This window comes from Microtus pennsylvanicus, chromosome 9 (assembly GCF_037038515.1).
Source record: "Microtus pennsylvanicus isolate mMicPen1 chromosome 9, mMicPen1.hap1, whole genome shotgun sequence".
NCBI classification, from domain to species: Eukaryota; Metazoa; Chordata; class Mammalia; order Rodentia; family Cricetidae; genus Microtus; species Microtus pennsylvanicus.
In genome coordinates this window covers 86,913,854-86,985,942 of record NC_134587.1, presented here as the reverse complement: position 1 = coordinate 86,985,942, position 72,089 = coordinate 86,913,854, and the positions used below count along the sequence as shown (strand labels likewise).

The following is a 72,089-nucleotide window of genomic DNA, read 5'->3' as shown; positions in this document are numbered from 1 at the left end:
TTTCCCTCCGACTTTGTAAAAGTCACAGCTTACAATACCTTCATTATGCCGATGAGAACGGCTGTCTCCCCAACTGGAAAGAAATAGTGTTTTGTTCTGTTGGACCAAGATTTACAGAATGCAATTTTCCTCCATGCAGGAGATACGACAAACCTACTGGAAAAAAAAAATGTCATTTCATAACTTCTTTCGTTTCATCACCTTTTTTTTCCCCACTGGGAGATGGAGATTCTCTCCCCCGTGTGAACGGGCTGCGATGACATTTAATGGCTAAGTGAGGTAGTCACCGGTGAGTGAAGACATCTTTCCACCGGGCTAAGCTGAAGAGAGTTCATGTCCCCTTGCGCTTTCTGTCTGGAAAGGTCCCCGTCAGCGAAGGAAGGAATCCTTGAGTCCTCAGACCCTGCTTGAACACGAGAACTCCCACGAGTCTTGACAACCCTTTGAGATCAGCTGAAGAGGCCTCAGTTTCCCAGGTGCCTTCTGCAATCCAGAATCCCAGCCTGCCTGCTCTGCCCTTGGGCAACAATGGCTCTCTCTCTCTCTCTCTCTCTCTCTCTCTCTCTCTCTCTCTCTCTCTCTCTCTCTCTCTTTCGGACAACTGAAGGGCAGAGTTGGGGCTTGGATTTTTTTTCCCATCTTCTCGTGTCGTAACCCCGATGCTGTCTAGCAGAGTCTCTGCATATTAAGTCGCCTTTTAGCACCCGGGAAGAGGGTGGCGTGACGCGTGGAGGAAGGGCCCCTTATGTAAATGGATGATGGTTGACGCGACCCCACTGAGAAGAAAGGGCAAGATGAACGGAGAGACCAGGGGTCAGTAAACCCCGGGAAACATCACTCCCTGAGTCAAGAGTCATTGCCACCGTTCTGGGCTCTTCACCTACAGCTCTACCATCCCAGATCTGTCACTGCTGGGGCTCTAGTGGGTGAAAAATCCGAGGAGGTGCGAGGAGGGGTCAGGAATTGTGCTTTGAGTTCTGAAAGCTCCTATGAGCTTTGCATAGCAGAGAGGAAGCAGACAGCTAGGGCCAAAGGGAGGCTAGTCCCAGGTGACAACCGTCCTACAGGAAGGCTTCCCACCTGGGTGGCTGCTTAGCTGTCCTGAGCAGGAAAGGCAGGACAATGTGTCGGAGCGGTGGTGTTCCCAGAGGCTGGTGAGATTGCTGCACGTCCCCTACAAATGATCTCTATCCACATAAAGTGGTATAATAGCCTCTTCGCTTATGGAGTGGTGCTGGCTGCTCAAGTGCTTATTTCTTGCTTCTTAGCCCATTTGCTTCCCATTAGCAGTAATCCCAAGCCTGAAAACTCCAATCACCAAGTGATAATAGAAAGACTGACTGCTCGGCCATGGATTCTCGGGAACACGGGGTCCAAATGAGTTGGGTCCTACGCATAGCCATGAGCCTTCATGGCTATGCCACAGGGCCAGGGCAGCAAGGGAGCATCTTCACAGCATGTCTGCCCCTCAGGGTCCTAGGGAGCTGGTAGAAACTCGCCTGCAGAGAGAGGGGAGAGAGAGAGAGAGAGAGAGAGAGAGAGAGAGAGAGACAGAGACAGAGACAGAGACAGAGACAGAGACAGAGACAGAGAAGACATGGGGGTTAGTGTGCAGGAGGAGGCTCGGTGAATATCTGTGGTTGGCAGAAGGACATACCATGAACTGAATTGCATCCCACCCCTGCCCCCTACCACCAATTTGGCTGGAGCCCCAATGTGATGGTATTTGGAGATAAAGCCTATGGGAAGTTGTTGGGGTTAAATGACGTCTTAGGAGAATTGTCATTATAATGAGATTAGTGGCAATTATGTTTGAACCTAAACCAGCCCTTATAAGTTCATGCTTTGAGTACCTATGCCTCAGCACATGGTGCTATTTGGCGAGGCTGTGGAACCTTTAGGAGATGGTATCTTGGTTGGTGGAAATAGGTTATTAGGCCTGGGCCTTTGAAGTGTTTATCAGTCATGGTTCTGCAGAGGAACATGACTGACAGGATGAATATACATTGCAATGCAGTTTTATTTGATTAGCTAATGTGATAGACAGGTGTAGTCGGAGTTTTCTTTGGACCCCCAGCTCACAAATAACGACACAGAGACTTATTATTAATTATGAAAGCCCGGCCTTTAGCTTAGGCTTGTCTCAACTAGATCTTTGAACTTAAACTAACTCATTTATATCGATCTACGTTCAATCACATGGCTTTTATCTCTCTCCATTCCATGTCTTGATGGTGTCCTCTTCCTCTCTCTCCCAGGAAGTCCCGCCTATCTCTCCTGCCTCTCTACTGCTGTTCAGCTTTTTACTATACCAACCACAGCAATACCTCTTCACATAGTGTACAATTATCCCACAACAGACAGGGAATGCCAACAAGGCATGCTGCAGAGACTAGGAACATGCAAACTTCTCAGCCCACGAGCTCTGATGCTTCAACAGTCCCTGTCTGGCACTGTGGATCTGCAGGATTCCTAGAAAAGCAGCAGTCTTCGGTCCATATGGAAAGGATGAAGGAGCTGGGTGCCAGTGTCAGCGGATATAGCAGTAGGGGCACAACAGGCTAGGTAGGCTTACTGGCAAGGAGAGAAGAAAGGCAGGTGGAACAGCATTGCCCTCCCTTAGGGCCTCTTCATATGGAGGTCCTATCTACCAGTCTTCCTCCTTCAGTTAATCCTCCCTGAGGACCCTCTCACAGACCCACCCAAAGGCGTGTCTTTTAGTGGATCCAATTAAGCGAACAATCACGATTCACCGCCATAGTTTGGGCCCTGCTTCTGTTATGCTCTCTCTGCTCCCTGACCCACTGAGAGGGAATCAGCTCCCAGGACACCTTCTGCCACCTCTCAGAGAGCTGTGCTGCTCTCTCACAGACTTTCTTACCTTGGCCTGAAGCCCCCTGAAACTGAGAGCCCAAATAAGTCTTTCCTCTCTTCTGTTGCCTTTGTCAGGTGCTGTAGATAGTCACCGCAACACAAGAGTGACTGACAGACCATCCTTCGAACAGACCAGCGAGCTCCTCCCAATCTCTTCCCGTCATATGAGCACACGGGAGAATGGGACCATCTGAGCTGGTCAGAGTCCTCAACATGGCTACCGTGGCACCTTGATCTTGGACTTTCACGCCTTCAGAACAGTGAACAGATGCCTGTTGTTAAAGCCCGCTACAGTTGTGGGGGGTCCTGCTAGAATGGCTAAAGTTGTATAAAGTGGGGTAGATAAAGAATAAGTCATGAGGTCAAAATCAGGAGAGGCAATCCAGATCTGACTCCAGGCTGCTCATCCTTAGCATTCTCCCCTCCCGGCTCTTTCCAGCCCATATTCCTTTAGATTCTATGAATTTGCCTTCTCTGCATACCCCTTAAAAAGGGGCATCAGCTGTTTGCTTGTTCAGCTGTGGCAGGAAACATAACACGAAATTCACTGAGCCTCCCTACCTGTGCAGCGCTAGCTTCCTGCACGTTGGTGTAGGAACAGCCAAACGCTTTCCCTGTAAAACCGAGACTCCACCCACCTCTTAACCACCCTCCCCTCCCAGCTCTTTCCAGCCCATATTCCTTTGGCTTCTATGAATTTGCCTTCTCTGCATACCCCTTAAAAAGGGGCATCAGAAAATTTTATCCTCCGGGATAATGTTCCTTTATGCTTCTTTCATTTAGCATCATAGACTCCAGATTCATCGTGTTATTGTAGACACTAGGACTTCTTCCTCTTTCAGACCAAATATTCCATTGCACAGATATGCCAGTTTGTTCACAGGGCCATCCACGGAGGAATGACCTCTGCCTCCTCGCTATTGTGAATGCTACTGCCGTGGGCATGGCTGTGAAGTGGCTGGTTTATAAATGTCAGGCATTATATCATTCCTCAAATCTGATATCTTCTCCCTTACTCCACCCAGCACCTCCCGAGATCTCTCTCATAAGCCCCCCTGCGTCCCCAGCGCTAACCTCCTACAGCAGGGTCAGCACTTACCCTGGTTGAATTTCTTCTCTGCTTGTCCCATACGCTCAAGACAGGAGGATGCTAAGGAACGCTGGCCACCCCGACACAGACCTACAGAGAACTCTGGAAGTCTCAATGCCAAGACTTGCATTTCCCGGGCCCGTGATCCTCCCCTGAATGCTGGCTGGTGCTCCTCTGGAAGTGGAAACCTGCCAACCCCACAGCCCAGGGACATTGACAACTCACTTGGCCGGTGAGCAACGTCACAGCTGTGTCCAAGAGAGGAGAGGCAGGAGGAGCGAGGTAACAGGCAGGAAGCCCACTCCGGGACAATGAGGTTCTTAAGAGTCCTGACTGAGCAGCAGGCTAAATTGAAACATCATCCCGGTGCCGCAGAGTGATTGCATTTGAGGCGCATTGGCAAAACATCAGACAGCAGGTAACATGGCTGCCTGCGCAGGGGGCCTCCAGCTGACTTCCTAATTGGGCCAAAGCTCCTGAGGTGTTCTGGAGTCCACTGGCATCGGCACCAGTGGCTAAAATACTCATCCTTGAATCAATTAAACCGTCTTGCCAAGGTGGCCTCCCTTCCTGCCCTGAAGCCACAGGACTTATTACTCTTGTGATCAATAGTGGCTTTGAGACCCACATTCAAGGCTGGGACCCCAGGTAGTTGGGAGCCTGCTGTCTTTTTCCGCTCCCTGTCCATTTTGCTTCTCTTTGCTTAGACACTCACAGCTGATGCTTAACCAAGGGGTTTGATGGCAGAGATGTTCATTCCACAGAAACCCTTTGGGCGCACACACACCATTCACCACGAGTCTCCCAGGAAGGAAGTCGCATCACAGGCTTCCTAACTCTTCTTAGAGTTGGGAATGCATCTCCAAATCTGTCTCTCTCTCTCTCTCTCTCTCTCTCTAGCTTTAGCTCTTGTAGACCAGGCTGGCCTCAAACTCACAGAGATTCTCCTGCCTCTGCCTCCCAAGTGCTGGGATTAAAGGCATAAGCAACCATCACCTGACTCCAAATCCTGTATCTCTTGATTTCCCCTCCACTGCTTCGAGTATAAGTAGTTACTTAATTGAATAAGTGATATTCCAGTGGGGAGCAAAGGTCTGGATGGCCTTTGCTGCTGAGTGGTTGGTTTGGTTTCTTTGAGAAAGGCTCTCTTGATGGCCTGTAACTCATGGTCTTCCCCCCTCAGCATTGGGAGTGCCCGGTTCACAGGTGCCCAGGTTTTAATATCACTTTGTATTTCTCCCAGCTTGTCCTGCAGGTGAGAGGGAGCTGCTTCAGTCACCGCTACGGGGGATACAGCAAGAAGAAAGGGATCTCACAGTTATTAGTGTGCTGTTTGCAGGGGTCAATGAAAACTCAGGGGCACCCTTCCCCCAATCCCTCCATCTTGGAAGGTAGGACTGAACTCTGAAATCATCGGTTCCGCCTCCATTTCTGTCCCTTCTAACAATGCACAAGAACCAAGGTCACAAAACATGCGGGGAATGTGCTCACAGTATGGAGTTTCTTCTAAGTAATACTTTCCTGATTCCTTTTATTAAGAAATTAAATCGCTGCTCCATTTGAACTCACATTAATAGATATTAAGTGTTGCTTATTATAAAAATGCTAATACATCATTACCTTTTTGTGGCTGGTTTTGTTTTTGATTTTTTTTTTTAACTAACCACCAAACGGCTAACAAATTAAATTTAAATCATTAAGTCTGCTATTCCTAGAGAGGGATCACAGGGGGTGGCACACCAGAGAACCTGTCTTTATTTTGTTTGGCTTTAAACACAAAGAGCCCGTGCTGACTCCTGGCTGGCATCTCCCTGGCCCCTTTCCAGGAGGCAGTGAGCATCTGCGGGGCAGCTGACGGGGCAGGGGCTACAGAATGGAGGATGGCGGGGATGCCCGGGCTGCAGGGTCTGCATATGTCCTCGGCCTCATTAGTCCTCCCACTAACCATCCGAGCTAATCAGCACAGACACAGGCTGCTCAAGTGTTAACGGCCCGTTCCTTATAGTTTCTTCCACGATGGCCGCAGGTAATGAAAAGCTTCACTGCAAAGGCCAGACAGCCTCGCCTGGGCTTAGAAAGAAGAACCGATGTCTCCTTTCAGGGGAAAAGGCGGCAGGAAGCAGGAGGTTTCCCTAGGTGGCCACAGTTGAAATTCGAACTCAGAGCCCGGCATTGTAGCAGTTTGCCCGGAATAGTTCATCCTCTTGAACTATAACTTGACTCGGTGTGCGGCTTCTTATGAACACGTGTGTGCAGGAGCATTAACAAGAAGAGCATTGTATTCTAAATTTGTGACTGCTTCCTTTATTCAGCAGCAAACTGTGACGGCTCTGTATAGATCAAGTTGGTCTACCTTTTTCTTTCTGCTGAAGTGACAATATTAATCACATTTTGTATAGGAAATAGAACCGCAGCTGAGGATAAAATGTTAGTCGGATTTCTGTTACTGTATGCAATACCTGTAAGAGCCAATCTAAAAGGAAAGGTGGGCTGGGGAGATCGCTTGGCAGACAAAGGGCTTGCCACACAGGTGTAAGGACCTGAGTTCGGATCCCTCTGTGATCCAGTGCCTCTGCAGTGAGGCGGGAGGGGGTGACACCATCCCTGGAAGCCTATGCAGCGGCTAGCCTGGAGTTCACAGGGGTTAACAAAAACCAATTCCGCAGAAGGCCAGGACAAGCCACAAGCCAAGGTTGTCCTCTGACATCCATGTGCCGGCCATGATACATGTACACCTGCACGTCAGCGTACACAGACACACACACATACACAGACATACACAGACCCAGATACACACTTTGTTTTTTATGAGGAATGATTTCTTTTTGCTCACTTCCAAGTTTAGTCCATGGTTAGCAGGTCCCAAGACAAAGCAGTACTTCCTGGTAGGAACACAGTGGTACTTCCTGGTGAGAGATAGCAGTACTTCCTGGTGGGAACACAGTGGTACTTTCTGCTGGGAGTTAGTAGTACTTCCTGCTGGGAACACAGTGGTACTTCCTGCTGGGAGTTAGTAATACTTCCTCATGGAAGAGGAAGCAGCTTACCTCATGGTAATCAGGAAGTAAGGAGAGGAGGAAAGGGCTAAACTCCTAACTTCCTCCCATGAGGCCCCACCTCTACTTCCTAATGGTGTGGAGGCCCAAAAATGTGAGTGTAAACCCACCATGGCTAGGATCGCAGCAGAATTCACCCCAAAAACAATGGCATTGAGGGTGAAAAAAATTTAAGATCCAAACTGTGGATATGCCCAAATAGAAAGAGGTAAAGTTCACATTGAATGGGTCTTTCTAACACGCCTTTCGGGGCTGGAAGCAGCAGCATCCAAGGCACTCTGCACCACACAGCTCACAGACTCTCCAGGGCCACCACATTAGCGGAACTATTTCCAGCATCACATGTCTGCCTTTGGCACTATGCTGTCACTGGAACTGATGCAACAAAACCAGGGGTGAAGGGAATGCTGGGTGAAGGAAGTGCATCAACACACCAAATCAAAAGTAGTAGCATGGACTCTTACCTGTTACAGTCAGGGAAGGAAGGAAGGAAGGAAGGAAGGAAGGAAGGAAGGAAGGAAGGAAGGAAGGAAGGAAGGAAGGAAGGAAGGAAGGAAGCTAGCTGCCTTTAAGAATCTCCCAAAGTGGGGCTGGAGAGACAGCTCGGCAGTTAAGAACACGTGACCGTTCTCCCAGAGGACCTGGGTTCAATTCCTAGCACCCACATGGCAACTTACAACTGTCTGTAACTCCAGCTCCTGGGGATCTGACACCTCCACACCAATGCACATAAAATAAATTTAAATGAATTTTTTAAAAAGGATCTCCCAATGGTGCTAAACCTTGGCTGTGGAGTCATTAGCTTTTGGACACTCCCGGGATGAAATGGGAAGTATGCATACAGCCCCTTTGCTAGATGCCAAAGAGAGGCTGTCTTCAAGAAAAGCATTGTGCGGTTGTTTGAGCTACAAGCTAAACTAGCCATTCTGTTCTGATGAGCTTATTGGTGATACTTGCCAAAGTGCTTTTTTCTTTATATCAAATAATAAAACGTGTTAGTATTTGAATAATCCATATAACTTGAACCAGTATTTTCCAAATCATCAAAACACACTATAATGCCATTCACAGGAAAAAATATAGGGCTGATGAGATGGTCCAATAGACATCGCTGCTTACTGCCAGGCCTGATAACCTAAGTCCAATCCACAGGGTCCACACTACAGAAGAGAACTGACTCCTGTGAGCCCACTATCCATCACTTGCAAGGATGGGGATGCCCAAGTCTTGTCATATCCCACCAGACCCCACTTGAACAGCCTCACAATGAGGACCAAGCAGTTCCTACTGCTTATGTGGCACCAGGCCTTGTGAATCTTGTACTTCCCTGAGCTTCCCCCACCTTGTAAGGTGTATGAGCTTTTCTCCTTCCTCTCCTCCCTCCAAGAGGGAATATTTCAACCACGAGGAAATAGCCACACCACATCAACGTTTTAAAAAGTTACCAAAATGTAAGGAAATGCTACTCTTTTTATTAAATCTCTTTGGTTCTGGAGAATTCAATAGCCCTTTTCCATAAAAACATACTATTTGTATAAGCATGAAAAAAGGGTTGTCGCTGTTATTTTAAATGAATTAAAACACTTAAAATTTAAATTTTTAATGCACTACATACCAATAACTCTAATCTATATAAACAAAAGTCCACTGGTATTTTCAATAATTTTTAAGAGTGTAAAGGGACCATGAGACTAAAAGTTTGAAAACTGCTGATTCCAAGGGATTTGAGCATACAGGGAACAGGAGAAAGCAGTTTTCTGAAGAATCAACCCCCCCCGTGGGAATGTCCTATATTAAAAAGGCTAAAGAGACATGACAATAAGGGCAACACTAAGCCCTAGATGAGACTTTACTTTGGAAGTGCTACAAAGAAAATCATTTGCTCAAATTTATAAAGTCAATGAACACACTGTGATGATGCCTGAAAATATTCCTCTTCTTTTTTTTAAAATTTATGTATTTTTTTTTAAATGTGCATTGGTGTTTTGCCTGCATGAATGTCTGTGTGAGGGTATGGGATCCCCTGGAACTGGAGTGACAATCTTGAGCTGCCATGTGGGTACTGGGAATTGAACCTGGATTTTCTAGAAGAGCAGCCAGTGCTCTTAACTGTTGAGCCATCTTTCCAGCCCAATAGCCCCAGTTCTGTTCTTAGGAAACAGACTCTACAAAGGCTATGATGTAACTCCAATTCCCCCCAAAAAAGTGTTGTATCTCTCTGTGTAAAATTCTTATGATAATCTAAATAAAAAAATTAATAAAGTTTTCCAAAGAGGAGTTTGAAAGTTAATGTAAAGTATACAAAAAACTTGTAAAATAGTGTCATTTTTTTCATCTCAACAAAGACTTTAAGTACGAGGCTGTGAAGAGAAGCTGAATAGAGGTTATATAATCAGACTGCCACCCAGTTTTCCGTGAAATGATATGCAGCAGCTATTACCATGACTTACAGCTGTTATTGACCTCCTTCTCCACGCAGCCTCCATGATAAGAGCTTTGAATGCTGAGTACTCTTGCAGCTTCCCTTGCAGCTAGGAGTAGCCATGTAAACCAGCTATGACCAATGAGATGAAAGAGAGTATTTGCTGAGGGGTCCTGGGGAAGTTTTACTTTTCTGACCAAAGGGACACATAAGAGATGAGAATCTTAACTACCATGTACTACTACCATGCTCACTCGCGCTCTCTCTCTCTCTCTCTCTCTCTCTCTCTCTGTCTCTGTCTCTCTCTGTCTCTCTCTCTCTCACACACACACACACACACACACACACTCAACATACACACCTCAGATTCTTGCATTTAAAGTGACTGAGATACCCGAACTCTACAAAACAAGCTTGACATCAAGTAAATTCCAGTGAAGACAAAATTAAGGGGAACAGCCTAGATCGTTGTTGCCATATTGGGCCCCTGGCCCACTTCCATCTAGTCAACACACAAAGCTCCACTTCCTATTATGTGCAGGAAGCATGTCCCACTGCTCAAGCCACTGAGTCGGGTGCCTGCTGTGTACAGCTGCACCCGTCACCAATGCCTCCTCATTCAGGAAAAGGCAGGAGAAATAAAGCAAGAATCGGGCCACACAGCACCGTGCAGATGAAGTGACTCCCAACCAAACAAAATGCCTACTTAAAACCTGGACCAGATGACACCCTTAAATTCTTAAACAATGCCAAGACGCAATCATTTTCACTAACAAAAGTTGAAATTAAGAGCCACGCAACAGTAAGTGTTCTGCAGTGATTTAGGGCTGGAAGGTTAAGGGGGCTTTCAATCAGACGGGTTTCAGCACAAACATCATTCCGGGTACTCTGCCAAAAGCATCCATCACTGCCAGGTTCCTAATTCAAAACCATATATAAGAGCGCTTTAACTCAAACACACAAGTTAAAAATAAGACATTTAAATAGTAATCTCCCTTCTCTCCCAAAGATAAATGTGCCCATTAACCCCAGATGCTAACAGAGAGATTTCTTTCTCTTATATTCTAAATGACAATTGTTTTTTTTTTTCCCCACAAGCCATTCACAAGGAAGTCGGCTGGCACCTGAACAGCTGCTCTGCTTAGTGGAAGTGTGATCAGGCTCATGACTTTTAAGTAGAAATGTTAAAAAACATGGATTAAACTGTGTACGTCATGGCAAGGAGAAGGGGTTTGGGCACGGCAAGGCAATGTGTGTCTTCTTGTGGCCTTTACCATGTAGTTAGAGCAGGAAGAGACAAACACGAAGTGAAATGTTTCAATAACATTTCCAGACAGTGGAAGAGATGTCATAAAACAGAGCAAGGTTCTTTACCAGGAAGGCTGTTGGTGGCACTCTCTGTGGCAAGGCTTCAAAGAGGAAAAAGTCTGAGGGATACAGAGAGAAGACAGGAAGGACCCCAGCTCAGTCCTGAAAGTTGTACAGAAGGGTGTGAATTGTCAACAAGATGCTGGTTTAAAAGCCAGATGTTGGGTTCAGAAGATCACCAGTGGGGAGGGAGAGTACCCACAGTGTGAGCATGAGGACTAGTCTGCAACAGACCCCCAAAATCTAGGTATGGTGGGGACATGCCTGTATCCCCCTAGCCGAATCAGGGGAGTGGAGACGAGGTATCTAGGAGGCTTGCTGGCTAGCCGGTCTAGCTGAAACGGCTGTGTTCTAGCTCAGCAAGAACCCCTGACACAAAGAATAAAGTGGAGAATAGTAAAGGAAGATATCTAACACTGACATTTGTGCCCTGCACACACATGCACAGGCAACCATGACGGCACACACATGCACACACGTGTACACAATACTTACACAGAAAGACTCAGGTGTGGTGATACATCCCTAGAATCCTAGCACTCAGGAAGCCATGGCAGCAGGGTTTAGAGCTGGAGGACAGCTGGGGTTACATAGCAATTTCCACATGAAGCCCTGTCTCAAAACAGTAACAAAATATAAAGGGGAAAAGGCTGGCTTGAAAAGTCTTTAGCAGAGATTATGGGGCGGGGATGGGGTGGTGGTGGGGAGCGCAGGTGCTCAGGGCTGAGGATGACAGCACAGGTAAACGGGGAACACAAGAGAATGGTAGCCAAAAGAACAACAACCTAAGCATCTATTGGTGGATGAATCGATGACAAGATGTGTCGTGTTTACAAGAGGATGTTCTTCAGCCTGCAGAAGAGAGAACACTGTAACACAGGCTACAACAGAGGGATCCTGAAGGCACTATGCTAAGTACCACAACCCACCACAGGAGAATTCTGTACCAAAAGCAAGACAATCTTCCTGAATTCCTTGGACACCTTTGCAAGAATTTATCATCCACCCTGCCCCAGACAGGGTTTCTCTGTGTAGCCTTGGTTGGCCTGGAACTCGCTCTGTAGACCATGCTGGCCTCGAACTCAAGAGATCTGCCAGTCTCTGCCACCCAAGTGCTGAGACTAAAGGCATGCACCAGCAAAAAACTTTTAGTCTGTTTAGCACAGGGTGGACCTGAACCTGTCACATTCCTGCCTCTACCTCCCAAGTGCTGGGATTATAGGTCTGCCTCTATATTTGGCTATATATTTGGCTTGATCCTAAAATTTTTAACCCTCTGGTATATATAGACATTGGAAGATGACGCGTTACCCCTAACACATCAGAATTTCAGATTACTGGAGACAGGAATCTGTTTTTATTAATGAGACTTTTCTGTGTCTTTGCTTGCCTTATTTTGCTTCATATGTCATTAGGAAAGACGACTAATAAGTTAGGTCATTTTCATTGTCAGGTCTTGCTGGACTTTGGAAGTCTTTAAGGAACAAGTGCAAAAGGGGGGAGGGGATGTTTAAAATGTCAGGAAAACAGTTCCTATCATTTGGCTCTAACTTTCACCTTTCAGCAAAAGATGGTTTCCTCCTTGTCCTTGATTAGCCATGACAGCAGCCACCACAGCTCTCCCTTCGCCACAATTACCCAGCAATGCCTGCAAGGCAAAGGAGTGCTCAGAACACCCTCCTTCTGGAATGTTCTCCCCCAAAGGCAACAGTTCAAAGCGCCCTCTATTAGCCAGAGCCCTGACATCTGCAGAATCCTCTGGACAGGACAATTCCACTCCTCCTGGAATGACGGCAGAAACCAAGACATAATTACCTACAATCCAGTCACTAGGAACCCAGGCTCAGCAAGGGTCCAGAGGCAGAGACTTGTGTATCTACATCTACGGCATTATCACCCCACAAGCAACCCAGCCACTGCCTGTCACTACCTTCCTTCCGAGAGGAAAAGAAAAATGTGGTTTTTCCACTACGATTCAATGTAACTGAGATAAAATTTTGATAGCACAGCATCAAAATTAAGTAAATGTACTAGTGATTTAAAGCCTCTAGACCTATCTTGTAACTTGTAGCAACAGAAAACTAGACATGTATTCCATCTTTGTCTCCTTTCTGATTTCCTCTACTTTCCTTTGGTTGTAAATAAATAAGAGCAAACCAAGGGCAAGGGGTTTGAAGAAGAGAAATCCACTGAAGAAAAAAAGAAAGCAGGTCGTGGAGAAAAGGGAGAGTGGAAGGGCTTGGCGCCTGAAGTATGACAGAAAGGAAGATCTATGACCCGTCAGATGGGCTACCCAGAGACAGGCATGGAAGCCAGGTAGCAATAGAGCTTTTCCTATCACTGAAATCCAGTCATAAAAAGAGAACCAGAGACCAGGGAGATGGCTCAGTTGGTAAAAACACGCTCTGCTCGAGCCCGAGTTCAAGCCCTTGAACTCATGCAAAAAGCTGAAGGTGACAGCCATGCACACGTGCAAAGCTCCAGAGGTATGCAGAGCCGTGACAAGGACAAGAGAAATGCCTGCCTCAGAGCTAGGTAGACACAAAGAACCGATGGCCAAGAAGTTCTTTTCTACCCCTACGTGTGCACTGTGGCATGGTACACACTGACCCCTCCCCTACAATTTTAGAAGACTATACACTGTCTTTAAAAAAAAAACATCCCCATCCCTGATCCTGGAAAGAACATGGCATTAACAGCAGTTCAGATATTCTCTGAGCACAAACCTGTGTAATGTGCTTTGCAGACAGTAAAGAAAAATACAGGCAGAGCTGAGCATATATAACATAAAAACGATCATGTTTTAGTGTTGGTAGATTTTAATAAAATTTTAATAATATTGGTAAAGAGTCAAATTACAAAAGGCCCCATAACACAGAGTAAAAAAACAAACAAAAGAAAAATCTCCGGGACAAAATCAAGACCCATGAAAAAGTAAGAGTACCCTAAAAGAAACCATTTTAGTCAAGAACACTGAGCATGTTTAAAAGAAGTTAGATGAAATTGAAAACAAAGCACACAGCGGAACATTCCCCCAACCGCACAGATGAAGGAGACGCCTCCTGCGTGGCTGAGAACACAAACGGGGCACAATCCCCAGCGGGTTGGAATGGACGACCGCTAGGTATAGGTAAACACACACTTCTCTTACGGGACAGGAATTAATGTACCCTCTGGTTCTAGGGTGCCCTTGGAAATGAACCATGTTGGCACGTGGCGCAGTGATGTTCCCACACAGCAGGGGAAACGGGATGGGGAGGGGGCGGGGATGCCCCACACCACCCAGCCATACAACTCTAGCTGTCACCAACAGCTGGTCTAGGGGGAGTGATAGGCTGCCTCCTGGAGAGCCACTCATCACTCAGATTGATTTAACAGTGCTACATGACCAACAAACCAAGGATGAGAAGCTGGAGCCACAGGGGTCGCTACCCTCCAGAGGGACGGCGTGCCACCGCTGTGTGTGTGGCGGGAAAGCAAGAACTGATCATCTGCCAGGACATGGGCTGTCCTCACCCTTCCCTGGGTAGGTGGGTGGGTGACAGCTCCCCTCAACCCCACAGCAGAAAATTTCCTGCTACCGTCACACTGGGTCCTGCTTGTTTCTCCAAGGGCGTGGCAGGGTATGCTTCCTCTGGGCCAGATGTTGACATCACCGTGAGTCTGCTCACTCCTGCTAGAACACAAGCAATCATTTGTAAGTCCTGGCCCATGTAGCACCGAGGAGCAGCTGCTGGAATTTGGTGGACGAGAGAGCAGGCACTCTGCCCTAACTGCCCTAACCCTCATCCCAGCCACACCGGCAGTGGATGGGGAAGGACTTCGCTCCAGCCCCGGGGATAGACCCTTAGTTTCTAATTCAAACTAAATCCACAGCTTAAACAGATGGGGATCCAGGTGACGGTAGGGACAGTGAGGAAGATTCAAGGTTTCATATTCTTTAGCCGTCTACGTGTGCTACGCCAGCTATTAAAAAGTTATGTGCAACGTCAAGATGAAAGGCACCGGCGGCTTCTTAGAGGAGACGAGCCTTCTTCCGGGGATTCGACAAGGCGGAACTCACTGAGGCTTCTGGTTCGGTCGGCTATTAATTGAGTCAAAGTCAATGACAATCTTGCTGTACTTCGGTGTGAATTTCCTAAACGTGAAAAACAAAGTATGTAAAGGAATTTATCCGACGAGCAGTTAAAGTCATTGTTGATTTCAGCTTCAACAGTATTTCCAGTGCCGAGAGAAGAAATATCTGCTTGCTGGTTTATCTCTACAGGAGCCAATTATAGTGCCCCATACTGAGAAGAACACGGGGCAGGCAAGACTAAGACAAGAACGAGGAGGCATGGGGCGGCTCGGCTCGTGTGTTCTTCAACCGAGTTCATGAATTATCCGGGAGTCAAAGGGTTTCTAACAAGTTAGCGGCACAACATGATAGCCGATTACAGTTTCCCCGTCTTATTTGTCTCATTTCCTAGGAAATCTCTGCAGCCAACTAGAGTCGCTCCAAAGCAAACACAGTACACTTTCTTCTGCATCTGATATACATAGAGAAAGACAGCTAGCTAGCTCACTGAAGGAGGGGGCATTTTCTAAACCAAGCTCTACAGAAGCAAATAATAAGTCTTCTACATTTTCATATTCAACACGTCTACCACAACTGAAGATACTTAGGGGCTTTAAAAAGAAACAAGAGCGCAGGTACGCGCTGTTCCTCCATGGTCTCCGCTTCAGTTCCTGCCTCCAGGTTGACTTTACTTCCTGCCCCAGCTTCCAGGATGCTAGACTATATATAACCCATAAACCAAACAAAGCCTTTGCTCCCCAAGTTAGCTTCAGTCAGGGGTTAATCAAAGCAGCAGAAAGCAAACTAGGGTACATAAGGCACAATAATTCAAGATATGCATCGTGCAAAAAAAATCGAATTTCCAATTGGGCACGATGGGCGGTGTCACTTGGGGAAACTGAGGCAGGAGGCAAGCCCAGGGGCAGCCTACTCATACAGAGGCCCGGTCTCAGAAAACAAATAAAATATTGAACATCTCTAAGAATGCCATGAATGGGGCAGGTCGCCCATCATACGGGTCTTATCCCCGCTGGCCAGAGACGCAGCGACGCTTTGTAGAGCTCCCCATTCTAGCAACCATTTCCTGCTGCTCATAAGAGATGGCAAAACGTACAAGTAAAACATAATCCCCCCCTCTGCAGAGGTGATCATAGCAGTCGGAAGGGCTTCTGCTCTTAATTCAAAACGCTGCTCAGAGAAGAATTCCTAGTGTCTCACCCTGGCGGGCTGCTTTCATCCTAAGCGATCTCCACTAGAGCCCTTACGTATGCAAAATCTATAAAGGCTTGGCAGGACTAGCACAAAAGTTGTGAATTTTTAAATTTCTCGCCACTTGCGTAATTAGTCTAAGCCTTAGCAAGTCACTAACATTAAAATATAACCATTAAACAGGCCGTCTCCAGATATTTTTGTCATTACTCCGTACCTAAAATAATCTTTAGAGGAACATGCCGTCACATTTCCAAAGACACTGGCTCGCGTGGAGACTTCAGGGCGGGCCGCATGCATGTCTACGCCAGTCCCCAACCTACCTGAACGTAACCCCAGCCAGTTCAAACATGAGCCTAGCGGCCGTTGTCTCTTCGCTGTCGTGGTATTTATCCGACATGAAAATAACTTCCTTTATACCTGAAAAAATAACAGTGGAAGATAAGCCCGGACACAAAATGCAAAAGACAGACAAAAGAGACAGAGCCTCGCGCCTATGATTAATTGCCTTTCCCAAGGGAGCTTGCAGACAAAGTCCAGTTACTGAACCCCTCACCTGCGGCCTCCCAGGACCGCAGAGGGGACTGCATTTAATCTGCCTTCCAGTCTTTATGGATTTTGTTTTTAAATACACAAATGCAAAGTGAAAACGTGTCAAGCCTTGATCCAATTAACAAATCGTCTTCACGACAGGTAAGCAACTATTCTTTGTTCACTGAGCATCTACTCAACTCAGGAGGCTAAGGTGGGGAGCTGGAGGGTGCTGGACAACCCAGAGGTCAGCGGCATTAGGCTTCTAAGAAAGGCTCTGCCATCACTGTGGAGGGCAGGTCCGCTTTACGATCTCCCTGAGTAGCATGAGCCTCAGCCAGGACTCCTAAGCATCTTCTCCTGAGGGCAGCTTCGCACTCCCTTCAGAAGGGACACGTCCACACAGCGCTCTGTGCAAGCATCAGCTGCCAATCTCTTTGCCTGTGACCAGCTAAGGAATCACTCCAAAGAGAGAGGTTCACGGCGACAGCTTCATGGGCACCCACGCTGCCCCTTAATGGTGGCTGTGGTCCGCTTTCAACCAGCTTCCTTTCTGACACCCCGGGGGCTCATGATGAACAGTCCCTTTAACCCACACATCTGGCTAAACATGCTAAGTCTTGTTTAAGTCTCCAACTGAGAGCTTTATGGAGATAAAGGGTAGCTTACTCTTAGTTGTGATGGTTCAAATACAGGTCCAATATACAGAATACAGCGTGGTAGGTTTATGGCAGATGTTACACAAGAGGAAAGCTCAGAGTAACAATTAAATCTCATGATATTCATATGCAAAGGTATACTTAGATCCTCAAATATCTACCATGTATTAGGTACAAATTAAAATTTGATATAGAGACTCCCAGCTGACCTCGTTCCTGACAGAAGTTCATTTCCCTCCCTTCCCCCTAATCTATGCACAATATGTCAGAGAATGGCAAACTGACAGTAATTACATGCAATGCCTGTGTTGTTTTTTGGCAGCTTGCAGTTTAAGAAGTTGCAAACTAAATTAAAAACATGCTAAGAATCACAGAGGATGCAATTAGTCTTAGAATACCTGGCAGCACTCAGAAACAAAGCGCGGGAAACATCCTGCAAAGTTGATAGTGCAATTAATTCAGATCTAAACAATAACAACGTAAGATCAAACACACCTGCACGGAGCTGCTGAGGAGCAAGGCTCCGATGCAAATGTGACAAATGGGAAAGGCCTGGTTCCTACCTGCCTGGATGATGAGCTTGGCGCATTCATTACATGGGAACAAGGCGACGTACATACTACAGCCCTTCACGTCAGCTGAGTTCTTGTTCATGATGGCGTTCAGCTCGGCGTGGCACACTGTGAAAGGGAAGGAGAAGGGCTTAGGCTGCAGCTCGTGAAAGGTCATTCTGTCTCCACTTCAGAAATAGCCCAGAATAAGAATGAATTGATTAGAAACAGCAATACCAGGACTACCAAAGAAGGGCCCTGTGGTCTGTCTGGGTGGTGATTAGCAGGGAGGAAGCTGTTCTGGCAGCTGGCCTTGGCTTGTAAGCACCTAGAGCACCAGGAGGGGCTGAGGTCAAGTACCTCCACCCACCCTAAGCGGAGCGATACCTCACTGCTCCACAAGACCCTGGGGTATTGAACTGCCCACATAAAACGGCTCATTTGTGTGTTGATCTGCACACACGGGGGTATTCAGCACGGCTGTTAAGAGGGCAGGGGGCATAAGAACACAAGAGCAAGAAGTGAAGCTGAGAATTTTTATTCTGAGTCCCCTCATCATGCTCAGCCCACAGGGGAAAAGAAAAAAAGAAAAAGAAAAGAGAAAAAAAGCCAGTGGATAATCAGCTGTTTGTCTATTTTAAAAACTCCCTCGTCTACCTAAGGGCAATGAGCAGCCTAGCCCTCTACACACAGATCCACCCACCATGATTCCAGAGGATCACACAGGCGTCCTTGCCCGAGTTCAACGTCAAAAGAAGCACCCTCCTTTCTCTCAATGTTCCCAAAGCTGATACAGTTCCCTGTCCTGTTAGGCTAGGTGTTGCTACCCCCTCATCACAGGGGTGAAATAAAGAAAACTCCAGCAAAGAAATCGCTCTGAATCCCTCCGCTGCCATCAGGCCTTCCACCTGGCCACTGGGTAGCATCACTGAAGGTTTTGGGTGTGCGCTCTAACTACCTTGGCATGCTCCTTATGACAACTACTCAAACATTACCCCAGGGGGAGCTCCCACTTGAGTATGTGTTCCATACTGGAGAGCGATGGTCTAGCCTTGGGAACTTTTAAGAGATCCCCCAAATGACTCAAAGGTGCAAACAACTTTGGGAAGCCCCGCTCTACAGGATTCTCTGAGATCCCTAACATATACTGTGCACACAATACTAAAACAAGCACCCGCAGAGTGCAGAGTCCAAACCTCATGTAACTCCTAGAAAACAAACGCGGGTCCCTTCAAAGATCTCCTCTACCTGCCCCTGCAGCCAACAGCTTCCCCATGCAACTTCCAACCACTGAGGCTGTTAGTGAACAGTGGCCTAGGCTCACGACTCCGGGCATTACAATCACCACTTGCTCATAGAGTCAGGCACGTTTATTGGGAATCTATTCAGGGCCAGAAGGATGAAGGAACAGTCTCCTGGCAGTGTTTTATGGGGAAGTTAAGGGAGCACTCTCTCAGGAAATGTCTGTGCATACTAACATCCTGAAACTAGGAATTGATTCCATGGAGTAGGAGTTCTCAGCAGTGAGCGAAAAAGGAATGTTTTCTGGCAACTAAAGAAACAATGATTTTTCAAATCACAGACCACCAGAGAGCAATGGCTAGTCAGAGGGGCTTGAGTCCTGTCCCCCAAGTATCACTGCCTGATAAACTCCAGGGCCACAGGAAGACAGAAAAACAGAGAGCTCAGAAAGGGTGGGATTGGCCACATGGCCAGTGGACTTCAAGAGGTATCCACGGCCCCTTCTTCCCTGGTGACCAAGACGACAGGATAGATGCATTAACACTGCTCAGTGTTAAAAACAATTAGATATAATTGTTTCCTTTATGCCCCCCTTGGGGGCAGAGCTCAGCCCTCTAAGTTCTTTGTCGCTTTCCCCAGGGTCTAATGCCATGCCAGGAACATAATGGTGTTAAGTATTTATTGGGTAAATAAAGGAGGAAATGCAGATTCCAATTATTGATGGTGACATTGGGAAACAGCAAAAAAAAAAAAAAAAATCTCTTCTACTCAGATATCAAAAGTGGGCTTTCCCATCTGGGAAGGGTTCTGGGAATAGTGCCGGAGTTAGCATTCAGAACTTCCAAGACTGATCTGCTACTACACAGTATTATGGTGTCCTCCTCTGTAAGAACTGTCAAGTGACGACAACTACCTTTTGTCTAACTCTCCTGAGGCCGTCTGGAACAAAGTTTATCACTAGAAGTTGAAGCTCATTGGTGAAAATCACCCTAAGAAACAGGGCACCTTGGGTACCCTCTGCCATGGCAGGAAACGAGCAGCTTACAGAAACAAGACACAGGATTCTAAGGAGACGTCCTTTATCTTCTTGAAACTCACAGGATGAAAAATGGGAAGTTGTTTATTAAGAGAAGATGAGGTCGTCCAGGCAACGTGAACGACTGTCGGCACACAGGCCAGCTCCCAACCCGCAAGCTTACACCTTCAAAGTCCAATGGGAACCAACCAAAAGGGAAACCGTGGGGTCTGAGGAGAGGGACTAAAGACCCTACTCTAACTGCTCTTGTTCAGTCCTGCACCCCTTTTAACTTTAGAAACCACAACACACTATTCCCCAGAACCCCATCCTACCGAGGCCTATCTGGCTAATACCAAAGGGGTCTAGAGACTCCCCAACCTGGGAGAACACCCTCGCCCTGGACCTGCCCATCTCACCCCCACCTTGGAACTTCCCACACTCCCTCCATTCAGGGCCTCACTCAGGCCTTGTGTCTTTCCAGCCTAACACTTGACCCTGCCTCTCAGGTGGGGGTCTCCACAGCCTCTGTATCACGGCTTCATCCATCTGTGAAGAGCCACTCAGCTGGGTCTCAGGCCTAGAGCCCCACACTGTCCCTAAGGAGGGGTAACAGACCATCTTGACAACCGTCCACTCAATCTGCTTAGTGCGCACCGGAGCGGAATGCTTGGGGCCTATTTCTCAGCTATCTACGTGCACTGAAAGCCGGTGACCCCTGAGGGTGCTTCAAGTCAGAAAGCTTGCTTCACGCCGTCTTGTCCTAGTCCTGGATAGGAAGGCCACAAGTCCAAGTATCTCTCCCCCACAGCTTGGAAATGTTCCCTAGGAGACAGAATGGAGATTGGCTTCCAACAGGAACAGCTCAGGGCTCAAGGCCCAGCTTGCCCAGCGTTAGAAGGCCTGTGAGCTTTCAATAAGGTGAGTGCTGTTTGCACTATTAATACCAGCCCTGAGAAGGTTTATTTCAAACTAAAAATAATAAAATAAAAGAATAAGGTAAAAGCAAGCTGGGAAACAGTTCAGCTGATAAAGGATTCACATAAGGTTGGGCACAGTGGTGCATGCCTGCAATCCCAAGGACAGCGACCGGGAGGCAAGCGGATCTCTAGAAGCCCTCTGGCCAGCTAGCCTGGCCTATGTAGCTGAGGTCCAAGTCAATGGAGCTGAAGTCCAGGCCAATGAGGTGGAAAGTATCTTCAGATGGACACCCAAGGCTGTCCCCAGACGGTCACATGTAAGCCATAACCACCCACATCTGTGCACATACACACACCCAGACACACCCCACATACAGACACCCCCCAGAGATGATAATAATGATAATAATAATAATCATAATTAGTAAAAGCAATTTTTAAAATATGAAGTACAGCGCCTTCTGGCTTCTTGCTAACATCCTGGTTCGTTCCTCCATTCCCAACACAGGCTCTCACTAACAAAACAGGGACCCCTTTCTAGGCCAAGCACAAGGCTGCAGCCCTCACTCCCAGAGCTGTGTGGCGTCCTCCCCGTCTCTGCTTCCTTCTCCTTCAACACGTCCACAGTCTTCATTCACTCAGCAGAGGTCAGATGCTTGGCTTTTAACTTCCTTCTCAAAAAGAAATCATTTCAACAACTGCTAGTCTAATGTTAAAAATAACTGTCTCATTGTAATGCAGATAGAACCTCGGGTTTTCTTCTATCCAATGGGGGGGGGTAGGGCATATTAATTATACAGAACAATAGGTTTCACTGTGCCCTTGTCATACACGCATAGAACATTCGTTAGTCATAACCACTCCCTGCGTTAACACCCCGCCCTCCATACACGGCCTCTCCCTCCTCTCTCTTTTCCTTTCCCTGATCTGAGTCTTGGCTTCTAACACCCTTCCTTCTCTCTCATGACCCTACTGTGTGTGTGTGTGTGTCTGTCTCTGTCTCTCTCTCTCTCTCTCTCTCTCTCTCTCTCTCTCTCTCTCTCTGTGGTATTTTGTTTCTTGAGGCACTGTCTTGCTATAGTCCTAACTGGACTGGCACTCACCATGCGGCCTGAGCTGGTCTTGAACTCAAGGCAATCCTTTCTTCAGCCCGAGTCCTGGGATTACAGGAACATACAACCAAACCCAGGAAGCCACGAAATCAGTTCAATAAATTTGTTATCAGGCGCTGCTTGCTTGCTTGGTGATACGGGACTACTAAAAACCTGAAGCGAAGCCCACAGCGTGCCTGCGTCTGAAAACCAACCCTGACTGGCTCTGTCCGGCAGTTCTCCTATGAGACTTTTATACTCACACAAGGCCAGGACAGAGAACTTAAGATGCACAATGCTTAACAAGTATTCATAAGGCAGTCCACAGGATCAAAAAAAAAAAAGGCGAATTTTCCCATTATTAACTAGAAATCCCTATCTATAGCTACGCAAAAACTCAAGCCCCCCAATAACGCAGCTATCTGAAGAGCACAAAGAGTGACATGAACCCCTTAATTACTCCCCAACATCATAGAACAAGAAAAGAACCAGTGCTGAAAACACCAGATTAAAAGCACAGAAAGCGCGGCGATCAGAATTGAGCCCGTTTCAGGTGATTATGAGACAATTCATACACTTTGGTCTTTCTTTCTTTTTTTCTATTACTGTCAGAACTGCATTAACCTTGGCCCACTGAGAAGAGACTGTATAATTAGAAAACTATATTTTTCAAATTCGCTCTCACTGGGGCTTGATTAATCCTCACTGTCTCATGAAGGCAGTTCTCTGGAAGTTTGACAAATTAACAGGATGTACTCCATCCCTGTTAGATTTAAGAGATTCAACATTTTATAGATTTGACGTCCATCGCATTCGATGTAAGGCTAATTTAATATCTATTTTAGACACTGGTACTGTTACAGCTACTCAAGTAGAAAAGAAAATAGGAAAAAGAAAACATTTAGATGATGCTAAACAAATTCTAAGTGCTACACTTATAACCTGGCAGTCAGTCTCTGTCTCTCTCTCTCTCTCTTTCTCTCTCTCTCTCTCTCTCTCTCTCTCTCTCTCTCTCTCACACACACACAAACACACGCACATACTATGTAATCTTAGTCTCCTCCTGAGACACGATGAGAAACACAGGAGCCCCAATTCTCTTTTCTTGGATTTCACCCTGCAATTAGGAACTGACATAAATGGGGTACCCCACTTAAAGGCTGATTTATACACATTAACAGGCTGCCCCACCTATGAGCTGATAACCAAACTCTTTGCCATTATTCTCCAAATTAGAATCTAAGCGAGTTTACTCCTAGGGTACCCGAGTGTCAGAGTCACTGAGTCTGGGCACATCTCCAGGAGCACGGCTATGCCCACCTCTGCCCTCACTAATGCGCAGTGCCCGAAGGTAACGGCCACCAAGAGGAAGGGCACACGCCTCTCGGTGATCCATTTAAGGAACTGCTTCAGCGTCTAGAACTAAAATGGAGTTTCAACTCCTTATTTCTTAATCATTGAAAGACACCCTGACAAGGCCTCATATGTCTCTGCCAGCCTTTCGCATACCTCCCCTTCCAGTCAATAATTAACAACAGCCAAACCTCTGAGGCAAACCACAGCCTCCGCTACCCAAGACTCGGCCCGACCCCAGAGGCTCACTCTTTATGGCTACCCCCAAATCTGAAACCGACATTTCCAGAATGTGCTCCCAAACAATGTGACACCTGTGTCGCAGCAGGTGTGAGTGCTCACAGACCACCAGAGACACCGGGAATGTTAACCACGTGGGCTGTTTCCTCAAGAGGAAATGAGTATCTGTTTCCACCCAGAAGGCTGGGAGTGGACCCAGGAGACCTTTGCTTTCTGTAAAACAGGGCCCCATCCAACACCCCACCCCAAACTTTTATCTTTAGCTGTGTTTCTCAGTCAGAAGAACCCGTCCTTGAGGAAGGTGTCCAAAGCACTTCACAGCCTGCTGACCTCACCACACCAGATCTTAGGCTCCTAAGCCACAGAACCCTTCTTCATGGTCACATGCCTTGTTTTGTTTTTTTGGAGACAGGGTTTCTCTGTGTAGTTGTGGAGCCTGTCCTGGAACTCGCTCTGTAGACCAGGCTGGCCTCGAACTCAGAGATCCTCCTGCTTCTGCTCCCAAGTGCAGGGATTGAAGGAAGGCGCCTGCCACCACTGCCCAACACGTCACATGTACTTTGCAAAGGAGTTTGGATGAAGTCATGCCTTAATCCTCCTGGTGCACTGCGAGCTGTGTTACATCAGGAAACTGTTCCCCTACATTGTACTGTTTAAATACGCTAACAATAAAATACCTGGCGAGCAGCGACTCTCAAACTCCCTGGTGCTGTGACCCTTTAATACGGTTCCTGATGCGGCCGGCGGTGACCCCCAACCATAAAACTATTTTCATTGCTACCTCATAAATCCAATTTTCCTACTCTTATGAATCCTAATGTAGATACCTGTGTTTTCCAATGACCCCTGTGAAAGGGTAGTTTAATCTCTAAAGGGGTCGTGACCCACACGTTGCGAACCACTGCTCTAGAAGTTTCTGACCCAGGACCAGCTAAGTCCTGCTAACTTGAGTTTCAGTTTTACCTTGCCTGGATCACTTCCCTGCCGGCTGTGACACTTGAAGGGATCCCCCACCACCACCATACACAGACACCTGACCCAGTCTTCACCCCCACCCCTGTACCTGGTCTTCTCCTATAGCAAGGTTAGTAACTGTGTGAAGTAGCAGGCTCATCAATTATCAGAGTTTTCCGAATATCTGAAGCCCCAGTCTCTCCGAATGATACCATTCTGCCTTTCTCTGTGCACACTTACATGAAGAGCACCCAGGGAACCTGGAGGAGAAAGCCTTACAATAGAAAAGAATTATGTTAATGACACCTTTGTTACCGCTAGTCAGAAGTCAGAGAAAGGGTGGCTTCAACCCTAGGAGATCCCTGCAATGGTGAAAACTCCTGGGAGATGGTCACCAGGGGCCTCCCTGATGACCGAGGTGACAGAGGACCAAAGGACTATGTGTCCACGCTACTGCCGCTCCCTTCTCCCAGCCCCATATTTAGCCAGGGATCTTTCTCCTCAGAAGATGGTGGAATAGAACCTCACAGCCTTCAGCATCATGGACACACACAATTTTGCATGAGACATGATAGTATAGTTTGTATGTGGAAATAAAAATACAGAAAACTAAGATAATTCAGAGAAACCCGCGTCCAGCTGGACAAACGTCTATTAATTTTCTATTTCCACCCTGTACCCAGAGAAGTCTCTGCTAGGAAACGACGGTGGAAAGTTAACCAGATTTAAAAGTGAAGGCACAACTGGGCAGCTTGGTCTCTTAGTTAGGCTTCTAACAGCGAGAGCAGGATCTCTCCCTGGCTCTTAGCTGGCTTTTTGTAACCTGTTCACCACGTTGCATTTCCTGGCCTCCAAGTAGGGGGAGGAGCTAGGTCCTACCCACAACTTGAAGTGCCAGGATATGGGCAAGTCCATGGGAGGCCTGTCCCTTTCTGAATGGAGATGGAGTAGGAGTGGATGGGGAGGGAGGGTAGATGGGAAAGGGGAGGTGATGTGAGGAGAGGGGAGGGTTGGTATGTAAAATACCAACTAGATGGTATATAAAATAAATGAAAAAAGTTATTTAAATAAAATAAAAAAGACACAAGCTACTTGCTCAAAAGCTGTGAAGTCCCCCAAGTTTCGAGCAAAGCTCGAACTGGTATAGCATCCACAAACAACCCAAGCCCTGCTGGCTGCTGCAATGACTTCCTGGGGCCACTGGTGAAACAGCATACCCCAGTTCTCAGAGCTGCTGCTGGCTCTGCCTTTCCCCCCTATCTCCCCCTTATGGGGCCCACATCGCTGTCCATCACCCACCGACTCCCGGGTCAGGACTCTGACGGACTGCAGTGTGTCTGAGCTTCAGCCTCCTGACCAGGGAGAGAAAAATCCCCCCACCCTCAGAAACCCTACAGAGCCCAGAATCCAGCACAGTGCACAAGATCCTCCGGTAATGGAAGCTTGTGTGTCTCCTCCCCTGTAGGGTGGCCCTGGAGTAAGCAGGTGGCCCTGGAGGCACGCTGCAGCTGGACCACAGGAGGACGTGTTTTCCTCCTCTCCTCCGCAGTTCTGTTCCCATCCCATCCTCTACCCCCTTCCTCTGCCTCTCGATAGAGCTGCTGGTAACAACTCAAGGCACCCAGGGGAGCCACTTAGCCCCAATGGTAGTGCTTAGGGCTAAAGACATTTCTGACTGTGGTGTTTCCATTATTGATAATAAAGCCCCCAGAACTCTAATTACATTGCTTCCCTATGTGCTAAGGGCACACAATCAGGTCAGGAGGGGGAGGATGTAGAAATAACTGCATTTCATCCATGGCTAAGCCGGGCCAACTCCCTACCTGCTGCTCACATGAGACACACGTGCAGTGACTGAAAGGCACTAGAGAGGTACCAGGAGCAACAGAGCAACCACCCTGACAGTCTGTCATGTAAACACACACAGCTGGGCTTCAAAACCGGCCTGCTGGGTCCCCAGCTTTTAAAGGCTAAACTGGGAGTACACCGGGCACCGGAACAAGAGTCGGGATCCATGCTCTGGCAACTGTGATTCCGTCTCAGCTCAGCGTGGGAGATGGGTGGGAGGAGCTTACCAACTCGGGATTCTCCAAGCCATGCAGGTCCTGGAACCCCTGCATTCCTAGGCAAGCCTTCAGGCCCCAGCACAGAATCCCTAGGCTCTGCTGTCCTGATCAAACAACCCCTTAATACCCCCACTTTAGGGACAGCCTTCGACCTAAGAGTCGGGAGAGGCACAGAGTCACCCCAAAGCACAAAACAACAATCTCTTAAATCTAAACTCCTTAGCCCACCCTTTGCTCTTGAAGCCTGGGCTGCTGCTTCTTTTCTTAGCACACATCACTCCATCAGGGAGCCTGAGCCAGGCGGTCCTTCCTGGGATGCCTCCCCCATCCCCCAACACCAACCTGCCCATTTTCCCTGGCCCACCTGACCCTTCAGATCTCTGAAGGGAGTAGCCCATAATGTCAGCTTATTTCATTAGCACTAACACCTACCACCTCCACAATCAACCTGCAAATGCTGTGATAACAGATCAGAGCACACGCATCCTGTGCACCACTGGCACAGTTCCGGGCATGTAATACACAGGTGTGTGTGTGTGTGTGTGTGTGTGTGTGTGTGTGTATGTGTGTGTGTGTGTGTGTTATAATATAAGATGCCCTAGAGTGAGCAGGCAAACAGTTACATGGGACAGCACTCTACCACAACCAGGAACTGATAACACATAGTTCTAAACCTGAAGAACACGACTGGAGAGGACGACCTCTTTATTAGCTGACAACTCAGGCTGGTAAAAGAATAGGTGATCCACTAGCATTTATTTTAACCCCTGAAAAGGAATAGCTCATTTGCAGAAGGGGAAAAAAAAAAAATCCGCCATAGAGTTCTGCCTCCCTTTATTCACCTAAACTCAAAATTAATGGCATTTCAACAAAGCCTTTTAATTGCAGAATTTAAAAATTCATACTCAGTTATCATATTCAATATTTTAAATTTACTATGGCATCTATCATTTGAAAGAAGCAAAGAGATAAAATCTGCACTTCTACTAAGGAGCCGGTGTTGGCCCTTCGGGTAGTGGGGTGGCAGTGTGCTAGCCTTTGGGCTCACCAAAGTCAGCGTTCACCACGGGTGATTGCCAGTGCCCAGCGAGCATCTCTGTTCCAATGAGGATCGCTGGGGCTCGAGTCACAGGAGGATTCCTCAAGCTCCTCCTGCCTGGTCTTAGACGCGCATCTTTTCTCTACAGTTGTAAGCAGGCCTCCTGCAGGTCTAGCGTGTCAAACCCATTCTCTCACTCACATACAGATCCTCTCCTCTATCGCCATTTCCCAACCTTTTCCCCTTCTTAAGATTGATTTATTTATTATGTATACAGTCAGTGTTCTGCCTCCATGTATGCCTGCAGACCAGAAGAGGGCACCAGATCTAATTACAGAAGGTTGTGAGCCACCATGTGGTTGCTGGGAATTGAACTCAGGGCTTCTGAAAGAGCAGCCAGTGCTCTTAACCACTGAACCATATCTCCAGCCCCCCAAACCTTTTCTTATTTAATGCCTTTTAATCTCCACATTTACAGGGTAGCCCATGGTCCTTAGCTACTCCCCTCTACTTGTGAACACTGTCTCTAACTGGTTTATATTTACCTTCGAGATGCACCTCAATGACAATTTGCCCAGCATGCCCGAGGCCCCAGGTTCAATCCCTGGCATCCCCAAATGGGATCAAAACAAAAGCAAAAGGGAAGGGAGGTAGTGTACTCATTTAACACTGAAAGGTAACCTTGGTGTTTTGGAGCCAAGGGACACCACAAGGTCAGACCACGCAACAGCCTCAGCAAGAGCGGAAGGACCAGAGAGGGGAGAGAAGGGCTTGCTTTTTGTAAGAGGAAATAGCCTTGCTCACAGGGCGAGTACTCCACTCTGGCTGCAGGAGTTGCAGTGTCTCACACCTTGGCTGCTGCTGGTGACGCATCCTGCTAGGCCCCAACAGGTCGGAAGCCTGATTCTATCCTTCCGTACATCATGGCATCCTCCTTGCCCCTCACAAACAACATTCACAGCCTGCAGCTTGGACTGAGAATGCCTTCAGAATTCGGCAGAACGAGCCACACCAACCACACGCCACTGGCTGCATTATTAGTATTTTTCCTTGTAATTGTAGAACGGGCAGAGTCTTCAGCAATGAACCACTCCATAACGAGACGGAGAGGTGGGGAAGGTGACATATCTCAGGGGAAAGCACCTGCCATGCAAGCCTGTCAACCTGAGTTTAACCCCAGAACTCACAGAAAACCACCAAATAGATGCAAAAGGCCAGACGTAGCTTTATGGACATCTGTAATCCCATCATTCGTATAGCAAGTGCTTTACTGGCGGTGGAGACGGGAGAATCATCCAGCAGCACTATTCTCCCAAAAACATGCATGTGCACTCACAGAGATGCGCACACACAAAGGCATGCACACAGAGACATGCACAGAGATGTGCACACAGAGGCAATACAAGTGTTTTTAAGTTCAGAGAGACTGAGACTGAGAAGTACATGCCAAGTCCTGGGTCTAAAAACTCCATGACTGTGGAGGACCAGAAACATGAGCCTGTTGACCAAAGGACAGAGAGTGGGAACTGACCTCTACTCCTTCAAGGTTATTGTGTTTCTACCTCAAGCAAAGGTTCCCCAAGATTTACACCAGACAGTTCTGCTCACTCAAGGTTATTGTCAACAGGTGTGGCTAATAGCCAGACCTTGTATTTCAGGAACAGAGAAGTAGATACGTTTCTACCTCACACAAAGTCTAAGAGATTCCACCAAGGGAGTGGTTTGCCTACAGAATGTTTTGGTCTATGGTGTATGACCGCTACTGTTCTCGGCTGCCCACTGAACTTAATGGGAAGACTACTACTGAGGGCATTGGTGTCACAGGACATGGAGAAACCAAACTGGTATTGACCAGCCTTCTTCCCAGCACTCAGAAGGGGCTCTGTGGGCTGCTGCGGGGTAAGGGGGCGGTGTCATCAACAGTCTCACCAGCTTGGAACCTCATGAGCGACAATAACAACCAACCTGGCAAGACGGGGCCATCGGCTCAAGAGCGGCTGAAGGTTAAGCAATTAACCAACTCCCTTAAAAATACTAACTTTTCGGGAAACCTTTTATTTCAAGGTAGAGGACAAGACTCTCCCTTAGCACACTTCTGGTCATCAGCGTGAGGGCCACAACTGTCTCCAGCTTCTCTGGGGGGAGCAGGCTTCCAGCATCACTCTTTGTAATATCGGCTATATGGGGGCTTTTACGGCAAGGTCTAAGTGCCACAGACATTTTAGCTTTTCCTACATCTGCTCCTCAGAACAGGGATCATGCTACTGTCATCCTTTCTAGATTTTCATAGGAAATGATCACTGATGTTTTAAATACAACTAAACCTGTGCCAATAGAAATATGTACTTTATTTGACAGAAATCAAATACATCAGTAAAAGTTATTTGTTCCTTCCCGAAGGCCTCTTATGAAGAATTGTACCTTAAGGAATAATTAATTAGTCGTATCTCAAGCTGGGTAATATAAATGACTCAAAGGTTTTCCTACAGCCAACAGGTTACTTGCCTAGAGCCAATAGATAACTTGTGCAAAAGTCCCCAGTCACGCTTTCTCTCGGGCCTCAACTCCGGATGGCCAGGTAGGGGAGGAATGGCAGGATGCTACACACAAAATGAAATTCTGCAGAAAGAGAGACACCAAGTCATCAAATCCACGGATCTGCCTAACAAAACCAGCGGACATCCGGTTTGAACCGGAAGGGCAAATTTGATCTTAATTACTCCGGAGCTCTCACAAGCAGCGAGGAAGTCACGGCTTGAGGAGGATCAGTCTCCTAACTTCTTGATAAATTAGTGTCTCAAGACTAACCTTTTAGATGCCAAAGAAATATATCACCCGCACGGCAGTCAGGAAAATGTCAGTGTGCGTGGGGGTGAGGCGAACGGCTACGTAATCACTAAAGTGACATCTCTGCATGCTTAACAATATGCTAAACATGAAAAATAAAGATTAAATTTAAATGCGGAATTTAGAGAAGCTTTGCCGCACGCCGGCAATGGTGGTGAAAGTTGCCATGTGGATCTGTCACCCGAATTAATTCCCGGGTTTTCAACATTTCATTCCCTGCACCGTTGTCTCTCTGCGAGTGCACACCTATGCTCATGTCTGCGTGAGTCCGCGTGCCTGTGCATACACGGGGGCCAGAGACGGACACTGGGTGTCTTGCTATGTCACTCTCTGCTTTAATTCCCTTGAAATAAAGCATCTCATTACACCCGGAGCTAGGCTGGTGGCTAGTAGGCCCCGTAACCTCTTGTCTGCATCTCTCCCGGCACTAGGGCTGCAGGGGTATGGGGCTACACCTGCCTTTTTTCTGTGGGTACCAGGCATTTGGATTCTGAGCCACAAGCTTGTGCAGCAAGTGCCCTTACCCACTGTGCCACCCATCTCTCAGGCCTCTGCAGCACTGGTCTCTTTCCAGAGCATTCCTGTGGAAACGGGACCCGATTCTTGCAGAAGTCCACAACTTCATTTCTGCCCAATGCATTCAGAATAAAGGTGCCACCCACTCCTAGGGACATCAGGACTGGGGTCCCTAATAGGACAACATGTGATAGGACCAGCATAGCAATCCCGCTTCCTGACGGACGAAGACGCATACTCACACACCAAATACTTCACCAATGGTAAACAGCAAGGCAGGGCATCACGGGAGTGTAGCAACCACTGTGTAAAAATTTCCTGACGCTTACCCAGGCAAAGAACTTGACTCTACGACAGCCATGACACCTCAAGGAACGAGCAATATCTGAATTACCAAGAGTATTTTTCCTCCATGCTATGAAATTGGTATCTTTGAGGAAACGTGTTACACCGTAATGAATTTAACAAAAATGTCAGCTAAACACTTCATCGTGAGTTTAGCAACCTACCTCCTCCTCCTCATAAAAATCAAAATCTTCCCGAGTCTTTTTATGCGGCAAATTAGATAAATTTGCTGCTTCCTGGTGTTCTAATTGCTGCTCACCCGGGAAGCGCTCGCTTGAACAAGGCTGCCTTCTTCCTGCCACTGACTGGCACAGACGTCATACTAACTTTTGGATTTTTCAGGGGCGGGGAAGGGAATGAATGGAAGAGTAGTTTCTTTAGCTGGGGGAATTTTCATTTTCCATATTAAAATTTAATCATAATCAAACAGCTTCATGAAGTTTTGATCCTAAGGCTGGGAGAACAAAAACACCCTTTCATGATGCCTCTCTAGAGAGACAGCCCAGAGAAGGCTGCCTTTCTCTTCCGCTGCAAGCATTCTGCGTTTCCCTTCTCCCCACCAAGTGTCAATCAAGGCTGACGACTCCAAGCTCCCAGAATGAATAACGGGGAGCTGAGCTGCATTACTATTGGTAAACTCGGATTTCCATGATTTTCAGGCTCCCCGGCTTAGTCACTTTGGGGCTCAGTCTGTCGCTGTCCACTGTCCGCCCTCCCATCCATCCAACCCCTGTCCCACCCCTACCCCGAAACCCCTTTCCTCGGGCCAGGGCCTCAGCCTATGAGAAGGAGCCACCCACATTCCAGACGAGCCCTAACCCTCTCAGTTCTCTCCAGAGCCCCGCTCACAGGCACACCCAAAGGTGTGCCTCACTACAGCTTCTGGTCTCTCTTACCCCAACAAGGTGACAACAGAAATTTGTCTTCAGGACCTGCTGACTTAGCAGCTCAGAACCAATGAATTGAGCTCTTAAAAAATCTCTAAGGGTTTCATCCTTTCCTAGCTTGGGCAAAATTAACACAGGTGAGGGACGAGAAGAGTTAGAGCACCCAGTTATGGCCTCATTTTTTTTTTAAATTAAAGTTTGTAAGCTTAAAACAGAAGTTTTAAAAAATGCCTCCTAGATCCTAGGCAATCTGAACATTCCCTTCTCGGTGGCCCGAACAGCCCTGGAAAGTCTGGAATGAGTGCACAGCGCACGCACAGCCGTCATTATTTAGACGTAAAGCCCATCGTTACGTATATATTATGATGGTAGTAATACTAAATGCCTTTAAAAAACCATTTAATACCTTCTACAATTTTTATGGTACATCAAATTACAAGGTTATGCTCCTGAGCGAAAATTGTCTACGTTCTCACCCAGCTACACATAAAAATGAATAATTGATAAGTGAGGGCAAAGAACTCAGAAAACCTAAAGATATCATAGATGATAAAAAATGCTGTAGACAGACAACCAGTACTCAGAAACTCAGCAGCTCTTCAGTAAAGGAGAACCAGTGGGTTGGACAAATGCCTTTTAGGTTGAGTTCCACCCACCCGGGAAGCCGCTCCAGAGGTACTCTCCCCACCCTTGACAAAAGACAGCAGCTTTAGAATAAAGCCAGCCACTCTGAGGGTACAGAGCACCAAGCAGCGGGGAGAGGTGTGTGAGAATGTAATTCAGTCTTTGGTTTGGTTTCTATAACACTGTTACAAACACTCCAGGCCTCTCAGTGACTGAAGGCACACGGCCCACATCAAGAAGGGCCCAGTGACCACTGGCGACCTTGAACGCTGCACCCTCTATCCACTGATATCTTTAGCAACCAGCCTGAGTACCACAGACCGATAGATAGTCTGTGATAGTCGGTATAAGAATTCCTCAGAGGGTAGGGCAGTGGTGGTGCACCCCTTTAATCCCAGCACTCGGGAGGCAGAGGCAGGCGGATCTCTGTGAGTTCGAGGCCAGCCTGGTCTAGAAGAGCTAGTTCCAGGACAGGAACCAAAAGCCACAGAGAAACCCTGTCTCGAAAAAAAAAAAAAATCCTCGGAGGAAGGACTCATACGTCACTGTCCTGACGCAGAGAAATATTGGCTGGAGTGTCATGTTTCAATGCAGATCTTCAACTTATCGACCCTTTCGCTTTGGCTGTTTTTATACAGGACATCGAACTGGACTGTGAAAAATCACTTTGCATAGACCTCAAAACAACTGATCATTTCCCCCTCTTCTCCCCATCAGAGGCTTACGGAAACCAGGGTGACAGTTTCTAAAATATGCCAGCATACTGTTCACATAACTCATTACCACGAGCCATCGCTGGGCCTCGGAAGAGAGAGTTCCACACTCTCCCAATTTGCCTGTGCTCTTGCTGCTCCTACCAGGGGTGAAATTAAGTTGACTATCAATCCCCTTAATTGTGGAACTATTTTTTATGCCCTTGAAAACCCTGGATGCTTTGCAGTGGTCTCTACCCTTTTACTCCTCAATTCCCTCTCTTCTTCAGGCACCTTGCTCCCTTTCCTCTCAAACATGCAGGATTTGCCCTTAAGCAGTTTAAAAAGAAACTTCCGGGGCTTACTTAAGAAGATTAAGGTCCAAGAACATTAGTGAAAAATACATAAATTAGACTAAAGGCAGACATGGACTTCCTCGGGAGGAACAGTCAGAGAAAAAGCCTACCAAAAGAGCCAACAACCGAGACAGGTCTTACACTGACACCTTGAACCCGACTCCCGGAAGGCACAATCCTTCCCATTTAATTGACCTTAATCTACTTGGCTTCCTACAGAGTCGAGCTGTTCATTCTAAGACATAAATACCAGGTGTAACGTGACAAAAAGCCAGAAACAGACAGGAACAACCCAATGTGACTCTCTTCTGGGATTACCTACCCAGACAGAAAAACAGGAGGAAAAGCAAAGCGAATTTTCCTTCTCCACATCATCTCTGGAGGGATTCCCACTGGGGTTGAGATAGGCAAAGACAGCTACGGTTTCTGTTGTGGGAGAAAGCTCTTGTACACTATAAAGACTTGTCCCTCATAATGGTTTAATAAAACGCTGATACCCCAGTAGCCAAGCAGGAAGTATAGGTGGGGCAACCCGGCTGAGAGAATTCTGGGAAGAGAAAAAGGCAGAGAGATTTTGTCACCAGCCAAATGCAGAGGAAGCAAGATGAGAATGCCTCATTGAGAAAAGGTACCAAACCAAGTGGCTAAGCATAGACAAGAATTATGGGTCAATTTAAGTTGTAGGAGCTAGTTAATAATAAGCCTGAGCAAACAGAACAAACAGTTTATAATTAATATAAGCCTCTGTGTGTTTCTTTGGGACTGAATGCCATGGGACTGGGTGGGACAGAAACTTCTGTCTACAGGTTCCCATCTAGAAGGTCCCATACAGGCTTATGTTTTGAGCACTGAACTCCACAGCTTGTGAAGCTAATTTTCAAGTGTACAGGTTTTAAGAAATGGGGTTTACCTTACAAAATGAGTCACTGAGGGTGAGCCTTTAAAGGCTATTACTCCCTCCCCCCCCCCACACAGTTCTGCAGTTGGCTTCTGGTCCATGGGATGTGAACAGACACTACCTTACACTTCCTGTGCCAAGGACAGAGCCATCCCCAGAGCCAAAACAACCCCACCATGATGAACTAAAATCCCTCTGAAACTGAGAGCCCCCATAAACCTTTCTTCTCACAAGTCATTTCTGTCACAGAAACAGTAACTAATACAGCAAAAGAGCCAAGGCAAAGGGCTTCATTTCTATATACTGCTGCCTTTGGTTTTGGACACAGCCCACAGTGGGACTAGAGACCCAAGCAACGGAGATGGAGCCGTACCATCCACTTCCTGATGCCCAGATCAGTCTGGTACCAGCTTCCCAGAGATGAACTTCACTCATGTCCTCATGAGGCTGAATGCCATCTTGCTTCTCAGCACATCAAGGGGATTACTGCTTGGTTAGCAGAAACACCACTCGGCAAGCTGATTCGGTTTTCCCAAAGTGAAGAAACCACTCACAGAGCTGCCCCACATGTGACCCTGCTCTCTCTGCAAAGGGCTGAGGCCTTCATTGCAAGCTCTGGTGTCTCTAGGCTCTCAGACCACTGTGAAGCACACCAGACCCACAAAGGCAGTAAGCGCAGGACCTCAGGGCCAGTCTGTGTAACAGTACCGTGCTTTCATCGGTGGCTCTTTGAAACTTAAGAGATGGGGACAGGAGTGTGGCATTGGAGAGATGCCTATAACTCATGTTATAAGGGACCTGACACCCTCTTCTGGCCTCTGCTGTCACTTGTACCTACGCATTGCGAGATACCTGGTCACACTGTGCAAGGTTATGTCACTGTGATTGGTTTAATAAGAAGCTGAACAGCCAATAGCTAGGCAGGATTTTCAGGGCAAAGAGGATGCTGGGAAGAAGGGCAGAGTTATGAAGAGATGCCAGGGGCTGCAGAGCAAGCAGTGTGGGCTTTACAAAGTAAAGGTAACCAAACCACGTAAGAGAACAAAGATTAAAACATATGGTTTAATTTAAGTTGTAAGAACTATTTAGATATAAGCCTAAGCTATCAGAGATGCTTTCATAATTAGTAAGTCTCTCTGTAGTGATTCGGGAGCTGGCTGGTGGGATAGAATAACTATGTAGTGCATATAAACTCATGTAGGCACATACAGGCACACAAATAAAAATAAATATGTAAATCTTAAAAGAAGATAAAATTATCAAAGAATTAATTAAAACATTGCCTAAAAAAGGGGAAACAGGAAGATAGGGTAGTTCCCTACAAATTTTTTCCCCTTTCCATCTGTTGATGACTAAAAAGGAAGACTCGTTTTTGTTTTTCAATGAAGCCCTCACTAAGCTATGACAGGAAGCAGGCTGAAGCCTGCGGATGCCTTACCGTACGGATATTTAGTGTCCAGCTTATTTTCTGCCGTTCTCCTCCAAGGCAACAGGTCATCACTGCACCCGTTTGGCATCCCGTTGTACCCAATCCCAACAATCTTGTTTTCCGTATTCACAATGCAGGCTCCAACCTAGAGAGAAACATCGCCCAAGGGTCTGGTAACTCCGTGTGCCGCTGGGGAGGTGGCGCAGAAGCATGGGGGAGCTGGGCACTAAGGGCAGCAGATGGGTTCTGCAATTACGTTGCCAGGCACCCACTTCCTCACCTGCTCTCTGTGTACATCTCTGCAAGTATCTGAACACCTGCCCGCAAAAGCGATTTACCTGGGAATTCGGATCCTTGCTTCTCTGGGCTGATAAGAAGGCCACCGCCATGAAATACTCAGGCCATTCCAGATAGTCATCCCGCTTTTTGCAGGCAATGTCACTCATGTTGGGTCTCGAAGTCACAGGCCCCTAAACACGGAGAAGAACAACTGTCAATCTGCTTTCCAAGTAAATGCATCAATCCTGAGCCCTGGGCAAAACTGCAGCTGTACTCACTAAGCGGAAACCACAAAACAGGGGTCCTATCCACTTAAGACCCTCACGTCTAGCTAAAACAGGCATTAGCAACACATCTTACAGACCCAGAACTCAGGAAATTTAACGGCTAAGCCCACTGCAAATGAAGAAAGAAAGAAGAAAAGAAAAGAAACCCAGAACTCAGGAAATTTGACGGCTAAGCCCACTGCAAATGAAGAAAGAAGAAAGAAAAGAAAAGAAAGGAAGACAAGAAAGAAAGGAATAAAGAAAGGAAGGAAGGAAGGAAGGAAGACAGACAGACAGACAGACAGACAGACAGAAAGAAAGAAAGAAAGAAAGAAAGAAAGAAAGAAAGAAAGAAAGAATTTGAAATGAGGCCAGTTCGGGAAATTTGCCCTCTAAGTCCAGTGCAAATAAATAAATAATAAAATTTTAAATGGGGTCAGTTTGGGAACTAACGTTTCTTCAAATAAATCGATTAATCAACTATGAAAAGTGAACTAAACGGGAAAAAATAAGAAAATGCTAATACTAAAGCCAGGTTCTCTAACATGGACTTTACAATGGGGGAGAGGTTGAGAGGTCTCTATAATGGGTGGGCGGAGGCACAGAACTTCAGCTAAGAGAAGAATCCTTTGAAAAATAAACTAGGGAAGGACGGCAATACAGGGTCACCCCATTCACTGAGATCTTAAGGTGGGCATTTCCCAAACTTCCCCTTCAGACTCAGGGCAATATCTAGCAGTGGACAAGTAGGTATGAGGAGCCACCAACAATAGCCCTTGCAACCCTGCTCAACAGGGAGACTTGCTGGTTGGACTGCCTTCCAGCCTGCTTTAAGGGTTGGAGGGGGAAGGGAAGGCAGCGAGAGAGGACACGGTTCTCCACCCCTTCTCCACCCCGGGCTGCCCTGTGCTTGCTTTAAAACTCCCTGGGGGGCCGGGCGGTGGTGGTGCACAGCTTTAATCCCAGCACTTGGGAGGCAGAGGCAGGCGGATCTCTTTGAGTTCGAGACCAGCCTGGTCTACAAGAGCTAGTTCCAGGACAGGCTCCAAAACCCTGTCTCGAAAAAACAAACAAACAAACAAAAAACTCCCTGGGGGCTCTGTACCCACCCACGAGCAGCTTCAGAAACGAGGAAACTGAGGCTGAGATGTCACCAGTCCGGGGAGAAACCGCTACACCTCAGCCGGGAAAGGACGCAGAGTCTTGGCCACTTCTCCCAACTCTGCGCCAGGTTCTCAAGTCTCCATCCTCCCCACCACGTGCGCGCCAGCAGCGACTCGGGGAGCGCCCTCCCTCCTCGGCGGCGAGCCCGCGCGCACGCGAGTGGCCGCCCACTCAGCCCGGTCCTCAGCGAGGGGACGCGACAGCCGTCCGTCCGCTCCGGAGGGGGCTAGGAGCCACGCTCGCACCACCCGACCCCGGGCGCCGCCGCCGCGTGGAAGGAAGTCGGGAGGGAGGCGGAGCCCGCGCGCAGCGGAAGGGGAGGCGGGGACGAGCGCGGCGAGCACCTCCGCGCGGTCGCGACCCCCGGCGACCCCGGGGTGCCGCGACCGTGGGTCCTGATGCACAGTGGGTCGGCAGTCTGACCGACACGCGTGGAACCAGCGTGGGACCCCAGCGTTGCGGTCACCTTTGCGTTTACCTTTGTGGTTTGCCCTGGGCTTTTTTTGCCCTGGTGATGCAGGAGTGGGCTCAGGAAGGGACCGTACCTCGCCGCACCCACGGGCCTGAGAGCTCGATCTTTTTAGTTGTCCATGGTGAGTGCGCCTCCCAGTCCTCTGAATCCATAACCCCCTCCTTAAGCATTTACTATAAATACAGAAAGGTGAATAAAAGACCCAAAGATTCTTGATGCCCCGGACCTGAAAGGGGCGGGCAACGAAGGGACTTGGTTTGGGTCTCTATAATAAGCCCTAAGTTTGAGTCCTCCCAGCTAGGCGGTGGTTTGTCAGTTTCATATGAGGAGGATGTAGGGCGTGCAGCCGTGCCCTGAGGCCTCATACTTCGAAAGTTAATTTGCATCGCTTTTTGGTTGACCTGGGTTAGAGTTTCTACTCCAGTCCTGCGAAAGGACCCTTCTTCAGTTAGTCAAGGTGCACACATGCTGGCTTGACAGTCCCCTGGTAAAGTCTGTGGAGATCATATGCCCCAAGGAACTACATCCATTTCCTTGCACGTCCTTTCCTGGACTCCCTCAGTCTGGAGGAACTTTAAGCGTCCGTGTTTGTCTTACCCGCGGATCTTACCAGCTACTACCCACACTCCATCCCTAATCTCTCCATAAATAAAAGCTACTGTAGTAATCATGAATTCTGATCTGCACAGCTCAACTGCTAATCCAAACAAAAGCTTGTTAACTATTAATTTAGCCTCACAGAGGGAAGAATGATGAGAATAAACAGTTGGGGCTACCTAATTTCTCACTAGCCCAGACACATCATTCTTCATTTCCATGGTCCAGCCTGTAGATTCCATAATTAAATTATGTACTGCTCTTGGTGGAAGCCAGGAAAGCAAAGAAGGGAAAATATTTCATTGTTAACTATAGATTTTTTTTTTGCCTTGATAAAACACAGGCTTGAAAGAGCCACATAGATTAAAGCGATGATTTTTCATGTCAAGTTAACTTTAGTTGACTATCATGTTGCCACTAAAATTCATTATGTCCTGAGCAAGTGGTTTCTCTCCCCCACCCACGGCTTGGTCTTTGTCACCGTCATCTGCAGTCCTCGGGTCTTGGTGGGTTCATCCCTCTTCTTGCCGACGTACAGCTAATACATCACCAGTTGCTGCTGGTCCTTCAACCACAGCATCATTAAGCTTTCTTCCTTCCTCGGCCGTGTAAAGGCTGTCATACATAATTTAGTTACTTCTCATCGTTCTCCATTTTGGTCAGTTCACATATCTGCCTCTGCAATAAATTCCGGATCCTGCTTGCTGCAAACAGTGACCCTGGGTGTTCCCTGCATTCCCCCCGAAAGCCCCTCATCTTAGCGAGGGTATCATTCATAACGCAGGAAACACTCCTGATTCCTGCTTTCACAACTGGAGGTTTCGAATTCTCTGCGCCAACAGTAAAACCAGACAGCCAAGTGAGAAAAATGCATGCCTTCCGACGTCTTGCTCATTAACACCTTGTAACTCCAAGTGTGACTGTAAGTGTTAAATCTCTCGCTAATACCTTTCATTTTGGCTTATAATTGAGGCTCTTGCTTTAATACCACAGGTACAGGAGTTTGCTACACTTTCAGCCATATCTAGGTTTTACCTCCATAGGCAAGATGAGGGGATGTCACAAGGGATAGACAGCATCAATATGGTCGTAAAGGCTCTTGTCAGACGTTGGCCCACTCTGCATCTTATGGAACGTCAGGTTATCTATGTATATTACGTTACTTAGAACTACTTCAGTAGCTCATGAGTGTGGGGGACCCAGATTGAAAAGGCCAGTCATCATAAAATTCTTCTGAGGCTCCCCTGGAAGGAACTTTTGACGGCATCCATAGATAATTTGCCCTACCCAGATATCACCTAATAATTCTGCCTCTTATGTTTGCCGAGAAGGAAAATTCTTTTTAATTAAAGAAACAGAGGCCTGAGTATGGGAAGCAGTCAATACACGCATCAAGGTTGTTACGAGAGGGAGGTAATAGGGTTTTAGTCAGGCCAGACTATGAATTACTTCATAGTGCCCTGGTGACCTTCAAAATGTACTGACTTGGGGCTTCTGTTGAATTAACAATATACATTTAATCATTCTTTAAATATTAATTTCTACTACATACTTTTGCTGCAAAAATCACAATAAACAAACCACTTTTTGCCTTACTGCTGACCCACTTAATGTTTAAATGCTGTGTTTAAGCAGCCTATTAGAATATCCTTGTTTTTACTTGAGTTTATGGGTCTGTCTGTCTATCTATCTATCTATCTATCTACCTACCTACCTACCTATCTATGTATCTCTGTGTATATATCTATCTGTCTATTTGTTTATGCATGTATGTATGCATGTACCTATCTATGTATCTATCTGTGTATGTATGTATTATCTATCTATCTATCTATCTATCTATCTATCTATCAATCATGTGCATGTATGTGTGTATGTATCTATCTGTCTATTTGTTTATGTATGTATGCATGTACCTATCTATGTATCTATCTGTGTATGTATGTATTATCTATCTATCTATCTATCTATCTATCTATCTATCTATCATGTGCATGTATGTGTGTATGTATCTATCTGTCTATTTGTTTATGTATGTATGCATGTACCTATCTATGTATCTATCTGTGTATGTATGTATGTATGTATCTATGCATCTGTCTGTGTATGTATGTATTTATATATCTGTCTATCTGTGTATCTCTGTGTGTATGTATGTATGTATGTATCTATCTATCTATCTACCTATCTACCTACCTCCCTACCTACCTAACCCCTCTATCCAACCATCTATCTCTATCTATTTATTTTGAGAAAGGGTCTTGCGTACCCAGGCTGGCCTATAACATACTATGTAGCTGAGATGACTTTGACCTCCTGATCCTTCTGCCTCTGTCTTCCCAGTGCTGGGAGGACAGGTGTGTAACACATGAGCACTCCACCATCTGAACTACATTCCCAATTCCCTAGTTGTGTTTCATTTGATGACCCAAGTGTTGTGTATATAAGTACCAGTGTTCCTGATTTTTGGAGGATTGGTTATTTTATGTTTCCATGCTGCAGTCCAGACTAGAATGGGTTGCAAGGGACGATTATATTATCTCCTGTAAGACAAAAAAGGTTGATGATGCTTGGAATATTAGTTTAAGATGTATTACATTCTTTTATGCTCTTTAATGATGCAAAGAGGTGTTGCATTCTTTTATGTTGTGTTTGTTTAACTCTGTGAAGCTGCGTTACTTTGCTTGCCTAAAATATCTGATTGGTCTAATACAGAGCTGAATGGCCAATAGCTAGGCAGGAGAGAGAAATAGGTGGGGCTGGCATGCAGAAAGAATAAATAGAAGGAGAAATCTAGGGAGGAGAACAAGGAGTGAGAAAAGGAGAAGGAAAGGAGGATGCCAGGGGGCCAGCCACACAGCGAGCCACACAGCCAGCCAGGGAGTAAGAAGGAAAGAAATATATATAGAATAAGGAAAGGTAAAAGGCCTAGAGGGAAAATTAGTTTTGTTTTTGTTTTTTTAAGACAGGGTTTCTCTGTGTAACCGTCCTGGCTGTCCTGGAACTTGCTTTGTGACCAGGCTGGCCTCAAACTCACTGAGATCTGCCTGCCTCTGTCTCCCAAGTGCTGGGATTAAAGGCATGCACCACCACCACCCAACTTTAGACATCCATAAGTAAGAATAAGTTTCTATGTATGGGAGCTGGGTAGCAGGGTCCCAAGAGTTAAAAACAACAACAACAACAGCAAAACAACCAACAACGTGGTGATAACATAGAACCTCAGTATATTCTCTCTCTCTCTCTCTCTCTCTCTCTCTCTCTCTCTCTCACACACACACACACACACACACACACACTCACACACATACATAATATGTGTTTTCAGGCATGAGGTCTATTGTATGTATGTGTTCAATGAGAGGTAGAAAAAGTAGCAGCTGGCATGACAGGATATTCCTATTAGAAATAGACTTTTTGTTACGAGTTCAAGATTGCCAATTAACCTTCATTATTTTATAATTATAATGAAGGCCAGTGGAGAAAGGTTGACTTGACATTTGCAAAGTGAAGATGCTTTGCTCTCAGTGTGTGCATATATATGTATGTATAAAAACATATCTATAAATAAGCATATATTATATATGGGGCATAGACCCCAGAGAGGTCTTGCCAGTGAGTTAAGGGAAGGTACAGTGTGACAAGAGACTACACTAGCCCTTAACTTCTAAATAAAATATAACAGGTTTTCATCTACAACAGTCTGTAGCCATTCACTCTGTTCTGTTTGTGTATTAGTAAATATATTGACCAATAAATATTGGCTGACGAAATAAATCAGTAGAAAAGAATTGCTTTCTGCAGAACCATATGTAGTCCCCAACACATAAAAGAAAACTGCAAGCTTTAGTTAATCCTTCTATCTGCCTCCTCTTCTACCTTTAATAGAGGGGCGTTTGGCACATGGAGGGGCGTTTGGCGCATGGAGGGGCATTTGGCACATGGAGGGGCATTTGGCGCATGGAGGGGCGTTTGGCAGGTGAGACTTTGGGGCTGCTGGGTCACGCAACAAAGAGAAAACAGAATTATTTTTTAAGATGACAGAATCCAACTCTGAGGTTTTGTTCTTGGCCCCAAACTAGCCATTTGTAGCCCCAGAAGTGAAGGCAGCCATGAAGATTGTCTGCCTTCTTGCATTGTGCCAGTTCTCCTGGTGACTTGCTTTTCCTCTACAGACCTGAACCTGTAGCCTCTTTCACACATAGCTGACTGAAGCTGATGGAAATTACGTGTCTTACCACTTCTTATAGGGGAAAAGAATACATAAAATGTAGATCTAAAAAAAACGGGCAATTTTCTTGTACCACTTTTTACTTCTGTGTAAGTTACCAAGTGCCAATCACCCCACTTCTTAAAATTCAGATGTGTCAGGCGGGCGCGTAAGCTTTCTGTGTTGTACCGGGAAAGATGGTGTTCATGTGGAACCGTCACTTAGGCTGCGGCTGTGGAAGCGCCTACCTGGAGAGAGTTGATCAGGCTGCTGGTTTTGTAGAAATATCAACGACCTCATTACACACGCGCTCTGCTCTGGGGTCACGGCAGAGTCTTCTGAAGGAAAATAGAGAAGGTTCTGTGTGTGGAGTTCTTATCGACGCTGCCCTCACCACTCACGCCGTGGTGTGTGTTTTAGCTGGACTAGCAAGCTGACCTCCTAAGAATTATTGAAATGAAAGCTCCGTTAAATTTTATGTAGAAGTTAGCGGCTAGTATACCCCATTGGGCCTTTTCTTTAGTCGCTGGAGACCTCAATGGGGGTAAACTCGAATAAAAAGGCAGGAGTCCGTTAATGTTTTCATGTCATAGCTCCCCAGAGAGGTGTATGTTGAGAGGGACATCTGTGCCCTGACAACAATAGGGAACCAATGCCATTGGGTGGGGAGGCGAAAAGACCAAACAAAATGGTGAAGGGAGCCTGTCCTGTTTGAATAACCATCGATCCTATTTACAGTGAGAAGCGCTAAGCTCCGGCACAGAAGGGGGGTGGAAAACATAGCCAACAGAGCCCAGGTCCCATCTGTGGTCACCTCTGACGGAGGCAGTGTCTGGTAACTCTAAGATGATGGAAGGGGAGGGAAGTGGCTGCTTTTTTAAAGGGATACCAATGGGCTGGTATCTCAGCGGCTATTGGCTGGAGGAGCGGAAGGACCTCCCACAACAGCTGTCCGCCAGGAAGCTTTTTAAGATAGTGAGATCCTAGTAAAATGCTGCCTTCAGATGAGCGCCGGATTTGAGCGTTAAATATCAGCTGGACGCAGTGGCACCTGTGGAATCCTCCCTCCAGAAACGAGTGGAATTTAATAGTTTGGTGGTTACAGTAACCACTAGCCTGCAAGAAAAATCAATATCTACACAGTGTTAGACTCACACCAAGAGCTCCTGGAGCTCAGCCATTTCAGCGAAGAATAAGCCCAGATTCATTAGAGTCGAAAGTCAGAATGTGGTCGGAGGTCAGCATAAATACACCCTGGGCGCCATTGTCCAGAAACTGAAGATGCTCTCCTTGCAGGAGCTGAGCAGTTTTTAAAAGCATAGAATTTACAGAGCTGGAAGTGACCTTAGCAATCATGGAGTCCGGCCCCTGCTTTTTACAGATGAGGAAATACCGGCCCTGGAAGATTGCTTGGCTTGCTACAGTCCACACAACTGATCCAGGGAGATTTTTTTTCTCCCACCACACTCTCGTCGAATCTATGAATCAAACCACAGCTCTCTCCTGAAAACACCCCTGTGGAAGGAGCCACGTGAAGACTTTGAGGAACGCAAGGTCAAATCAGCCTTTCTCTCTCTCCCTCTCTCTCTCTCTCAGAGAAAACTATGTAATGTGTTTGCAATATTAATGATTAAGTGGCAATGTAAGACAACAATGGAAGAGCTGGCCCCAAACAGTCCAGGATTACCTGGAGGTTCTGGTTGTCTTCTGCCCTAAAAACAAAGCCCCTACTCCTATCTAAACAGCACAGGGCTATCCCTCCTCCATCCGATATTGCTTCTCCTCAGCATCCTAACCAGTTCATAGGCCACCTTCACTGGAGGGAGGGGGTGGGTATGTATAAAATAAACAAGACACAAAGAATAGGCATCTGGGCAGACATATAGATCATTCACGTTTTAACTGTGATGGTACATGCCTGTAATTTCAAGAGGCTCGAGGCAGGAGGATCATGAGTGTAAAGCCACCCTGGGCTACTTAATTCATTTAAAGGCAGCTTAGGTTACATAGAAAGACTGTCTCCAGGAGAGAGGACAAATAAAAATAACTGGAGGCCAAACTTGTCCTACTCAATTCCTGGACAACTCAAAAAAAAAAAAAAAAGATTTCCACTGGCAGGGATTCATTTTGCTTCTGGAATGAAACCCGGATGAAGAGCTGCACATACCATCTCTGCATCCTTTAAAGAGGAAACCCCTGTAAGTGTTCACCATAGCTCCTGAGAACCATGGAGAGCCCGGCTGGCAAGCACGTATGCACACGCGCATGCGCACAGACACACACACACACACACACACACACACACACACACACACAGAGCCTCATTCCAGCCTTGTCGAAACGCCAGAACTAATACTACCTTTCAATAGATGACTACTATTTTGTCACCCACACAAAAGCTATCCCATGCAATAAAGAAATAAGAGCATGAGGTAGCCCACCCTTCAGCCTCCAGGATCGGCGAAGAAAGTGGTTGTACTTGGCTTTGAGACCGATAACTAAAAACTAAGCCTGGCTGCTGAAAACCAAGAATAGCTTTACAATAAGAGAGCAGTTCTTATCTCAGCTCCCACTCCCTGGATGTTTTGATGGTCATGAAACATCAGAGAAACCCAGAGGTGTGTTTTTCTCACAAGTCTTTGTTAATCACCTGTTTGCCAGTTTGCCCCTTGCTATTTTCATGCGCATGTTGGTAATGGGCGAGAAAGTGAGTTCACATCTTAGAGCAGAAATCCATTGTGTTTGTAATAGCTACCATTCTAGAAGCTTCTAGGAACCGGGTACCAGCACAGAGGAAAAGAATTTCATTTTATAAAATGGTGGGAAATTCTATTAGTCATTTTTGTGGCATATTTTAAGTGGGTTATTATTAGATGGAGCTGACATTTCACGTGCAGAAATATTCTCTACTTGAGAGTCAAGTGTCATTCAAAAGAGGGAAAAATTATTTAGGATTTTTTTTAAAGAAAAAAACATCAAAGAAACCCCCTGAAAGCTTATCCTTCGAAACGCCTCCATCTGTGGAGGAGTCGTAGCTAGAGCTGATGTCTTTGATTTCTCTTTGATGCAAACACTAAGGCCATGATGGAATGACCTTGGGATATGTTGTTCATAAGCACTGATCAGCAAAGCGAATTCGTCACTGTGTCCGCAGCTAGACCCCAGCACTGATGGACGAAAGCCCAGCTGAGGGTCGGCATTAGTCATTCCCAAAGCATAGCACGGAGAGCTCCCCCCCCCCCCCCCCCCCCCCCCCCCCCCCCCCCCCCCCCCCCGCCTCCATTCAACCTAGTAAAGACTCATCTTCCTGCTGTACGTCTGGATATTACAGCGGTACCCAGGACGCTTGAAGAGTTTTTCACTGCGTTTGCCTTTGCAAGTACATATTTGGCTCAGCAGAAGCTAAACATTTTAAGAGCACAGTAAGAAATAGGCCAGAAAACATCAAAGCTTTATAGCTTTTTTTGAGAGAGTTTGATGGTCTTGCTGGTACAACTCCCTATGATACGGTTCAGTTGTGATAACAATGGAAACTGTATCAGTGCAAACTGCTGATGAGACCATCAGAAAAAAATGTAGCCAAGGGTCTTTTAAACACATTTAAGAACTGTTCTTTTGAACTGTGCCTCTTAGCCTTGAAAAACCTCTTCAAGATTTTAAACGGGGCTTCGGCTGAACCGCCGAGCGAGAACCTGAAATTATCTCGTGCGCGGGAATCAATATCGAGCAATATTTTCTCTTTGAGAGAAATTCAATCTGACAGAAAAGAATAGGAGCAATAAGGAAGCTGGGACCCTAGTGAAAATGCTTGCCTTCCAAAGATGCCGTAAAGCAGGACAAATGAGGTGATGTCACCAGAGGCAGAAAACCATAGTGACAGAATAAAATGTATCTGCGCATCAGAATACTTCATTATCACTAGCACAGGTCACTAAGCTTCGCAGAGTGCATCCGTCAGCCTTGATGGCCATTTGTGAGCCACTGCTGGAAGCTAGAGGGCGCAGCGCGCGGCGAGAAAATGCACCCCACCACCCCCATCACAAGGACAGCAGAGTCCAAAGGAGGCCTGGGCACACAGCCCAGACTTTGTTAGTCTCAAAGTGCTCTCTAGTGGCCGGACGAACACAGAATGATCGTGGGCACAAGAGTCACTTCGGGGGAGGATTCAGAATTCTAGCATCCTGGAGAGACAAGGGAGAGACAAGTCCCTGTCTTTTCGTCTCCTGGATCCACGGGAACCACCGTCAAGTAAACTCGGGGGTTTCTGAGGATGGTATTACCAGCCGTCGGTTATTAAACTCAGCTGTTCTGCGCAGCATCCCAGGCACGTGTCAAATCAGTGGGAGAGGGTCTGGGTTGGAAGGGACGCCTGAACACTGCCAGGAGGCCCGTTAGTGCAAGGCAGTCCTTGGTAGAACTTAGTGGTGCCATCTCTCTGCGCTGTGCTCCAAGACCGTTTAAGGAAGAGAGAGAACGTTCAAGACGGGTGCATGCCAGGCAGAGCCCCACACTCTGGTGCTCCTTCAATCCTCACAAGCACCGTGTTGTAGGAATCGTCTCCAGCACCCGCAACTCCCACATTTAGGCAAAAGGTGACAAACTGTAGGTGGAGGGCCAGGGAGGAGTCGCAGGAAGTGGCAGGTGCTAGGGCCATATAAATGTCAGGTGTGTCCTAAGGCCTACTGGTGTCCTGTAAAAGCTGTGAAGGTGAAAAAAGACAGCAGTGTGTCCAGGAGAACTTGGATACTGAAATATGAGTTCCATACGATGTTACTCCCCCCCCCCCCCCCCGTGTGTGTGTTTGTGTGTGTGTGTGTGTCTGCAGGTGACTGCAGAGGCAAGTACACGCAGTGGCCATAGCAGGATATGAAATATCTTTCTCTATTGCTCTCGACCTTATTGCTTGGATACAGCATCTCAACAGCAGCTAGAAGCTGGGCATTTTTGCTAGGATACCTTGCCAGTGAGTTCTCAGGATCCACCTGACTCCTCGCAGTGCGGAGGTTACAGGTACACAAGGCCACGCTCAGCTTTCTACACGGTGGATGAGGATTCAGGTTCAGGTCCTCATGTTGGCAGAGCAAGTTCTCTTACCCACTGAGCTGTCTTCCTAGGCTCTCATTTTACCCATTTTATATGTATTTATTTTGTTTTTTAAGACTGGGTTCCTTTGTGCAGCCTTGGCTGTCCTGGAATTTTCTCTATAGACCAGGCTCACTTCAGACTCACAGATATCCTCCTGCCTCTGCCTCCCGAGTGCTGGGATTAAAGGCGTGCACCACCACCACCACCCAGCTGATCATTTTAGAAGGTTAAAAAAAAAACACGCCGGGCTCAAGGACCTCATGAAACCAGTAATGGGGTAACCCACAAACCCAGCAGGCCAGTGACAAGCAAATCAAATCTGGACACCACACCCAGGAAGTGGTGGCCTCAGCAACTGCTTTGGTCTGGGTATTTGTTCCCTCTGAAATGAATATTGAACTGTAATCCCCAAACAAGGCCTGGTGGCACGGGCCTGTAATCTCAGCTATTGAGGAAGTTGACTCAGGAGGATCTCAAGTTTGAGGACCATCTGGACAATTTAGAGAAACCTTGCCTTAGAATGAGAAGTAAAGAGAGGGGTGAGGCTGTAGTTCAGCAACAGAGCACTGACCTAGCAAGCATGGAACCCAGATTCAACCCCCAGCCCTAAAAATGAAGGGATAAAAAGAAATTAAGCTTAATCCACAAAGTTCTGGCAATGGTGTTTGGAAGTGACGTTTTGGGAAGTAGTTAAATCTCTGTTAGATGAGACCTTATGAAAGGGGGAGACTCAAGTTTGTCATCTTCCTGTCTTACTATGACATTCCCTGGGCTCCCTTGGGGTTCTGTAGAGGTCCCACTAATGAGAATGGCCTTACCACATGCACCCATCCCGTCTTGAACTTCCTAGCTTTCACGATCACGAGCCAAATGGACTTTGATTTATCAGAAATGACTCCGCCTGACTGTTGTATGGCAGTAGCGCATGGACAGACAGACCAGCCAGTCCGCCTGTGGCCGATGTTGCACTGGGCATCATGGGTGCAACAGATCTGCTCCTGACAGACACGCTAATTATTTTTTGTAAACAGAAAAAGAAAACCAAACCTAATAATATCTGTAGTCCCGGAGTGGCTAAGACAGCTCAGCGGGTTAGAAGTGTTTGTCACGCAAGCTTGACAAGGTGAGTTGGATGCCTGAGACTCCTATAAAGGTGGAAGGAAAGAAGTGACTTTATAAAGTTGTTTCCTGATCTCCACACATGCACTGTGGCCATGCATGCCCCGCCCCACACATCGTATACATGTATGTACAATACAATAATAAATGATATAAAGTCATAATACCTATGACATTAGCACTTGAGAGGTGGTGGAAGAAGAAGCAGGGGTTCAAGGTTACCCAGAGCTATATATATATCGAGTTTGAGGCTACCTAGATTACATGAGACTCTGTCTGTGAAAATGAAAGTAAAAAGAAAGAAGAAAGGAAAAAGAGAAGTTCTATAGGGAAAGCTAGTCAACGGCAGGAATGAAAGAGAAAAGCCATTGCAGACTATGTCCAGTGGTCCTGGGAAAAGCACTCTGTGAGGCTGCAGCATTTCTGAAGCAGATGGAAGACTTGATGCCATATGGTGGACGTATTAGAAATTCATGGAAACATATATACAAAAGCCCTCCCAGGTGTCTGTCCAATCACCTTTAGCAGCAGGGAAATCCACCTAGCAGGAGTGACTTGTCAGAGCTGGACCTCCAGGAAGCCGGGGCTCCTGCTTTTCAGGGGTGTCAGGCACTCGTGCATCTGCAGTCTGAGCCGCACTTGGAAGCCACAAAGCCCAGGCGGGCAGACGAAAGTCCGTTTTCTGACTTCTCTAGAGCTTACACCAACTTCTCCTTAGAGTTCTGATGCAACCTAGAAAAATAAGGTGGACATTGTCATTTCGGGTTTTGGTAAAGCACTGTCCTCCCCACCTCTTTCTAGCCAGGAAGAGAAATGCACGCACGTGTGTGCACATGCGTGCACACACACACATATGCAAGCACGCATACACAATGAAAGGCAATATTGTATTTTCAGGGAGAAGGAGTTTGGTCCTCAGGGTACACACACACACAAGTACATGGCCTCTTTGTCTCTCCAGTGGGGGACATCAAGACCTACTAAGATGGAATGGGTCCCTCAAGGTTCAGGGACTTCCCTCCTTTCAGCCTACCGGATGTCCCTTTTGTCTGGTCCTGCTGGTCAGTGGATCAAGCCCTTGTGCAGCTATAGTTGGCATCTCCCACACTCTTTCGCTGTAACACCCCCCACACACACACACACTGGCCAGAATTCTCATTGCCCCGCCTCTACTTCCTGTCTGGTCACCCTGCCTATACTTTCTGCCTGGCTACTGGCCAATCCGCATTTATTTAAAATACAAGTGACAGGGTACAGACCATTGTCCCACAGCAGGAACTGTTTGGGAAGGCTTAGGAGGTGTGGCCTTTTGGAGGAGGTGTGTCAGTGGGGGCAAGGTTGGAGGTTTCTAAGTATATGCCATTCCCAGTTAGCTTTCTCTCACTGGGACTTGTAGACTGAAATTTGAGCTCTCCTCCAGCACCATGCCTGTCTGCTTGCTGTCAGGTTCCCTGCCATGAAAGTCATGAATTCTAATCCTCTGAAATGTTAAGTCCCCAATAAACTCTTTTCTTCTATAAGTTGCCTTGATCATGGTCTCTAATTATAGAAATAGGCAAGTAACTACAAGAGCAGCGGAGAGATATCCTTATCGGGAAAACAGTTCATACTGCACTGTGACTGATAGAAAGGGTTGTGAAATAGGGAAGAGTTTCTTCTGGTACGTGGAGGCTGAAGAGAACATGATTTCTTCCTGGCACAAAGTAGAATATCCAGAAAGATGTGTCATAATTAGGGTTTCAGTTGCTATGAAGAGACACCATGACCACAACCTCACAGTTCAGAGATTGAGTCCATTATCATCATGGCAGGGCAAGGTGGCAGGCAGGCAGACATGGCGCTGAAGACAGAGCTGAGAATCCTGCATCTTGATCCACAGGTAACAGGAAGTGAACTGAACTGTGTGTAGCTTGAACATAGAAGACCTCAAAGCTCATCCCCACAGTGACATACTTCCTCCAACCAGGCACACCTACTTCAACAAGGCCACACCTAATAGTACCACTATTTATAGATCTATGGGAGCCAGTTGCATTCAAACTACCACAAGGTATAACAACAATCCAGAAGGAAGACAAGGCAATGGAACTAAAGAGGGGCAGGACTCAGACCATTGCATTGAGGTTTGAGTATTCTCATAAGAGGGAGCCCACTGAAGGAAGGAAGGGAACCATGAGAGGGCTGCATAGAGTGTACTGCAGAGTGTACAGTTCTGAGAGAGAATTGCCACTGTAGAAAAACAGGAGAGAAGAGGACCAGATAGAAGACTGCTACAGATATCCAGGCAAGACAGGATGTGCTGGTTCAGACCAGGTGGAGAGAGAAGAAATGGACAGAATGACTCCCACATCGCTGGCTTAAGCAACAGGTGGAATGGAGACTCAAGATTTTCTCTTTCCTCTTCTGTTTTGTTTTTATTGTCATTTTTTTTTTGTTCTCAAACACAAGCTCTCAATCTGTAGCCTGAGCTGGCCTGACCCTCACTGCATTGCTTAGGCTATGCTAAAATACACAGCAGCCCTCCTGCCTAAGAATTACAGGTGTGAACCACCATGACAGAAAACAGTTTATCTTATTTTATTTTATTATTTATTGAAACAAGTTCTCACATATTGGTTTCCACCTCAAGACTTCGAGCTTCTGATCTTCTTGCCTCTCCTTCCAAGTGTTGGAATTAGAGGTGTAGGCCACCATACATGGTTTGCAAGGTGCTGGAGCTTAAGCTTAGGGTTCCACAAATACCAGACAAGTACTCTACCCACTGAACTATAACCCCCAGCCCTGCAAGATTCCATTTTCTCAGACAGGAAGAAAAATGCCTGGTCTATGGATGAAAGTCTATAAAGACCCCAAAACTCTGTTTAGAGAGGAGATTCTTTCAGATGCCATCAAGACACCTGAGTACAGACCCCCAAGTCAGCCTTCTCCCCATCCACATTTTCCACAGCCATCGACTCATAGCCACTGAAGTAGGTGTGAAAGTTTTGGGCACTGGATATAAAGGGAACTCTTGAAACAGCCCAGTGTGTAAGGAGATGGGTGAGTGGGATGCTCAAAGAGAAAGAAAGGGTGGCAAGGGGTGGTCCCAGCAAAAGTTGGCTTGTCGAGTTACTGCTGTTTGGGGGATTTTTATTATTGACATATGTCAATAGGTTTGGGAACAATTAATAAATTATAGGACATGTTACCAAGAGTATTTCTGGAAGAAGCCAGCATCAATAAGACTCAAATAAGACAGTCAACCAGGAGGAGAAGAAGAGGTTGCAGGGTGAATTGCTATAAAAAAAAATCTTGTAATTATCTATCTTGGTCCTTTAACTCATAAAGACAGTGCTTCAAGAAATTCTATTCCTCTCTCCACAAAGCATTTACTTTTCTCACCTTTCAAAAGAAGGATTTACGAAAATGATTAACTTGGGGTCATAGACCCATTCCATGAGATCATAGCTGCAGGGTTAGCTTTAAGAGAGCAGGAGTCCTCACCTGGACCAATCATCTTTAAAAATGTTGGTCTAGGGCTGGAGAGAGAACTCAGATATTAAGAGCATGTGCTATTCTTGCAGAAGACCTGGATTCAAGGCCCAGCCTTCATATGATGGCTCACACCCATCTGTAGCTCCAGTTCCAGGGGATCTTATGCCCTCTTCTAACCCCCTCAGGGACCATTCACATGCACGCTGCACAGACATACGTGCAAGTAAAACCTCAAACATATAAAATAAAGATATCTAAAAATAAATTTTAAAAAAGACTATTGATCCATATTTGACATTTGTAACTGGGTGGTTTCGTGTGTCAACTTGACACAAGCTAGAGTCATCAGAGGAAGGCGCCTCAGTTGAGGAAATGCTTTCCTTAAAATCCAGCTATAAGGCATTTTCTCATTTAGTGATCAATGGGGGAGGGAGGGTGCAGACCATGGTGGGTGGTGCCATCCCTGGGATGGTGGTCCTGGGTTCTATAAGAAAAATAGATAGAGCAAGCCATGGGAAGCAAGCCAGTAAGAAGCACCCCTCCATGGCTTCTGCAACAGCTCCTGCCTCTGGGATTCTGCCCTATTTGAGTTCTGAACTGAATTTTTTCAGTGATGAATAGCAATGTGTAAGCCAAATAAACCCTTTCCTCCCCAACTTACCTTCTGGTCATGGTGTTTCGTAACAGCAATAGAAACCCTAACTAAGATACTATTTTTATTAAGAAATTCCAATGTTAGCTGGCTAATGGTGACACACACCTTTATTGCCAGCACTGGGGAGACACAGACAGGCAGATCTCTGAGTTTGAGGTCACCCTGGTCTACAAAGCAAGTTACAGGACAGCTAAAACTACCTAGAGAAACCATGTCTCAGAAGAAAAGGAAGGGAGGGAGGGAGGGAGGGAGAGAGGGAGGGAGGGAGGGAGGGAGGGAGGGAGGGAGGGAGGGAGAAAAGGAGGGAAGGAGGGATGAATTCTAATGTTAAAAGCTTTTCAGGGGCCTGAAAAGGTGAGTTGATGGATAAAAACGCTATGAGGGTCTGAGTTCAAATCCTCTATGTCCATGTAAAAATGCCAGGTGGGACTGTGCCCCCATAATCTCACTGCTGGAAGGAAGGGGGTACCTGAGGTAAATGGTCAGACAGTCCAGCAAAGTGGCTCACAATTATTTATAATGAGATCTGGTGCCCTCTGTGGCATGCAGGCATGCATGCAGACAGAACACTGTATCCATAATAAATAAATTTATTTTAAAAAATTAATGTTCTAGAAATGTTGGAAATAAAAGCAATTTATAAAAATAATATGAATTTCTTATAAAACTGGTTTAAATACCCAAAAAGTTCATAAAGATACTATGTAAAATAAATAACAAGAAATCAAACGCCAGATATGTAGGTAGGTATATAGACAGACAGACAAATAGATATATAAGTAATAGATAGATGATAACTAGATAGATAGATGATAGATACCAGATAGATGATTACAAGGTATATAATAGATGATAGATATATAGATTATAGATGCTAGATGTAAATAGATAGATAATAGATGATAACTAGATAGATGACAGATAGATAGATAGATAGATAGATAGATAGATAGATAGATAGATAACAGATAGATATACAGATGGATGGATGGATGGATAAATGGATGGATGGATGGATGGATGGATGGATGGATGGATGGATGGATGGATGGACGGACGGACGAATATATAGAAAACCAAAACCATTACAAGGTAGATTAAAAGGGTTTGAAATAAATGAAGGAATTTATGCCATATTCATGGGCTGGAAGGTTCTGTAATAATGTAAGGATATAAGTTCTTCTTCAGTTGAAGTTTAGAGTCGATGCAGCGCCAATCAGAAGCCCAATACGACCTTCACCAATCTTGACAGACAGTTCTTTTTTCCCCTTCTCTTCCTCCTTTCTGCCCTTCCTTTTGCATAATTACCTAAGGACAATGGTTTCCCCACTGACAGAGAAGAGGAATATATGCAGAACTGGATGTTGATGTGAACTTATTTTCAATATACATAAGCTGACAGATATTAGCTCTACCAAAATCCAGGATGTGGCAGATACCACTATTGATCTCCGTTCCCAGATCTTTCCAGGTGACAAACCTTGAGAATACAATATCCACATTTACATAGCTATTTCTATTCTTGTCAGATGTAAGTCCATTTAAACAGCAAAAGTCACCTGGGGAGAGAGAGAGCTCAGTTTGTAAGTTGCTTCCTGCATAAGCTTGATCACTTAGGTTAGATCCCCAGGACCCATGCACGAAAGCAGACATGGCAGTGCAGGCGTGTAATCCCAGCACAGGGAAGCAGAGACAAAGAAACACTGGAGCTGCCTGACCAGCCAGCCTAGCTTAACTGGAGAACCCGAGGGTTCCACTGAGAGACCTTCTCTCAAGAGTGAAAGGGATGGCCCCTGAGGGAAGACACCCGAGATTGGTTTCTGGGCTACAGGTCCACCTCTGCATGCACAATTGCACAAACACATGTACCCAATCACAGAGCTCAAAATAAGTAACAATAGTAATTGAATACACTCCACTGAGTAAAACGGGAAAGTAAAATGGGAAAAACTGTTATAAGTTGAAAGCATATCAAAGACAGAGGGGAATCTGCTTCATTCCAAAGCATGATCCCAGGGCCACCTGATAATCAGTGGATCTCAATCTTCTTATATTTTTGGTTGTGAGCCCAGCCTTTAACGGCTGAGCCATCCCTCCAGGCCGATCTCAATCTTCTTAATGCTGCAACCCTTTAATAGAGTTCCTCATGGCGTGGTGACCTCCAACCAATAAAATTATTTTTATTTTTATTTTGTTGCCACTTTATAATGGTAATTTACTGTTATATTATATAAAATACTGTTATGAATTGTAAGACTTGTAATAAGTTTCTGATATGCAGGACAGCTGATATGAGACCCACAGGTTGAGAACAGCTGAGAAGCCAGTGGTGGACTTCACAGTTAGAAGTCTGACAGACACTGCATGAATCAACTTGTCGATGTTGTTATGACTGTTTGTGGCAAACACTGAAACCCTGGCCTGTGTGAGAGGATGCGATGCAGGAGCTGACACTGGTTCTGTGATATTTCCACCAAGAACAGATAACCCAAATCTAAACATGATCCAACAAGGATGGATCTACGTCGCTGGGCAGTTGACAGAACGGCTGGACTGTAGTCATCGCGTGCAGTCAAGAACACAGCGTTCAGGGAACAGCTGAGGAAGCTGTTCTTGACTGATAAAGAACAGAGACACAAAAGCCCTCAGCTGAGTCCTTGGGACAACTGGTGAGGCTGGCTGACAACCAAATCCCAGAGCTGAGTTCCTGATTCGGCTGGCTGTGGGTTATACAAGGGTGTCCTTGGTAGAAATCCATTGAAGTGTCCAAGAGTGACGGTACAGCCTACTCCAAAATGGCTCAGAAAACAGTTGTTTCCGTTCCGTACTTGAAACTTTTCTTTGAGCTTGAAATTGTTTGAACATTAAAAGAATTAAACTAAATTAAAATACCTACGGCGGTGTAAACACCCAAGAAGAGCCAAGGTGCAGTCAAAGGAGAACGAGTCGGGATTAGTTGTGCTACTGAACATCAGGAGTTATTAAGGATGCTAACAAGGACCATGTGGTACTTAATGGCACGCAGGTAGAGGAATGGACTAATGGAGCAGGAGAGAGCACACGTAAACAGGCCCACTTTAAATGGAAACTTCCTAAATTACTAGTTAGTGCTGCCGAACGGTGGGGAAGAAGAGCACAGAATGCTGGGTTAATTAGAAGACCATATGGGAAGAGTTAAACCCTGGGTACTACCAAGCACGGGCACGAAAATTAAATCCAGGTGGGTTGCGGAGCCAATGCGAAAAGTGAGCAATAGAGCAGAACTTTCTGAAGTGGCGGAAATGTTCTCGGATTAATTCTACGCTACCTAATGCACTTAGACACTCATTGTATATGGCTCATGGATTTACTGTCAACAGAAATCATCCGGTATGGGCAGCGGCTCTGCGTTGGACAGCACAGGTTTTCAAAGTCATCGGAGAAAATGACTTCATGATTTGGTCTTAGGAAAATATTTTTGAAAATAAGAGATAATTAAGTGAAAATGATACATTGTACTTCATTAAAATGAAGAATGTTCTGGGACCAACAAAATGACTCAGCAAATAAAGGTGTTTGCCATGGAAGCCTGGCTACCTACATTTAATCCCCCAGAAGCCAGAGAAAGGCAGGAGGAGAGCAATGATCCACAAAGCTGTTCCCTAACCTCCACAAAAGATTTTTTTTTTATTAAAAGAATGGAGGGCACAACAGAGCAAAGAAAAAGCATATTATGTAACTGATACAGGACTTCATTCAGATCTACAAAGAAGTCTTCCAAAATGATCAGAAAAAGGTAGTCTACTCAAACCAAACCAAACCCACTCGGGATATTTTAGTAGCAACCTTACAAAGGGCAATATGAAATGGTATATAGAATATATACTATAGTCAGTAGTCTCATCAAGGAAATGAGAATTAGAAATCCAATCACATGACGCTGTCCTGATAGACTGACTAAAATGAGAAGAGTGACAGCAGGGAGGGTGGACTTGAATGAGCAGAAGCTGGCCACTCTCGTGTGTCAGAGGTGCGAGTGCCCCCGTGGGGCTATTTTGGACAACTGTTTGGCCTTACCTGATACATTGAATATGTAGTAACCACTATGACCCAGAAATTTCATTTCTAGCCATATCCACATAAGCATATGCACATACATGCCAAGAAACATGTTTAAGAAGAGCTCTTCTCAGAGCAAATGGGTAGAACTAGAAAACATCATTTTGAGTGAGGTAACCCAGACCTAGAAAGACAATTATCACATGGGCTCACTCATAAGTGGTTTTTAAACATAACAATTCCAGAGAACCTAGGCAACAATGAGGACCCTAATCTACATGGGAAGTAGAAAAAGACAAGATCTCCTGAGTAAATTGAGAGCATGGGAACCTTGGGAGAGGGTTGAAGGGGAAGGGAGAGATAGGGAGGGGAGCAGAGAAAAATGTAGAGCTCAATAAAAACAAAAAGAATAGCTCTTCTCGTTATTATTTATAATTGTGTGGAATAGAAAATAACCCACAAGTATCTATCAACAATAAAATGGTAACCAAGGGTTGGGGAGACGACTTAGAAGTCAAGAGTGCATACTGCCCTCACAGAGGACCTGAATTTGGTGCCCAGCACCCATGGTGGGTGGCTCACAACCATCTGCAATTCTAGCCCCAGGGGATTCGATGCCTGTTTTTTGTTTTGTTTTGTTTTGTTTTGTTTTGTTTTGTTTTTTTGGTTTTTCGAGACAGGGTTTCTCTGTGGCTTTGGAGCCTGTCCTGGAACTAGCTCTGTAGACCAGGCTGGTCTCGAACTCACAGAGATCCGCCTGCCTCTGCCTCCCGAGTGCTGGGATTAAAGGCATGCGCCACCATTGCCCGGTGCCTGGTTTTTTTTTCTTGGTCTCTATGGGCATTGCACTCATATGTACAGACCTTCCCTTCTATGTACACACACAACTAAAAATAAAATCTTTTTAAAAGCTAAAGAAAAGATTGCTATATTAATGCAGCACAGTATTATATAGCAATAAAGATTAATGAGTCACTGACTCATCAGGCAGCATGGTTAAGCATTATGTAGAGCAGAGAAAACTGACCCAGATAGATAGTAGATTCTACATCATTAAGCCCACCTTTCCCTTCTGTGCTCTGCCTTTTTCTGCCTCCTCCCCACCCCCCACCCCCCCCTCTCTCTCAAAAAAAACTGCAAGTGAGGAAGAGGAAGGACCACACCTTCTCATAGCATCAGTTCTGACTGGTTCTCAGTTTTTCCTCCATCACTGCATCTTGTTAGAGGTCCGAGTTTCACCTCCACAGCGTCTCTCCCTTTGTCTTTTAAATGTTAACAATTCCAGCTTCTTTCCTAGGTTTCATCATCCCTGGAGGCGATGATTGTGTCCTAAACTTGGTGTCTTCATGGATCTCTTTTTGTATCCACAGTTCTTCAACACCCAATTAGAAATCATTATATTAACTTATTTTTGAAGTTTAGGGTATAGCTCAGTTGGTATAGTGCTGGCCTGGCACACACGAGCCCCTAAAGTCAACCCTCAGCAGGGGAAAAAAAATCTACTAAACTAACTGGTATGATGTCTACAAATTGACTCTAAATCTCAAAATAATAGCATGATTCCACATATATAAAATTCAAAAGCAGGCAAAACTAGCGGGATCTTTAGGGAGAAACATGGGGGGCTCTGCATTGGAAAGATATGGAGTAAGCTGTCTCCGGGGAAGCTGGCTGAGTCCTTCTTGCTGACTTCGATGCTGATGACACAGTGTGCCCCTACATGATTAATTCATCGAGAGGCTTGTTCATGCTGGGCAGTTTTCAGTGTGTAGTTTCCTTTTTAAACTTTAATAATAACATTTTAAAATTACGTGTCTGCTAGTTTTAGAAAGAAGAGGGGCTCCCGAAATGAAAAAATAGCATCTTGTACATGTGTTATCTCCTAGTAAAGACTTCTGGCCAGTATCAGGAGCCATGTCACTTACATGATAAAGAGTCCCAAGCTCAGAGATCCCAAATTGACCAAGATGAAATATTAACTGGAAGTTTTCGTGAACTCTCCATGAGTTTCTCAGACATATTGAGGCCTAAGAGCCATTAACAATGACTGTGTGTGTGTGTCTATTGGACATTCACTACAGGGATGACATAGGTTATAGAAATGAACATTCATCAGATGTTATGGAACAAATATAAGGCTGAATCCACATGCAAGGAGAATATAAAGCCTGTCACACCCCTATGAAAACGTGCATTAGATTTATCACATTCTCATAGGTGAGGGTTGTCTTGTCACAACATTCTACCAACTACTAACAGAGCTGAAATAGCAAGGGATTTCATGATCAGCTTCCATCCCTTATTGAAGTAAACACTAGAGATCTCGGAAGTGATTTGGACCACATAACAGTTCTTAACTCTGGATCTCTGAAAACAATGGGCATGCGCAAAGACATGGTTTCCATATGATTTCTAGACAGTTCACTGTCTGGTGTGGGAAGTCCTTCTGTATATGTGTTGCTTTCATTGCTTAATGAATAAAGAAGCTGCCTTGGCCTGTGATAGGGCAGAGTAGAGCTAGGCAGGGGAAAACTAAACTGAATGCTGGGAGAAAAAAGGTAGAGTTGAGAGAAGTCATACAGCCATCATGGGGACAGGCGTGCCAGAACTTTACCCAGTAAGTCACAGCCACGTGGTGATACACAGGTTAATAAAAATGGGTTAATTTATATAAGAACTAGCCAATAAGAACCTAAAGCTAATAGGCCAAGCAGTGATTTAAATAATATTGCTTCTGGGTGATTATTTTGTGGCCTAGGCAGCTGGAAACAAACAAGCACCCTCCTACTTGACTATATCCATGTAAAATAAAAGTTTAACACAGCTTCTTGGTCTATTTGCTAGAAACAAGCGGAGGCATTATTCCTTTAAGAGAGGTATTCCTGACTCAGCAGTAGGAAACAAACACTTGGTTTTGAAGCGGCTGCTTTCTGCACTGTGCTGCTAGCAGAAACTCTGACTCTTTCAGGAGGTCCAGCTAGGGAACATCTAAATGGGGTTTATGAACAGACTGCTACAATTTGCTTAATGGCAGCTTAGACTGTCTGTGACCCGACCCTGGATCTGGGGCAGAGAAAATAGTTCTCAGAGGCAGTGAATGGACCTCTGCCATGTTAGACTGGGTGGAGCCAAAAGGCATAGCAGTCTTAGTCCTAATAATGCTGCTTCACATCTTAAAAAGCACTCCTAGGGGGACTGGAGAGATGGCTCAGAGGTTAAGAGCATTGCCTGCTCTTCCAAAGGTTCTGAGTTCAATTCCCAGCAACAACCATCTGTAATGAGGTCTGGTGCCCTCTTCTGGCCTGCAGGCATACACACAGACAGAATATTGTATATATAATAAATAAATAAATATATTTTTTAAAAAAACACTCCTTGACAGAAAAGGATTTCAGATACAAGATAGGACATATTCAGAAATAAAAGACCTCTAAATGAGACACCGTGTGTTTAAAAAATGTATGTAGTCTTGGGAGAGAGAAGAAAAAGGGTAAAGAGACAGTAAGTGTAATATAAAAGAGTACAGACAGTCATAGATTAAAGGAGTAAAGATAATAAAATAAATATTAAACTTGTAGAAAAATTAATAGAGTAAGAAAAACAAGCCACATAAAGATGGATATACACAGAGAGTCTAAATTATGTACATTATTGTGTTTTCTTTAACTTTTGACTGTTAATGAGCTAAACACAGAGAGACATTTCATTGTACAGGCTGCTAAACTAAACCAACATATATATATATATATATATATATATATATATATATATATATATATATATATATATATTTTAGAGGTATTTTGACTTCAGAATTTGGGTCTAAAGATTGTTGGTTTGGAAAAGAGGTTCTGCTTTTATTTCCACAGAAGATGAGAACCTATGGATTTCATTCAGACTACCGTGGTTTGATAAACCAAGACTACCTGAAATGTCTCTGTGAAATGTCCCCCCCCAAGTACTTCAACCAACAAAAAGCAGGAAGCAGTTTGGAGAGAAATATGCCCAAATTCTCAAATATTATTTATAAATGTTTGTTTACATTTAAAGGGGGTATACTAGAGATATGAATGATTTGCATTGGTATGGATCTTGGTCTATTGATACAAATTGTAGGTCAATCTTAATGTATTTCTGCTTTTGATTAAGGTATTATATTTGTGCAGCTCATTTAAAAATGTAATGTATAATTAAGAAATACAAGTTAATAGACAGTCATCTATAATAGCCCAGTTTGTGGTCATGTTAGTTATACTTTCTAGATATATAGAGATATATTTCAGTTAGATAGGGATTCTTCAAATCTTTCAAAGACCTTCAGAATATGGCACTTAAAATGTTTAAGAGCTTAGGACTTTTCATGACAATAAGACATATCTGCTCCTGGCAGTACCAATCTAATTCAAGAGGATGATAGGCATTGAAGAGGTTCCTTATGGAGTTTGCAGCCATTTGTAGCCTCTTGCCTGGACTGCTTGATGTTATGCTGTGTAAACTGGACTATAGGACCCACAGAAAAATGACTGCTAGTTCCAGGACAGGTTCCAAAGCCACAGAGAAACCCTGTCTCGAAAAAGCAAAAAAAAAAAAAAAAAAAAAAAAAAAAAAAGAAAGAAAGAAAGAAAGAAAAGAAAAATGACTGCTGAAGCTGCCTAAGGAAGATAAAATAGTCCTTTGGGGTTTCTGCTTCATGAAAGAGACTGCCAGACATTCTGCAGGACACATAAGAAAGTGACTGAAAAACTGCCAATATAGGTGAAACTGTCTTTGAAATTTCCTGCTTCATGGGAAAGTCTGAAAGATACTATGGGCCTGTGGGCTGAATATGGATGCTCCAACATTACAGAAGAACTTTGGGTGACTGTCAAGACAGCAAAATGTCTCTGTCAATTCTAGAGTTTTGGAAGTTGCTTACAATGCACTTCCTGTTTACTTAGGTAATATTATATCCTTCTGAAGTCTTTGATGGAGTTGAAAAATAGATAGTTAGAGTTACAGTTTTCCTCAGTTATGATAAAAGATAAAGTAGATATAAATATTGTAACTATAATTCTTTTTTTTTTTTGATTTTTCTAGACAGGGTTTCTCCATAGCTTTTGGTTCCTGTCCTGGAACTAGCTCTTCTAGACCAGGCTGGCCTTGAACTCACAGAGATCCGCCTGCCTCTCCCTCCTGAGTGCTGGGATTAAAGGCGTGCGCCACCACCACCCGGCTTGTAACTATAATTCTTGCTTGATAACTGCTTTGTTGTATATAATTTTACTATGTTAAAGTTAAAACCTTCTTTTTAATTTAAACAGAAAAGGAGAAATGATGTGCAAAGTCCTTGTGTAATGTTTTATTGGTTAATTAATAAAGAAGCTGCCGTGGCCTCTGATAGGGCAGAGTAGAGCTAGGTGGGGGGAGGGGAAAACTAAACTGAATGCTGGGAGAAAGAAGGCGGAGTCGAGAGAAGCTGCCACCTGGGACAGATGTGCTGGAAATTTACCTGGTAAGCCACCTCCATGTGGCAATACACAGATTAATCGAAATGGGTTAATTTAAGATTTAAGAACTAGCCCATAAAAAACTAGAGCTAATAGGACAAGCAGTGATTTAAATAATATAGTTTCTGAGTGATTATTTTGTGGTCTGGGCAGCCAGAAACAAAGAAGTGGCCTCCTACTACACTCTGTCTTACATCTGTAAACTTCCCAGGCATCTGTAGATTCTTGTAATCAGGATTTGTCCTGCAGAATTTCTATATTTGGTAGAAATCTTAACTCCCGAAGCAGGTAGGGTCTTTGAGGTTTACTGGCTGACTTGCTTTGGATGCCTCAGAATGAGGAGACACCAACAAAAGAGCAGTCAGAGTCTCCCATTCTAGTTCTATTCCTAGCCATAATGGGAACCTGACTCCTTTATAGTATTATCTTCCCAATATAGTCTTCTGACTTCTATATAATATTATAAAGTATATTATTACTATAACCATTGTTATCATGGGGCAAGAGGTAAACTGAAGAAGTCTCAAAGAATTTGGATTACATTTCAAAACTGAGACTTGTGTCATCAACTGTGATAATCGCTGAAAAATCTACCAGGATTTTCTCTGACAATAACACACATTGTGTTGAATTCTGTTATTTCAGCCATCACACAGAGGATTATGTCTGAGGGAAATAATGAGTTTAGTAATCACATGAAAACCAGTATGACACATGCTAAGTTCTACTTCAGTACTAAGGTCTGACGCCAACAAAAATTAATAATTGAGTGTATGCTTTACGTTATTGTAAACTGACATGTGACATGCTCACCTCTGAAGCTTCCTGTGCCTGGCAGAGAGTAAGCACCATAGGTGTGGCTTGGAGGTCATAAAGTTGATGGTGGCAGAGTCTGTTTATGCAGCAAGTTACACGGACTTTTCAAGGAAGTGGTTCACCCTTTACATGGCTTAATAGTCTTACCCCCCCACACCCCGAGATAGATAGATAGATAGATAGATAGATAGATAGATAGATAGATAGATAGATAGATAGAGATAGATAGATAGATAGATAGATAGATAGATAGATAGATAGATAGATAGATAGACAGGCCCTAGTTTCATTCTGTTGCTGTGATAAATATCACGACCAACAGAAAATTAGGATTTTTATTCGGATTTCACAGTCCATCGCTGAGAGAAGTTGGGGCAGCAACTGAAGCAGAAACTGTGGAGGAACGCCGCTTACTGGCTCACTCCCTGGCTCATGCTCAGTTAGCCTTACATACAGTCTAGACTTACCTGCCTATGGATGGTGCTGCCCACAGGAGGTTGCACCCTCCTACATAAATTACCAATCAGGACAGTCTTCCATAGACATGGCTACAGGTCACTTCAATGACAGCAATTCCTCAGTTGAATCTTCCCAAGTGATTCTAGTTTGTGTCAAGTGGATGCTCAAAGTTCACCAGAATGCAAATTGATTCAAAAAGTTTTTTATTATGTGTGCCTTTCGTTGGAAACTTAAAGCACCTTTGTCTATTGACTAATCACACCTGCCCCCACCTTCCTGGTAAACTATCCTTGTAGATATCCTCCCTTCCCGGAATCTGCAAAACTAACATGCTATAGCAGACACATATCAGAAACACTTTAAGTGACTTGTGAAAATCGTCATTGTCACTAACTTGGCTGAGCAACTTTGTGAGGTAGCAAATTGCTTATCACAAAACTCAGTAGGGATGTTGTTAGTCACACTTTTCAGATTAGCAAATTGAGGTTAGAGAAGTTAAGATATGCATCCCAGACCACATGAATAGGTAGCAGAGCCTGACGCCCTTCTGCTTCCATGGGGATTGATGGATCCAGGCCACATATGGTAGTGAATGCTTTTAATCCCAGCACTTGGGAGGCAGAAGCAAGCAGATCTCTCAGAGTTCCAGGCCAGCCAATACCACATAATGAAATTATGTCTCAGACAGGGTATGGAAATGGGGGATGGAGCTCCATAGAGAAGGGATAGTGCCACGTTCCAGGCCTCTCCCTTGAGCCACGCAGCATCCGTCCAGCATCCGTCAGTACCACTTTCTCCTCCTCCTCCTGCTCTCTCCACTAACCCTCACACCCCTCACACCCAGCCTCAGCCTGCTGTCTTGACAGCAGCATTATCTACACAAATGATGCCTACCCAACACTCCTGCCAATCAGTGACTTGGCTCCCTGGGAGCTGCGGGTTAACCCTTTCCTTTCCCCCTACTTTACTATTGCCCTCCCTTTATGTGACTGTACACAGATGGCTCCTAGCCACAAACTCTTAGTGTCAACGCCACCTGGTCAGGGACTTCCACCACGTCCCACCTTTACTGTGCAGAGACTGCTTCACCTCTGAGCCTCCTCTGGCCTGTCCCTTTCTCCGCATTTCTCCCTTAGATTAGAATCTGTGAGCCATCATTTTAACACTGCAGTCCCTGCCTCCCTTCATCACAGTCACCTGGAGATGAACAGATGCCCACCAGCCCCGTTGTCTGCACCCAGAACTGCGCCAGAATCATGCAACTGATTGCCTTGGCCCTCGCTTTAACATTCGTGATTCCACACCACGAATGGGCGTCCGTCCTAACACAACAACCCAACGAGATAGGTGGCAGACAGGGTGAAGATGATTATCTGAGCAAATGATGGAAAATTGAGAGTACTGGCCACTCTCCTTGGCTTTGGCCAGACTCTCAGCATGCCAGCCCATAAAGATTATTGTCTTTCAATCTTTGTTTACTACTGGGCAAAAAAACTAAGTGTACTGTTTGGACAGTCCCTTTCCCCAGAGAAGGTTTGTTCTAGCAAATGATGTAGATCTTGATCTTGTGTCTTTGCCACTGTCCACGAGGTGATTTCCTTCCAGGAATAGCCGCCAATCTCACTGGTCTCCCATTTTCCACTACAGCGTGAAGAAGCCAGAACAGGGCTATTGCAGCTCGATTTCTCACACCGCTGGATTGACTGCCTCTGTACAAACTGATATGAAGGAAGCAAGAGAAGCTATAGAAAACAGAAAGGGGGCCAGAGTCAAATATTATGGGCTGTCAGTCCCAACGAGGGTCATCTATCTAGTGGGTGCTTCACTTAGCAGAAACTGAAAAGTGTGAGCCAGTACTTACATGGTCCTCAGGTGTTCCTAAGACTCCCCCAAGAATCACTCACTTTGCCATGGTCTTGACTGTGCAGGAGAAAACCACAAAGATGAACTCTATCCGGAAGGCAAAGGGGCAGAATAAAGAGAGAGGAAGTCTCCGAGAAGAGCGGCAGACCCTGAATGACATCATGAGAACCTCTTTCAAGACAGGGTTTCTTGGTGTAGCATTGGAGCCTGTACGGGAACTCCCTCTGTAAATCAGGCTGGCCTCGAACTCACATAGACTAGCCCACCTCTGCTCCAGAGTGCTGGGATTAAAGGTATGTGCCACCTCTGCCTGGCTCCATGTCCTTTAATATAGGCTGCCACCCAAAGGTGTGGCCCAGATTCAGGATGGGTCTTCTGATCTCAAGTGATTCCAATTTACAGTGGGCTTTTGCCTTTGTTGGGGTTTCTGTTGCTGTGAAGAGACACCAGGACTGAGGCAACTCTTATAAAAGAAAGCATTTAATTGGAGGCTTGCTTACAGCTTCAAAAGGTTAGTCCGGAACCAGAATGGTGAGAAACACGGCAGCATACAGACAGGCATAGTGCTGGAGCAGTAGCGGAAAGCCTTACATTCTGATCCACAGGCAGCAACAGGCAGAGAGAGAGGGAGAGAGAGAGGGAGAGAGAGAGGGAGACAGAGACAGAGAAAGACAGAGAGTACCTGGGCCTGGAGTGAGCTTTTATTTTTTTTTTCTGGTTTGAATTTATAGTTTTTTTTATTGAGAAAAAAACCAATTTCCGCCTCCTCCCAGCCTCCTACTCCTCCCCCCCCACTCCTTTCCCTCTCCCCCCCACTCCTCTCCCTCTCCCCCCACTCCTCTCCCCCTCCCTCTCAAGTCTGAAGAGCAGTCAGGGTTCCCTGCCCTGTGGAAAGTCCAAAGTCCTCCCCCCTCCATCCTGGAGTGAGCTTTTAAAACCTCAAAGCCCACCCCTAGTGATATGCCTCCTCCAACAAGGCCACGCCTTCTCCGATAAGGTCACACCTCCTTCAACAAGGCCACACCTCCTTCAACAAGGCCACACCTCCTCCAACAAGGCAACCCCTTCTCATCCTTCCCTAATAGCTCATCAGCTTAGGACTAAGCATGCTAATATATGAGCCCATGGAGCCAATCTCATTCAAACCCCCCAGTTTGCCCACCTCAAATGACCCAGTCCAGAAAGACCCCTCACAAGTGTGCCTAGCTACTTAAGTTTTAGTTGATTTTAGATGTAGTCATGTTGACAACTAAGATTGGCCATCACAGGCTCCCCTGAACCCGTGCTTCTAAGACAGCTTCCAGATGAGGACTAGGGCTCGAATCCTCACCTTAAGCTGTGTTCTCATGACTGCTTACTGGTGATGAAGGAAATCTGACAGGCACCGGCTTAGCCGGTTAGTTGGCCAATCCTCATTATCAACTGGAATCACCCGGTTCTGACATACCTGTCAGAACGTTTCCTGAGAGGTTAAACCAAAGAGACAAAACCCATTCTTAATGTGGTGCAGTTCCATCCAATGGGTTGCGGTTTGAGACTGAATTAAAAGGGGGAAAGGAGGAAGCCAACTGTGTGCCAGTACCTCGCTGTCAAGCCTCTCCTGCTGTGATGGACTATGCCCTCAAGCTGTAAGCCAAAATAGCTCTTCCTCCCTAAGGTAGCATTTTGTCAGATATTTAATCAGGCGAGCAAAGTGTACATCACCAATCATGTGCCAAGCAGGCAATGGGAAGTACACAGTACCACCTAGGAGGTTTTATTCCCCTAAATCTTCATGTAGACTGATAAAGCAACTGTGACCAAATACACAAAATGATGGCTCTAGGTTAAAATTGTACACCCACCAGTATAAAATAGTTTTCTGTTGTTTCACCAAGACAACTTACAGAAGAAAGCGTTCATTTAGGCTCATGGTTCCCGAAGTGGTGGGAACAGCTTAGCAACAGGCAGGCATGGTAACTGAGACAGGAAGCGGGAAACTGACACCCTCAACTATGAGCATAAAGCCAAGAGAGTGAACTGGGAATGGCATGAGACCTTTAATCTCAAAGCCTGCCCCCCGCCCCCCGTGACAGTCTTCCTCTAACAGGGCCGTACCATTTAAGTTCCCAAACAGTGCCACCAACCGAGGACCTAGTGCTCAAATCCCCAAGTCTACAAGGGACACTTCTTATTCAAAATACTACAAACATTTCACATTTTTTGTTTTTCTGATTATTTTTTTTAAAACAACAAGGCGGGGGAACCAACCCTCCCATTGCTTGTGAATGGTGGTCTATGGAAACCAGCTTCCTCTCCCTGTGTGTGAAACCTGTACTTATTTTCTAGTACATTAACTAACTGTGAATAAATTAGTTGACTTTCATTCAATTAAAATCATGGTTAATATAGCTAGATATTAAACAACAGAGTCATCTATTATAAAATTTAGATCTCCTAGCGAAGGAGATCTATGCACCATCTTGCTTCTGGGGCAGTCTGGACTCTAAATACAGCATTGACCCAATGTCTACACACACATATGCATACCACACCAAAGACAGAAGTTTCCAAATTTCAACTGACTTTCCTTTTTCTTTTTTCTTTTCTTTCTTTTTCTTTCTTTCTTTTAGCACTTTTAGTATCTGAGATTTAGATTCTCCATCCTTTTCGAGGTTATTATAAAATGTTGTGGACTTAATGCATGGAACAAACCTTTTAAATGTATTTTCTCACTCAATTATTTAGACTTAATGTTTATGTGACAGTGTTGAGACTCTGAATAGGTTTCCATCATATTTAAAGTATTGCTACTCTCTGGACACCTCGGGGTAATTTCTGACATTATGACAAATATAAAAACTGAATGGCTGAACTTGTGGGTATAAAGTAGTTCTATTATAGCATTATAAATTATCTCTCAAAAGAACCCATTCAGTCACATATTAGAGTTCATTTCTCTAACATAAAATTTCATGTCTACACAGGGAAATCTCAGGAACAGTTACTTTATATGGTTCTAGGCTTTCCTTCCAGTGTGACTAGAAAAATGCCTTTGGCATTACCGCAGAATACAAAAAGAACAATATACCTTACATGGCCATAATTGCTAGGAATAGCTATAAAATGTAGCTATGTATCTATTTAAGCATGTATTTTAAATTTAATAGCTATTATATGTAAAAGAAAGCAAAATTTTAATTGGTAAAGTGACAATGGAGTAGACACAGACTCTGTCTTTTCTCCTCACTGTAGGCTGTGTTCAGTGTTTCAGACTAATGCTGTACCAGCTCCCATGATACCCTGTTCTGGTTTTCTTCTGGGAGCTCTGACTCCCCAGCTTTATTCACCTTTCAAAATTTCTTTTTTTTAAAAAAACTGCTATTCAAATACCTTCCCCTAGAGCTTTTGCCGGCTCTAGCCTTGCTCTACAGTCTCTTTGAGGGTCCTCCCCTTGGCATCAGCTACCACTGAAGATTCCCAGACATGTACCGTGAACGAAAGTTTATCCTCAGAGCTCTGAAACCAGCTGCACATTTCCCTACTGGACGTCTCTGCTTGAATGACCCACTGTTGCTCAGAGCACGTGTCCACTCCTCACAAAGCTTTAGTCTTCTTCTTCCTGTGTTCCCTTGATCATCAGATCATCCCTTCATCTCGGCACCAAGCTCACCTTGTTTTTAAGAAAAGGTCTCTCACTGAACCTGGAGCTTGCATTTCATTTAGACTAATCAGCGGCACCCCAGAATCGGGGTTATAGATGAATGTAGTCAATCTCTGGCTTCCTAATTCTCTCTCTCTCTCTCTCTCTCTCTCTCTCTCTCTCTCTCTCTCTCTCTCACACACACACACACACACACACACACACACACACACTCTCTCTCTCTCTCTCTCTCTCTCTCTCACTCTCTCTCACACACACACAAACACACACACACACACTCTTTCCTCCCTCTCTCTCTCACACACACACACACTCTCTCTCTCTCTCTCACACACACACACAGCTCTCTGGGATTCTCTGAGACAACAACTTTATTGTTGTTGCAACTGTTCTCTGCCCCCCTCTCTCTCTCCCCCCAAAGTTGATCAATAAGTGCCTTGATTCTATAAGCTAATAGCTTTTAAATCTTTCTCATCTCTTCATCTTTGCTTTTAATGATTTTGTTGATAGCTCAATAGTTTCAGTAATTTTCCAAAAATATCTCCCTCTTCGGGAAACTGTGAATCTACTCTTTACGCTGCTGTTAGAATGATGTTCTTAATATGCAAATGATGCTCTCCCTTTTCCATGCTTAGCTCTCTCCGTAGCTCCCCATTCCCTTTTTTAAAAATATTTATTTATTTATTATGTATACAATATTCTGTCTCTGTGTGTTTGAAGACCAGAAGAGGGCAGCAGACTTCGTTACAGATGTTTGTGAGCCACCATGTGGTTGTCGGGAATTGAACTCATGACCTTTGGAAGAGCAGGCAAATAAGCAACTCCCCGTTACTCTTAAGGGAAACCCAAATCCCCTGAAATGTGCTACGTGGCCCTTTTCCTATTCACACCCTTCACACCACGTTAACAAATCGCCCAGGATCGCTGGGTCTTGCTCCACTGCCTCGCACCTCACTGTCTTTGTACGTAGGGCTTTTCTTCCCGAGAATGCCTGTCTACCACTGGCTTGCTTACCTAATGCCTGCTTCCCTTGGAGGCAGCTCAGTCCCATCTTATCTGGGAAGCCTGCTCTCCCTCAGTATGTAGGCTCAGGTATTTCTCTGTGTGCTGACACGATGCTAAATTTATACATCAATTGCATTCTACAATATGATAATATTGGCTTATCTTCCTCTCTCTACCTTGCACTGATTGGGAAATTCTTAGGCATCAGAACTCATTAAATATTTACGAAATGGAATTCTATATTAAAACTTAAATTGAAGAAAACTTTTAGCATATCATTTATAGCATCAAATTTAACAATGGTGCCGATAGTCACAAACAGATGGTTCACTTTTCAGGGTACCAGATAATCCAAGATATACTGCTTTAGAAAGGAAAAAGAAAGTTTTTAAATGGCCTCCAGAGGTTGTAACCAGAGATCAGGAGTAAAGGGCTTAAAGAGACATTGGTCAAAAGGAAGAAAAGCCAGTTATGCAGTGGAATAAGCCCAAGAGTTCTGTTACAACCAAGTTTGAAGGTAAATACCTGAATGCCCAGTACCTGAGCGGGTTAAGCAGGACAATTGCAAATTTGAGGGTAAGATCCTGCCTTGAAAATAAAATTGAGCTGGGGAGATGGCTCAGTCAATAAAGTACCTGTCTTACGTGCATAAAGACTTAAGTTTGGTTCCCAGAAACCACATTAAAAATTGAAAGTCACTGGGCAGTAGTATCACATGCCTTTAATCCTAGCACTTGGGAGGCAGAGGGAGGTGGATCTCTGTGAGTTCGAGGCCAGCCTGGTTTACAGAGTAAGTTCCAGGAAAAGCAGGGCTGCACAGAGAAACCCTGTCTCGAAAACCAAAAATATATAAAGGAAGGAAGGGAGGGAGGGAGGGAGGGAGGGAGGGAGGGAGGGAGGGAGGGAGGGAGGGAGAGAGGGAGGGAGGGAGGATGGAAGTCAGATATGGGTAGTTTATAAACCACTATTGGGAAGGTGTAGACAGCCAGTCCTGCGGCTCACGGCCAAGCCTTTCTATGTAATCCAGTGAGTTCCAGGCCAAAAAGAGATCTTATATTAAAAAATATGGATAGCATCTGAGAACTGATATCCAAGGCCTCCACATGTATGTGCCCACACATGGCCCT

General features: G+C 45.5%; 1 protein-coding gene across 3 annotated transcripts; it reads right to left on the bottom strand.

Moving 5' to 3' along the window:
• Positions 1 to 13,609: 13,609 nt before the first annotated feature.
• Dctd (dCMP deaminase) lies at positions 13,610 to 70,042 on the bottom strand. 3 transcript variants are annotated; one of them, XM_075986759.1, is made up of 8 exons: positions 69,786 to 70,042; positions 50,043 to 50,255; positions 49,452 to 49,549; positions 36,670 to 36,801; positions 36,341 to 36,476; positions 17,830 to 17,946; positions 16,400 to 16,496; positions 13,610 to 14,948 (listed from the first exon to the last, which is right to left on the bottom strand). In XM_075986759.1, the coding sequence occupies exons 4-8, from the start codon at positions 36,775 to 36,777 to the stop codon at positions 14,870 to 14,872; spliced, it is 537 nt and encodes a 178-aa protein (XP_075842874.1). In that variant the 5' UTR covers positions 36,778 to 36,801; positions 49,452 to 49,549; positions 50,043 to 50,255; positions 69,786 to 70,042; the 3' UTR covers positions 13,610 to 14,869. The 3 variants fall into 3 exon arrangements, with proteins under 3 accessions (XP_075842874.1, XP_075842875.1, XP_075842873.1); XM_075986760.1 differs by lacking the exon at positions 49,452 to 49,549; XM_075986758.1 differs by lacking the exons at positions 49,452 to 49,549; positions 50,043 to 50,255; positions 69,786 to 70,042 and adding an exon at positions 37,986 to 38,322.
• Positions 70,043 to 72,089: the final 2,047 nt, after the last annotated feature.

What these genes read in the sequence shown, in the direction of transcription:
- Dctd (XM_075986759.1), bottom strand. Translation starts at nt 36,777, where the DNA reads ATGAGTGACATTGCCTGCAAAAAGCGGGATGACTATCTGGAATGGCCT. An exon ending in GCAAGGATCCGAATTCCCAG is followed by an intron (nt 36,477 to 36,669) that starts GTAAATCGCTTT and finishes GTTTCTCTCTAG; the next exon opens with GTTGGAGCCTGCATTGTGAA. An exon ending in CTGGCTGGGGTTACGTTCAG is followed by an intron (nt 14,949 to 16,399) that starts GTAGGTTGGGGA and finishes TTTCACGTTTAG; the next exon opens with GAAATTCACACCGAAGTACA.